General features: G+C 37.3%; 3 protein-coding genes across 4 annotated transcripts; 1 reads left to right on the top strand and 2 right to left on the bottom strand.

Annotated features, from left to right (window-relative positions):
* Positions 1 to 3,084: 3,084 nt before the first annotated feature.
* On the bottom strand, positions 3,085 to 3,720 carry LOC138893056 (uncharacterized). The gene has a single exon (XM_070176825.1). It carries the CDS (start codon positions 3,718 to 3,720, stop codon positions 3,085 to 3,087), a length of 636 nt encoding a protein of 211 aa, XP_070032926.1.
* Positions 3,721 to 19,401: 15,681 nt separating this feature from the next.
* On the top strand, positions 19,402 to 29,976 carry LOC104096993 (vacuolar protein sorting-associated protein 60.1). The gene is made up of 7 exons (XM_009603482.4): positions 19,402 to 19,701; positions 27,079 to 27,230; positions 27,924 to 28,017; positions 28,856 to 28,927; positions 29,039 to 29,150; positions 29,235 to 29,383; positions 29,710 to 29,976. Exons 1-7 carry the CDS (start codon positions 19,633 to 19,635, stop codon positions 29,761 to 29,763), a joined length of 702 nt encoding a protein of 233 aa, XP_009601777.1. The 5' UTR covers positions 19,402 to 19,632; the 3' UTR covers positions 29,764 to 29,976.
* A 482-nt stretch (positions 29,977 to 30,458) lies between these two features.
* LOC104096992 (basic leucine zipper 6) lies at positions 30,459 to 35,912 on the bottom strand. Of its 2 annotated transcripts, none has more exons than XM_009603481.4 (5): positions 35,696 to 35,912; positions 34,288 to 34,965; positions 32,375 to 32,450; positions 31,463 to 31,589; positions 30,459 to 30,893 (listed from the first exon to the last, which is right to left on the bottom strand). In XM_009603481.4, exons 2-5 carry the CDS (start codon positions 34,839 to 34,841, stop codon positions 30,733 to 30,735), a joined length of 918 nt encoding a protein of 305 aa, XP_009601776.1. In that variant the 5' UTR covers positions 34,842 to 34,965; positions 35,696 to 35,912; the 3' UTR covers positions 30,459 to 30,732. The 2 variants fall into 2 exon arrangements, with proteins under 2 accessions (XP_009601776.1, XP_009601775.1); XM_009603480.4 differs by having other exon boundaries at positions 35,655 to 35,794.
* Between the last annotated feature and the right edge of the window lie 25,036 nt (positions 35,913 to 60,948).

The following is a 60,948-nucleotide window of genomic DNA, read 5'->3' as shown; positions in this document are numbered from 1 at the left end:
TTGTGCTCGTTTTTGGCATTGTGCGATAAGCCCAAAGCACTTATGGTAATAGCTCCGGCCATAATCCCTTGGCGTCCTCAAGCTTTTTCTTTATGATGTTCATTATTGATTTATTGGAGAATTCCCTTGACCGTTTCCCGCGTGGTGGTATGGTGTGGAAAGTATTCTTTTGATATGCCACTTCTCAAAAAATTTGCTGACCTTTTTTCTGGTAAATTGGGGTCCGTTGTCGCAACTTACCTCTTTGGGGAGGCCGAAGCGGCACACAATATTTTTCCATATGAAGGCGATCACTTCATGTTCGCGTATTTGGGCGAATGCTCCTGCTTCTACCCATTTAGAAAAATAGTCAGTTAAAACCAAAAGAAATCATACGTTACCTCGCCCCGCAAGGAGGGGGCCAATGATGTCCATTCCTCATTGATGAAAGGCCAAGGGGATGTGACCAAGTGGAGATGCTCGGCCGCTTGATGGATCATTGGGGCATAATTTTGGCATTATTCGCATTTTTTCACGAAGTCTGCGGCCTCTATTTTCGTGGTAGGCCAGAAGTAACCTGCCCATATGAGACATTTGACCAGAGATCGATTGCCTGAGTGAGCTTCGCAGTGGCCTTCGTGGACTTCTTCTAGGACGCGCCGCGACTGATTGGGCCTAGGCATTTCGCTAGGGGCCGCCATATGTCCTTTTGTATAGGTCGTTGGGAATGATGATGTACCTGGCCGTTTGCATCCGGAGCCTATTGGCTTCCTTTTTATCACCTGGGAGTACGCCGTCCTGCAAGTATGTAACAATACGGTTGCGCCATTCCCATGTTAGATTTATTGTCCTTACCTCGATTTGATCTATCGATGAGTGGAGGAAGGTGACCACGTTTCCTTCTCCGGTTATGCTTTTAGTTGCTGCCGCCAATTTGGCGAGGCTGTCTGCTTAGATGTTTTGTGCTCGAGGGATTTGGTTGAGCTGTCACTCGTCGAACTCGGGCAGTAGTTTGCAGATCTCGACCTGATATTTTTGTAACCTTTGATCTTTGATCTGGAAAGTCCTTGTGACTTGGTTGACGACGAGTTGAGAGTCGCAGCGTAGAATGACCCGCCTCGCCCAGTACTGGAGTGCTATACTTAACCCTGCAATCACGGCCTCATACTCGGCCTCGTTGTTAATCATGTTCGGGCACCTTATAGACTGGCGAACCACTTCGCCTGTCGGGACTTCGAGCACAAGTCCCAGTCCGTCCCCTGACGCATTGGAAGCACCGTCAGTGTACAAAATCCATAGATCTTTTGTTCGCGGAGAAGCGTGGCCGTCTTCCTTTTTGACTTCAGGCATTATTTTTGCGCTGAAGTTGGCGACGAAGTTGGCAAGGACTTGTAATTTTATCGTTGTCCGCGGTTGATATGTGATATCATGCTCGCTCAATTCTATGGCTCACTTGGCTAACCTGCTCGATAGCCCAGGCTTATGCAAAATACTTCGCAAGGGGAAAGTTATGACTACCGAGATGGGGTGGCACTGAAAGTAGGGTCTAAGCTTTCATGAAGCTACGACCAAGCCCAGGGCTAATTTTTTGAGGTGGGGATACCTCGTCTCGGCGTTGATTAAGGTTCTACTAATGTAATAGATGGGGGATTGCGTACCTTTATCTTTCCGAACCAGGACTGCACTGACCGCAACTTCAAATATGGTGAGGTAGACAAGAAGGCATTCCTCCGATTACGCTTTGGAAAGCAACGGCGGTGAAGACAGATAAACATTTAATTCCTTCAGGGCTTGAACACACTCGGAAGTCCATTGGAGGTCATTGTCTTTCTTGAGTACGCTGAAAAACTTTTGGCATCTGTCTGATGATCGTGAGATGAATCTCGACAGGGCGGCGATGCGGCCAGTCATCCTCTAAACCTGTTTTTTCTGGTTAAGTGCTCTGGTATTCATTTTATGGCTTTGAATTGGTTGGGTTGACCTCAATACCCTTTTGCGATACTAGGAAGCCCAAGAAATTTCCTGAGGTCACGTCGATGCACACTTTTCAGGATTCAGCTTTATTCTGTAACGCTTGAGTATATCGAAGGCTTCTTTCAGGTGGTTGATGTGATCTTCTTTCCTTTTGGACTTGACCAACATGTCGTCTATGTAGACTTCCATGGTCTTGCTGAGTTGGTCTTTGAACATTTTGGTCACTAACCTTTGGTATGTCGCCCCCGCATTTTTCAGTCCGAAGGGCATCACCTTGTAGCAGTACATTCCTTGGTGGGTGATGAAGATGGTCTTCTCTTGGTCCTCCTCTTCCATGAGGATCTGATTGTAGCCCGAGTAGGCATCCAAGAAGCTCAGCAGTTCATGCCCGGCCATTGCGTCAATGAGCTAGTCAATGTGAGGTAGCGGGAATGAATCTTTGGGGAATGCTTTATTTAAGTCCGTAAAGTCTACGCACATCCACCACTTTCCGTTATTCTTTTTCACCATGACCACATTAGCAACCCATTGGGGGTATTTTGATTCCCTGATGGAGCCATTTTCTAACAATTTTTCGGCCTCCTCACAGACTGCATCCTTTATTGTGGAACTGAACTTTTGCCTAACCTGCCTTACCGGGGGGTAGAACGGGTCGACGTTCAAATTGTGTGTGGAGACCTCCTTCGGGATACCTGGCATGTCTGCATGGGAAAAAGCAAACAAGTCCGCGTTAGCAGCTAAAAATTGACGGAATTTACATGGTTCTTGAAGCTTGCGGCCGACGTAGGCTTTCTTGCTGTGGTCATTTTTGTCAAGTTGGACGTGGTCGAGGTCTTTTACGGTTGATCCCAAGGTGTCTATTGTTTCGGGATCTCTGATGACGTCCACTTTTTCATCACAGCTCGACCTCGACCCTGTCAATTGCTATGCATCATCTATTTTTCCCTTTATTTGTTGGGTATATGTACAATCCAGGATGATGCGATAGCATTCTCGAGAAGTGCGTTGTTCTCCTCGTATGCTGAATACTCCTCATGGGGTTGGAAATTTGATAATTTGGTACAAGCTGGAGGGGATAGCCCTCATTGCGTGTATCCAATGTCGACCTATTACGGCATTATACGTCATATCCTAGTCCATGATGTGGAATGTGGTTTCCAAAGTGACGCCGCCGGCCAGGACGGGAAGTATGATTTCCCCGGATGTTCGTTCAACTGCATGGTTAAAACTTGTTAGCGTGATGCAGCGTGACACTATCTTATCCTCGAGTTTCATTTTTGCAAGTACTCGAGGATGGACAATGCACGTGCCGCTCCCATCGTCTACCATAATGCTTCTTACATTTGTATCTAATGTTCGTAAAGCGATAACAAGGGCATCATAGTGAGGGAAAACCAAACCATGGGTATCTGACTTATCGAAGATGATACTTTCTTCGAGTTCATCGTACTGTTCATGAGTGATTGACCGTTTGAGCTTGTGGGTTATGGTGAACTTTACGTTGTTGATCAAAACATCGTCGCCGCCCCCGATGATCATTTGAATGGTGCGAGTCGGTGAGGGTGGTTTCGGCGGTCCCTGGTGTTGTTCACGTCCTCGGGTAAAGTTGGTCCTCCCTCGGTCGCTCAACCATTCTTTGAGATGTCCTTGGTGAAGCATGTTCACGACTTCCTGTCTTAGGGCGATGCAGTCCTCAGTTTTGTGACCACGCTCTTGGTGGAACTCATAGAGGGCGTCTGATTTTCTAGTGCTTGGATCTGACCTCATCTTTTGTGGCCACTTTACTTTTGGTCCGAGCTTTTCCAACGCGTAGACTATTTCCGAGGGTGACACACAAAAATTATGAGTGGATAGTAAATGGGGCATACCTCTCTCGTTCCGGTGAGTCCCTCTCCTTGGACTAGATGGGCCCTCTTCGTAGAGGGAGGGGGCGTGATGGCGCTTCTGACATATGGTTGATGCCTTTCACGGTTGGATCGTGGAGCTGCAAGATCTCCACTGGCATCATTTCTTCGATCCTTCCTGGTTTCGGCTTGTACCGAGGTCAATCGATGGGTTGGCCCAATCAAGTCATCTTTGTCGGCACGGACCTCGGCACGGTAGGCGTTGTGTATTTCATCCCAAGTGGTTGTAGGATATTTCATAAGTCGACTTAATAGTATTCTGGTCGCCCTTGAGCCATTCCTGTTCAACTCGTTCTGGAAAGCTGCTACAGTCATTTCTTCCGATACATTTGGTAAGGTCATCCTTACTCTATTGAATCGAATGAGGAAGTCCCTCAATCCCTCTCCAGGTGATTGTTTGATGGCAAATATATCATTTACTTTTGCCTCCGCCTTTTTAGCCTCGGCATGGGCCGTTACGAACTTGTCGGCCATCTCTTCGAATGTTTCAATGGAGCGCGCGGGCAGCTGTGAATACCAAGTTAATGCTTCTCCGGTAAGGGTCTCGTCGAACTTTTTCAACAAGATGGAGGAGACTTGTTCTTTGGCAAGATCATTGCCCTTTACCGCAGTGACACAATGAGTTACATGATCTTCGGGTTCGGTCGTACCGTTATATTTTCAGATAAGGCGGCATCTTGAAGGTCTTGGGTATGGCATGTGGGGCGGCTTCATCATTATAGGGTTGCTCAACAAACCGACCAGCGTCTCTTTTTGGCAAGAGTTTTGGGGCACCCGGTATTTTGTCGACTCTTTCTTGGTGTTCTCTCATTTGATCTCGAAGCATTTTGTTTTCATTTTCCATTTCTTCCATTTTCCTCATACTGGCTGTGAGGGTATCGTTACCTGCATTATTAATATTGTGAGTGATGCATGTTACTGGAGGGGGGGCCGTGTTGCTTGGCCGTTGCTGGTGCAATGCAAGTCCTTGCATTTTCTCTAACTGCCTCCTGAGTGGGCTTGTCGAGGATGCCGATCAGCGTATTTGTCAGCCAAGCCTCGAGTAGCTTCTTCACCGCTGGTGGTGCCTCTTCCGCTGTGGACGTGGAAGCTACTTTACCACGGGTTATTATGATACTGCCGTGAGGGAGGGGCGATCCACTTCGCCGGGGAGAGGTGTTAGGCGTTATGTCTTCGCCTTCTGTTTCGGAGACCTCATTGATGGTGTTTAAGAGGTTGGTAGTGAGATCAACCACTGCCTTCATTCTTTCTTCTCCATTACCTGCCATGTCAGATCTATGTGTACAAGGAAGTATGAGTTTTTTTTGTGTGAATTGTGCTAGTTATAAATCTAGAATAAACTAAAAACTTAACTAGACAGATGCCCACAAACGGCGCCAAACACGTGGCAGCAAATTATGCCTCATTTGTGACTCTTTACTTACATTACAAGGTGTCACATTTAGAGGGGCTTTTGGCTAAGTCATCACCTAAGTGGGCTCACACCCACTAAGGTAAAAGATATCTCAAAATTCACAAAGAGAGATATATCTAATCTTCATAGCAATGTAAATTGCTCCAGCAAACTCATACAAAATGATAGCAAAGTGATTTGCTACAAAATTCATACAAGATTACTTAGCAACGTGAGAATTGCGATTCTAAGGGCGTACGATGCAATCTTTCTCAAGAATATCATACGGATTTTTCCCTATTTCGATCTCGCCGTTACGTGTTTCGTCGCGATTGACGTGTGTTAGAGGGATTGTCAAGAGAATCGGCTCAGGTATGTTAAGGCTATCCCTTCTTTCCTTTTGGCATGACCCATATGATACAAACGAAACGAGCAAACACACAACTTTCATAAATGTCTCTATTCATAAAAGTACTAGGGGTGCCTATGTTCTTAAATTCTTATGTGTCTTATTATTATATTTTCTGTTCATGGGTCTTAGAAAAATGCGTAATTGATAAAGTTTAACCGAAGACATATTGATCTTATGACGTTCCGAGAAATCTTATTGACTTACTTCTTATGCATTTCATTCATTTATACATGTACATTGACCCATGACCAGGTGGCGTTATATACGCATATATTATATGTATATGGGATATGTGAAAAGGTTACGACGTTATATACGCACCACCATCTGATCAGCTGTTATATGTTGATGATTTTGCCCACAATGGCCGAGATGATATGATGGGATGCCCCCAGAGACTTGATGATGTTATGTACACCTATACCTATGCATGATACGACATTTATATGCATATGCATGACATTATAAATGTTTCAGGATTCACAAAGTTATTTAGACTTACAGATGGAATTCTTTACTCCATGTTTCATCTATGTCTTTTATGTACTAATTTTCATGCCTTACATACTCGGTACATTATTCGTACTGATGTCATTTTTGCCTGGGGACGATGCGTTTCATGCCCGCAGGTGCAGGTAGACAGGCTGACGGTCCCCTTTCTTAGGATCCTTGATCAGCGAGAGTTGGTATGCTCCATTTGATCCGGAGTTGCTTTGAGTTTTGGTATGATGTGTTTGTATACATATATGGGTATGACGGGACCTAGCCCCGTCCTTGTACAATTGTACATTCTATTAGAGGTCTGTAGACAGTCGTGTATAATTGGATAATATGTGGCCTTGTCGGCTTCTAGTTTTAGATATATAGTTGTCTATATCAGCCTTGTCGGCTCGCCCTATCGTATTCCGCATGTATATGTATATATGTCTTTTGGACATGTTTTCCTCACGTATGTTATTCACGTGATTCAGCAGTTTAATTATAGATGTTATTCATGATCTACCCTTAATTCATGTTTATATCTTAGACGCATGCTTAGGGGTGTTCGACATGTAGGACTCGGGCACTCGTCATGGACCATCGGTTTGGGTCGTGACAGTTGGGACCCTTCTCGAATCTAATGAAAAAAGTGTGGAATAGCAGACAATCAAATCTCTTTAGAAAGGTAGTGATTGTCTTTTATCTAGAGAGAAAGTCTGTTTCTTCAAAGAGTGTTCTTATCAGAGAATATTACCTATCCATATCCCCCTATCTCTTTTTCTATTTATATGAGACATTCCCCAGTCAACCCTAAAAGTACATACACCAAGAATATTCAATAGAATATTCTCCTGAATATTCTGTTACAAAAACTAGTTGTTAGCATTGTCCTCGATACTTGACCCTGTCCGTTATTGACTACTCGGCTACGAGCCCCGTTATCTACTAATCGACCTCGATCATATCGCTTTCCACGATACCGCTTGATGCTAAATCCCACTTAGGCAAATTTTGACCCATACAGAAGATGGCGTTGTTTATCGAAGAACATCGGGTGGAGAAACCATAGTTGCTGATTGTCATTTCATTTGCATTGGAAAACCAATTGGTTCAACACAATTTTGAATTACAGTTTGGATAGTCGTGGTAGGCTAATGGTAGCTGCCAAGAACATTGCATTGTTACGCGATCTGATGCAAGGATATTGGGCTCAAAGAACATTGCATTGCCAAGGATATTTGGCTCAAAGGTAGCTGCCAAGAACATTGCAGAAGATAAGAAATTGGGTATATATAAGCCAGCCACTAAGGCATTTGCCATAGTTTCTCTTGGGAGGAAAAAAGCAGTGGCTCAATTTCCTTGTTTCTCTATTGCCTGACGCGTCCCAGGCATGATAAAATCTGGGGATTTATTTGTTGGAACGACGCGAAAGGGACTTGGTCTGGAACCTCATGTCTAGTAGTCAGGATATATCACTACTAAAAATCAGGATAAAAATCTGCTAAAAACCGACCAAATATTTCCGAGCAACGTTGGTCGATCAAAAAAAGCGACCAAAAACCGTCCAGGTTGGACGGAAACTGGAAAAAAAAAATTACATTTTTTTAAAACTAAATACCGACCAACGTTGGTCGGTAAATTGGTCAACGAATTGACCCACCTGGTCAGACAAGAAAATTTTGGATTACCGACCAACGTTGGTCGGTAATCTGGATCCAATTTTTTAAATTTTAATAATTATTTTATTATTTAAAATATTTTATAATATTTAAGAATTTATATTTAAAATTACCGACCAACGTTGGTCGGTTAATGTAGGGGAAGCATTTACCGACCAACTTTGGTCGGTAATTATTATTTTCTGCAAAATAACCGACCAAAGTTGGTCAGTTATTACGTCAACATTGGTCAAACTTTCGAATTACTTTTATATTTACTATCTAAATAATATAAATGTAATTCGTTAACACTTTTGTAATACAAATAATGAATACACTAACATATACTATATATAACATGCTATTTGTAAATTGATTCATCGACTTATAACTTACTTAGATGCATCGATGAATATTAAAAATAAAACGTTTGACCTATATCGACTAATAGTAAAAACAAAATGTCTCGACCTATATCGATTAATCTAGCTATGCCATGCATTATTAGTAATGAATGAATGAAAAATAAAAGAATTAATACTAAACATCTTTGACATATATATATATATATGGATCACAAATTATATAAACGAAAGAAGCTATTAGTATTAAGTAAACGAGTTAAATTAATAGGTCAAACATGATCAAACTTTAACAAGCTATATATATACACACTAACATATACTATAACAAGCTATATATATAGTTAAAGTATTACAATGAAGTATTTTTTTTTTTGTATGTGTGTGTGTGTATATATATATATATATATATATTTAAATAAACGAAAGAAGCTATTAGTATTAAGTAAACGAGTTAAATTAATAGGTCAAACATGATCAAACTTTAACAAGCTATATATATACACACTAACATATACTATAACAAGCTATATATATAGTTAAAGTATTACAATGAAGTATTTTTTTTTTTTGTGTGTGTATATATATATATGTATAGTTGTATATATATAAGAACATGAAGCGCTAGGACCACAGGGTCGGGTTCTTTAATTTTAGGGATAGACTTGGGAAGATACTAATTAGTATATATACTTTATCATCAAATATATCTATTTGTAAATTGATTCATCGACTTATAACTTACTTAGATGTATCGATGAATATTTATCGATGATTCATCAAAACGTCTCGACCAATATATCAATTAATCTATGTCATGCATTATTAGTGATGAACGAATGAAAAAAGAAGTTATTAGCATCAATTACAATATAGTGTATGTGTGTGTGTGAGAAATTACTCACATACTTAATTATAACTTAGAAAATTTACTTAGATAGATGCTATTATAATTTATTAAAATTAAATAGTTAATATAATTATTTATAAAGATTATGCTTATAGTTTATAATTATTTATAATAATTGCATAGTTAAATAAAATAAATGCTTGTAGTTTATAATTTTTTTTATAGTTTATAATATTTTAAGAAAAAAACACACAAAAAAAGAATTTAATTTTGTTTTTAAAAAAACCGACCAACGGTCAACACTTAATGTACCGACCAACTTTGGTCGGTAATTCTGAAATCAGAATTGAAAAACGAGGGAACCCCCATTTCTCTCTTATTTTCCCCTCTCCTTCTCTATTTCCCTCACTCAAAACCTTCCCCTCTCCTTCTCTATTTCCCTCACATAAATCTCATTCTCCATCCCGCGTCGCCACCGCCCAGCCCTCGCCGTCGCCGCGCCGTCTCCGTTGCCGCTGCCACTGCCACTGTCGCCCCTCTCCTTCTCCATCTCCTAAAAATTCTAGGTTTGAATTACAACTCATTTATTTATTATTTCTAGGTTTTGTTAATTAGTTATGAATTAGTTTCAATTGATTAGTGCTTCAATTATTTGAACATTGCATTTTATTGAGGATTAGGGTTTAGGTCTTGTTTTAATTAGTTTTGTTAATTAGTTTTATTAACTAATTAGTTTTGTTAATTAGTCAATCAGTTATGAATTAGTTTTAATTGATGAGTGTTTCAATTTTGAGTTTGTATTGTCTTGAATAGTTTAGTTAGAATTGAATTATTAACTTTGTATTGTCTTGAATAGTTTAGTTAGAATCTAGGGTTTACGATTTGTTCTTGTGAATCGAACTTTTAGGGTATGGGTTGAATTTCTTTAGTTTAGTTAGTTTATGTTTAAACTCGTAGGATATGAATTGAAATTTTAGTTTTTAGGATTTGTTCTTGTGAATTGAACTTTTAGGATATGAATTGAACTTTTAAGATATGAATTGGACCTTTTGGATATGAATTGAACTTTTAGGATATAAATTGGTGTAATTAGGAAAAAATAATTATCTTGAATTAACTAAAAAAGATATAATTAATTTATAATTGTAGAATAAATTAATTTGTTCTTGTGAATCAAACTTTTAGGGTATGGGTTGAATTTCTTTAGTTTAGTTAGTTTATGTTTAAACTCGTAGGATATGAATTGAAATTTTAGTTTTTAGGATTTGTTCTTGTGAATTGAACTTTTAGGATATAAATTGAACTTTTAAGATATGAATTGGACCTTTTGGATATGAATTAAACTTTTAGGATATAAATTGGTGTAATTAGGAGCCAATTATTATCTTGAATTAACTAAAAAGATATAATTAATTTATAATTATAGAATAAATTAATTTGTTCTTGTTTTATTTATATAGATGGGACATCGTACTTGGATGTACAATAGGAATTATCCTAATCGGTGGGGATTGCGGGAGGATTTTGTAGAAGGGGTTGATGACTTTATTAGACATGCAATGCCACTTCCACCATACCAAAGTGAAGGAGTAATTAGGTGCCCTTGTGTCAGGTGCGATTGTATGAAGTTTAAAAAATCGGAGGAAGTTAAGCTTCATCTTTATAGGAAGAAGTTTATAGAGAATTACTTTGTGTGGACTAATCATGGAGGGATCGATGGTAGCCGTGGTATATTTCATAATATGGTTGTTGGTGAAAGTAGTAGGTCGGTGGAGAATACAAATCTTGATTCTAGAATTCAGGATATGGTTGCAGATGCTTTTGGGATGCACTTCGGGGGTGAGCCCAATGAAAATGTTGAGCAAACTCCTAATGATGACGCAAAACGTTTTTATGAACAGTTAGAGGAAGCTAGTCGCCCACTACGTGAAGGAAGTCCGCACTCTGAGCTGTCTGTTGTAGTTAGGTTACTAAGTATCAAATCTGATTGGAATATTTCTCAAGCAGTCATGGACTCTTTCATTGACCTTATGAGTGAACAAGTTGACCCTAATATCAACTTACCTGGTGATGTCTATAAGGCAAAGAGATTGGTTTCTAAGTTAGGACTTTCGTCAATGAGAATTGATTGTTGTGAAAATGGTTGCATGTTATATTATAAAGATGATGCAACTTTAGACAGTTGTAATTTTTGCGAAAAGCCTCGTTTCAAGAGGCTTTCCAGTGGGAATATGGTCGTTGTCAAGGCGATGCATTATTTACCTCTTATACCTAGGTTAAAGAGGTTATATGCGTCGATGAGTTCTGCTCCTCATATGAGATGACACTTTGAAAATAAAAGACCACCTGGTGTTATGTGTCATGCTTCAGATGGAGAAGCTTGGAAGCACTTTGATAGGACATATCCAGATTTTGCTAGTGAACCAAGGAACATTCGGTTAGGTCTGTGTGCGAATGGCTTCACGCCTTTTTCTATATCTGCGACACCATATTCATGCTGGCCTGTCTTTCTTACACCTTATAATCTACCACCTGAATTGTGTATGACTAGTCCATATATATTCTTAAATTGTATTATCCCTGGTCCACATAATCCAAAAAGTTCAATTGATGTATATTTGCAACCTTTGATTGATGAGCTAAAACAATTGTGGTATGATGGTGTTGAAACATATGACATATCAACCAAGTAGAATTTCAATTTGCATGCTAATTTAATGTGGACTATTAATGATTTTCCTGCGTATGGAATGTTGTCTGGGTGGATGACTACTGGGAAGCTAGCTTGTCCTTACTGCATGGAAAATAGTAAAGCGTTCACTTTGAAATATGGCAGAAAGCAATCATGGTTTGATTGTCACCGTCAATTCTTGCCTGATGATCATGAGTTTAGAAGGATGAAAAATGCATTCAAAAAGAATAAAGTGGAATATGATTCTCCACCTCCGATACTTTCAGGTGAGAAAATTTGGGAGAGGGTCCAGAACTTCAGTAAAGTTACTGAGGCTCCACTTATAAATTCCCCGAATATGGTGTTAATCATAATTGGACGAAACAGAGTATATTTTGGGAGTTGCCTTATTGGAAGGATAATATTCTCCAACACAATCTTGATGTCATGCATATTGAGAAGAATTATTTTGATAATTTGTTCAACACAATGATGGATGTTAAAGGTAAGACAAAAGATAACCCGAAGGCTAGAATGGACTTACAAGAATATTGCAGGCGGCCTGAATTATACTTGCAGACAGCAAACAATGGTATGGTGTTCAAGCCCAAAGCAAGTTACACATTCACTTTGGAGGAAAGACGACAAATTTGTGATTGGGTTACGAAATTGAAGATGCTTGAGGGTTATGCGTCGAATCTTGGAAAAAAAGTAGATATGGAGGTAGGGAAGTTGAGCCATTTGAAAAGTCATGACTGCCATGTTTTCATGGAGACCTTAGTACCTATTGCATTTTGTGATTTGCCTGAAAGAATCTGGAAACCTATCACAGAGATTAGTTTATTTTTCAAAGACTTGTGTTCTACCACATTAAGGGAAGAAAACCTACTTCGGATGGACCAGAACATCCGTGTAATTTCGAGTAAGATGGAAAAAATATTCCAATGTGGTTTCTTTGATGTGATGGAACACCTTCCAATACACCTTGTACACGAGGCACGACTTGGAGGGCCTGTTCAATGCAGATGGATGTATCCCTTTGAGAGGTAATATTATAAGTTTGATGTAATATTCTATTTTATTTGAATGTTGTTGGCTAACATGACATTATGTAGGACAACTGGCAAATGTAAATAATTTGTTAAGTAGAGGAATAAGATTAAAGGATCTATATGCGAAGCCTATCTTGCAAAGAAAACTGCACATTTTTGTTCTTATTATTTTGAGAGTAACGTGCCATGTTCTAGGAATAGGCCCAATAGGCACACGGTCGAATGTGTGAATGATTCATTATATCCACCAATGTCCATATTCAATCAACCAAGCCGATGTTTTAAGGATGTTAGAAAGAGAAGTTTGAGTGATATGGAGTACAAGTCAGCTACACTTCATGTGTTGCTAAATTGTCCTGAAGTTGTACCATTTCTCAAGTAAGTATTGATTTATTAGTTATCAAAATGTAAAATTTACTGTGACTACATATTGATGCAACTACTAAAAATATTTGATATGTCACAGTCACTTCGTGGGTCAATTTGGCCATGATGTTGTATATACGAGATTTGATACGTGGTTCAAATAGTTTGTAAGTGTGTGTGTGTATATATGTGTGTATATATATATATATATATATATATATATATATATATATATGTAGTGAATGTATAAAAATTGATTCATAAGTTGTGCTAACTTATGAATATTTTTAACACTATGTAGGTAAATAATCCAAATAATGGTGTAAATCAATTTTTGAAAGATATATCTTGGGGACCTGGGCTTCAGGTCACAACAATGTCTAAGTACGTAGTGAATGGTTATAAGTTTCATACAGAGGATTGCTCTAAAAATAAAAATAGCAACAACAGCGGGGTGTGGGTTCAAGGTGGTGATGGCAACCAAGTTGGAGATATTGATTATTATGGTGTGGTCAAAGAAATATTACAACTAGAATATACAGGTTGGCCATATAAGAAATTGATACTCTTTAGATGCAAGTGGTTTGACCCAAATCCAACAAGAGGTACAAGAGTACACAACCAATACAACATAATTGAGGTTAATTATACGAGGGGGTATGATCGCTATGATCCTTTCATAATTGCACATAACGTTAGGCAAGTGTATTATGCTCCTTATCCATTGTGGCGGAATAAGTCCGATTGGTGGGTTGTAATAAAAACTAAGCTTGCAGGTAGGGTGAAAGTCGAGAATGTGTTAGATGTTGCATATCAAAACGATATCTCCAATGTTCACCAAATAGTGGACGATCAGTTAGAAAATGATTTGGAACATCCTGAACGCATATTGGAAGAAGTTGATATAAATGAAGTAACAATTATAGAAAATGAGGACGAAGAATCAACTGATGAAGCTCAAACAAGTGAGGACGAAGAATTCTCGGACGAGGAACAATACGTCGATGAGGATTAAAAAGTTGGTTTTTAAAGCACTCTCATTTTATAGCTAGTTTCTTATATGTTTCAATCTAAATGTGTATTATATTATGCAGATGGCAGGCAAGGGTCAAGGTAACAATGACCCTACTAGTTCTCGGGGTCGAGAAAAGGGTAGGAAGGGAAAGATGAGGGTAGAAAATAATACTCCCTCTTGTCCATCCTTTTTAGAGATGCTTATGTCTTATCCTCCACCACACGACTATACTAAGCTGCCACAGCATCACGAGTCGTACACCTTCATTCAGACACCAAGTCTTCCATTACAGGGCCATAGGACTATACGTCCGACGTACAGTCCAGCTGCCTCACAACCATCTGCATCGCAACCATCTACATCACATCCACATGGATCACATCCCTACATATCACAGCCACATGGATCGCATCCATCCATGTCACAGCCACTCGGGTCACAGCCACTCGGGTCACAGCCATCGGTATCACATCCACTTGGGTCGCGTCCAGCTATGTCGCAGTCACAGGGATCGCAACCATCTTCATCATCGACTCCATCTATTGCAGGCCTTCGCCTGCGAGGCAGTAGCTCTGACCTGCCTACACCGTCTTCATATGCCTTTGATACACATACTTCGGATGGTGATGACGAGGTAGTGCATTATGATCGATATGGCAGGATCATCATAGTCCCTGAGGGTGATGGGTAAGTGTTATTCATTATTTTTGCGTCTATTGATTTGTAACATTTTTACTAAGATATTAATGTGTTTTTATTGTTAAATTGCAGGTTCAGGCCGGGTAATAAGACTACGAAGATAATTACCAATGCCATCAGAAAGCTTTATGATGGCCCTTATGCGACTTGGATTGATTGCCCATTCTCACCGAAGTAGCAAATTTTTAATCAATTTAAGGTATAAATGTTCTTTTAAATAGTTTAATAATTTATATTTATGATTTTTTCATCAAATATTTAACTTTTGAAATACAAAGCAAGTGTGTATGGGAAGACCGCTATAGCGCGAAAGTGGCTGCAAATTTTCATCATAAAGCTCGCAAGAGATTGGCGGATGCTTTCTCAGATGCTAGAAAGAAGAACAAGAGGCTTGGCTGGTTACTTGAGAATTTGTGGAATGATTTGCAAAGGCAATGGCTTACCGCAGAGTTCTTAGAGAGGAGATAAAAAGGAAAGAAAGCTCGCGCATCCGAGAAGGGAGGCTCCTTGCACACTGGAGGTGCGATCAGCCTAGGGACAATAAAAAGAAGATTGGTACATAATTGCTTAAATTATTTTACTTTTCTAAGTATATCTATTCTGTTTATTAACTAAATTAATTTATTTTCAGGAAAAGAAGTATGGGCGTCCAATGAGCCATGATGAGCTATTCAAGGAGACACATATTGTGAAGAAGAAGAAAGAGGGGGATCAAGATAGGTGGGTCGAGGACCGGGCCTCGACTGCATATGTAAGCTTTCACTTTTCTTGAAGTATTATAATTTACTTTTATAAAAAAATTGAAATACTGATTTAATTTAAAATAATATAGGGTCGCTACCAAAGTAACGTGGAGGAATTCATCCAGCTGGTGAATCGGGTGAGCCAACCCAACCTTCGGACGAGGATGCTGAAAGAATATGGTTGGAGTTTGTTGGCGGTCCAAAATGAGGGAAGGTATAAGGGCTTCCTACTAAAACCTTCCATCGCTATAAGTGTGGAATGCGAGGAATAGGGACTTTCTCGCAAGGCGAGCAACTTAATAGGGAGAGCCTCTCCGCTCTGCGAGAGACAGTGGCAAAGCTCACATCAGAGCTAGAAGCGGCCAAGGAAAGAGAAAGGCTTAGAGATGCTCAATTCCTTGGCATGCAAGCTCAGATCAGAATTCTCCTATCTAGTGGAGCTTTTCCGTTGCCCCGATCTCGTGAGTCATCTCCAGAGGGTCGACCTCCACGTGGTCGTTCCTCCCGTCCTGCTCGTGATCGTTCCTCCCGTCCTCCCCGTGATCGTGCTTCCCGTCCTCCACAAGACTGTTCTCTATATTGTCTTGTAAATGAAAGTTCACCAGACGGTGACGATGATGTTGTAGAAAATACCCCTTGACTTTTATATACTTTGAACTAGACAAATAGAATCAGTTTTGAACTAGTTGTAATTAGTTTTAACTTGATTTTGGATTTTTATGTTCAATTGAACTTTAATTTGTTAGTTTTGAAGTATTTATTGAATGTTTTGGTTGTTGTTGTTGTGTTGTTGTTGTTGTTATTGTTGTTGTTGTTGTTATTAGGTGTATTGGTATGCTGGCAGGTGGTGTAGCTGCCAAAACAGGCATTTTATGCCAAAATTAAACCCAGAAAAACCGACCAAAGTTGGTCGATTTTTAATTAAAAAAAATATATTATTTCAAAATACCGACCAAAGTTGGTCGGTTAATGAACATCGAATTCCCAGAATTCAACATTACCGACCAACTTTGGTCGGTATTTTGCCTGCACTGTTGAGATTACCGACCATAGTTGGTCGGTAATGTTTAATTTTAATTATTTAAAAAATATATATATTTTATTTTTTTTCAATTACCGACCAAAGTTGGTCGTTTTTTTTAAATTTTAATAATTAATAAAAAAATATAATTTAGTTAAACCGATCAATTTTGGTTGGTAAAATTAAATTAATAAAATATGTTTCCGACCAAAGTTGGTCGGTAAGTACTTAAACTTGTCAGATGGTCGTTTTAAGCTACCGACCAAAGTTGGTCGGTAATTTTCGACCAACTTTAATCGGTAATTGGCCATAACCGACCAACTTTGATCGATTTTTTTGGTCGATTTTTAGCGAAGTTAGTAGTGTATGCATCTTTTACAACTCTCTATATGAGTTGGTGTGTTAAGAGTTTTTTGCTTCTTCTTTTAAGCATTTAATGTTGTTTTGAGTTTGTGGTCATTTTTGTAACTGGTGTATACAGTTAGAATTACATTGTTCTTCTAACTGATTTATTAATTTCTGTGGTTTTTGTTTTGGATGTTATAAAACAGTGTTTGGTTGTGCCGCTCAATGTTCTATCTTCTGTTGCAAGATAATTCTCCTCCCTTGTCAAATGTTTTATGGATTTTCTCTAAAGCGTCATAAAAAGAATTAGATTTTCTTTTTCAGGATATCTTTTTAATGTTTTTAAAAATATTTGTTTATTATGAACGACTTTTTTAAAAAAAATCGTCGACAAGTTTTTTTCTTTTCTTCTTGTGGAGGGCTTCTAATATTAAAGGAACCTCAAATTGTTGAATATCGAAAATGAAATGAGCTAAAATGGAGCGAAATGTATTGTGAGAATTGATGATTTTAATTAACTTAGATTTGAGGTGCAAGTGTTCTTGTTGTTCACGAGTTTTTTTTCTTCTTCGCCTTATTATATTACGATTTTTGTAGTGGATGAAAAAATAGAAAAGTAAAGAACATTTAGCGATATCAAGTCTAAAGCTTAAATTTTTTGGATTTGAATTACAATAATTGCATCGCAACTCTAATCATATACTATGAATTTGTATTACATAAGACTAAGGGTGTGTTTGGTACGAAGGAAAATACTTTTCAAAAAATGGTTTCCAATTTTCTCATGTTTGGTTAGCTTAAATGTTTTGAAAAATATTTTTCGCATGAACTCATTTTTCTCTAATTGGAGAAAAATATTTTCCCTATCAAAAGAAGGAAAAATATTTTCAAGAAGGGAAAATATTTTTCATAACTTCTTTTTAACATTCTCCACCATCCCAACCCCATCCATCCCATCCCTACCCCAAACACCCCAACCCCTACTCCCATACCCCAACCTCGCTCACCGCCCTAAATAGAAATATTATTAAGAGTACTTTTTTCATGTTGTAAATAGAGTATTTTTTTTATCTCAACAAAATGAGTATATTCTTTTCATGATGTAGAAAAATTATTTTCTTTCATTTCAACAAACTAAGTATTTTCTTTTCATGATGTAGAAAAAGTATTTTATTTCATTTCAACAAAACGAGTATTTTCTTTTCATGATGTAGAAAAAAATATTTTCTCTCATTTCAACAAAACTAAGTATTTTCTTTTCATGATGTAGAAAAAATATTTTCTTTCATTTCAACAAAATAAGTACTTTCTTTTCATGATGTAGAAAAAGTATTTTCTTTCCTTTCAACAAACTAAATATTTTCTTTTTCTGATGTAAAAATAATATTTTCTTTCATTTTAACAAAACGAGTACTTTCTTTTCATGATGTAGAAAAAATATTTTCTTTCATTCAACATAATGAGTAATTTATTTTCATGAGGATACTTTCTTTTTCAACAAAAAAAAGTATTTTTTTTTAATTATCGAGTTCAAATTTCAATGTTGTTCGTGTATAAAAAAGTAAAGTAGCAACATTAGTTCCTTTTTGGTTTGTATGAATTTTGAAAAGAATAATTAAATTTTGAAGGAAATAGAGTCCCGGGGGGGGGGGAGGAGTACATGAAACATGAGTATTTTGGGGAACGTGAGTTGAGGAGAGTAGCACAAAAAATTATTTTCCTAAAAAATATTTATACTCTCTAAAACAGTAGAAAATATTTTTCGAAAAAAGTTTTTCACTCACCAACCAAACAAAAGAAAATAAGTGATTAAACAACTAATTTTCCAAGAAAATATTTTCCATGAAAAGTATTTCCCTTCGTACCAAACACACTCTAATTGTAAATTTATATTGACAAAAATACTAAGTTAGATCTTTCTATTTATTAAAGTCTTGATGAGCAAAGTTATTACAAAAAAAGACGTTGGAATTTAGATATTCTAAATTATACCCCATCTAATCCTTTTTATTTGTCATGCAACAAAGAAATGGTTTAAAATCACTTTAAAAAATTTAAAAGGTATTAATATTTTCTTATTCCACTTTTACTAGTTCAAGTAGTATATAATCATTAACTATCTAATAGTTAAGCCACAAATAAAAAGTACTCGCTCAGTTACAGATTATGAACTTATTTATTTTTGATCCGTTTCAAAAATAATAATTTTTTTTTAAATTTAATAATAATTTAACTTAAACTCATTATTCTTTCTTTAATGAGAAATTTTTATAATCATAAAAATATTTTGAACGTCTTTTGATTTGTTCAGGTTCACAAATTATAAAAGTATTCATTTTTGTCGGTTCACTTAAATTGGATAGCAGTGTTTTACAATTGGGATTCAAGGACACGGACATCAATACACGTGATAAACACGTGCAATAGCTACGAACAAGATTTCCTCAAATTCTACGCCTCATTGAGATCATCATTAACAACGACTCAAAACTGATTTTCTCTGAAACTTCGTCCCAGAAACTTCTTCAGCTAAGTCATCGAATCCCGCGTAAGTACAAATTCATCTTCCCCCTCCCAATTCAGCAATTTCTCTCTCCCATTCTTACATACACGTTTCTCTACTCAATCTCCCATTTCTCAATTCAATCGAAAACCCTAAATCTCATCACAGCAGAGCCGCCGACCAAGGAGAAGAAGGTTTTAGAAAGATGAGGAGAGTTTTCGGTGTTAAGAAACAAACAGAACCTCCTCCCTCCATTCAAGACGCTTCCGATCGGGTATCGTACCTAAACTCCTTAATTACTCCAATGCAGTCGTTAATTGTAGCTTTATTGTTATAATATAGTATCTGTTTTACAAAAAGGATATGGAAAACTTGTTTTGCAAGTTTTGATATATAGATTGGCCTAATTAGACCGATTCACAATCATATATATATATAGGTGATATAATACAAAAACTTAGCCAGGCATATACATATACACCAAGTTTAACTAATTCTAAACAAGCTTGGTATACTTTTGCTTAACATCATGTGCAAAACAAAATTTAATTTAACCCATGATTTAAGTGATAACAGCTTGAGCAAAAAAGAATAACACGTATCATGCATTTAAACGTTTGGTGTATACACTGATTTGCACAAAATTGGTTTATTCAATTTAATTTTCTTGTTGGTGCTTCAATGTATTGCGGTTGTTTTTAGTTTTGCAAATTTTTTGTCAGACACTTGCCCGAGTGTTGCTCAAATATATGTATATGTTCACAGAGGTATATGAATCCTATACTTGTTTAACTGGGTGCACAAGAAGGTTTCTTCACATTCATATGATCTAATCACAGTACAGGCAGATAGCATGGTTGCCCAAGCTTCTAGGAAGCTAAAAGTGCTTATTTTGGAGAGTTAGGGTGTTTGACCAAGCTTTTAGGAAAAATATAAGTGCTTTTGACAAGTAGCAGAAGCTATTTTTCAGAAGCTAAAAAAGTAGTTTTTCCCTTGAAGCACTTTTGAAAACTTGGCCGAGCACAAATTGTTGCTTTAATATTTGAGAAACTGCTTTTCAAATTGATTAGTCAAAAAAAATATTTTTTTTTTATGAAGTAAGGGAATTTCATTAAAAGGCATCAAGAAGATGCATAGCAAAAATTACAACATAAATGTATTGTCTGCTCATATGCAAAAAACTTACGGGACAACTAAGGAGCAGACAAAATCAAGAAATAGTTCAACACTAGTTACAGGGGCCTGATTGAACCAACTAAATAAGTTAATTAAACGTGTGGCTTTAAGAGTGTGGTTGGGAGTTGAAATCCCATCAAAACATCTACGGTTCCTTTCATTCCAAATACTCCAAAAAAATAGCACCAGGTACCATTGACCAAGTCTTTTTGATGGATTTTCCAACTCTCCAAGAACGCTAACTCTCATAAGCTTCCTTGATACTGTTTGGCATAACCCAGGCAAGTCCAAAAACTGATAAAAACATACTCCAAATATCAGTTGCTACTGAACAGTGCAAAAAACGATGCCTCACACTCTCTGATTCCATCTGGCACATATAACATCTATTCACAGTCGGTATACTTCTTTTGCTAAGATTGTCTTGAGTAAGACAAGCTTCATACAATGTTGTCCACATAAAGCCAGCTACTTTTGTAGGTAGTTTGGTTTTCCATATAAGCTTCCATGGCCATTTGTCGATCAATTCCTTGTTGGAGCATAGATTGTCATATCCTCTTTTGACAGTATAGGTTCTCTCTTTTGATTCACCCCATTCCAACCTATCCTGCACCTGAGAATTGATCTTAGCACCTGATAGTTTATTGAACAAACCCAACAGATCATTCAACTCCTAATCTTGGATGTCCCTTCTGAAATGTGGAGCCCAAGCACTATTTTGCCAAATATGTGAGATAGTTGCATCTTTATTACTAGCAAGTAAAAACAAAGCTGGAAATTCATCTTTCAGGGTCTCTATACCTAGCCATTTATCTTTCCAGAATGATATATGAGCCTCGTTCCCTAGCTTGAGTGATGACTTGAGCATGAATTCTCCCCAAAGCTTTGAAATGTGTTTCCAGGGGCCCGAATCATGTGGAGCTCTCCCCTTCCTAGTGCACCAGTTATTTGCCACCCCATACTTTGCTTGAATTACTATTTTCCATAGCCCTAAACTTTCCATGTTGTACCTCCAATGCCATTTCATCAATAAATTCTTGTTATGCAAGGCAAGGTCCTTTATCCCTACCCCTCCATGGTTCTTAGGAAGAATAACTCTTGGCCATTTAACCAGATGGAACTTGTGAGTGTTACTGTTGCCTGCCCATAAAAAATCTCTTCTTAATTGATCAAGTCTCCTTTGTACCTTAGTTGGGATTGGGAATAAGGACATGAAATATGTTGGTATGCTATCTAGCACACTATTGATGAGTGTAAGTCTGCCTCCAAAGGATAGGTATTGCATTTTCCAGGAAGCCAGTTTTCTTTCAATTTTTTCAATCACTCCATTCCAGATGCCTTGAGACTTGTATCTAGCTCCCAATGGGAGCCCCAGATATGATGTAGGGAAAGATCCCACTTTACAATACATAACCTCTGCAAGCTCATTCAGATTTGGGATTGTGTTAACCGGATAGATGGTGCTTTTCAGCATGTTCATGTGTAGGCCTAGCTTCAAAGATCATTAGCGTGAGATTAAGATATAGAACTTGTGATTTTTCAGCTCCGCAAAAAATCAGAGTGTCGTCTGCGTATAGCAGATGCGACACCATCACAGAATTGCCCTCTTCATTGCGCACCTTAAAACCCTCCAGCCAATGGAGCTGGTTGGCTTTGTCTAACATTTTGCTTAGGCCTTCCATAGCAAGAATGAACAAAAAAGGTGACAGTAGATCTCCCTGTCTGAGGCCTTTTTGGGGAGAGAAAAACCCAACAGGTCCACCATTGATTAGAATTGAGTACTTCACTGTGGTAATACAAAATTTAATCCATCTAATTCAGCGTTCTCCAAATCCCATCTTCCTGAGTATATTGATCAAGTACGCCCAATTGAGTTGGTCAAATGCTTTTTCAATGTCAAGTTTGAAAAGTAGACCAGGTTGCCCAGACTTTATCTTCCAATCTAATATTTCATTGGCTATTAGAGTTGCATCGGTGATCTCCCTTGATTTGATGAAAGCATTTTGATGTCCTGAAACTAGCTTCCCCATCACCCCTTTCAACTTCTCTGCTATGATCTTGGAGGCTATTTTATAAACACTGCCAATCAAGCTGATTGGTCTGTAGTCCCTCAATTCAGTGGCTCCTTTCTTCTTAGGGATTAGAGCTATAAATGAGGCATTACAAGACCTGACTAAGTTGCCATTCTGGTAAAAATAATGAAGTGCACCCATGATATCATTCTTTACTACTGCCCATGATTTCTGGTAAAATGCCATAGTGTAACCATCTGAACCTGGAGCTTTATCAGGTGCACAAGCTTTGATAATGTCCAGAACTTCTGCCTCTTCAAATGGTCTTTCCAACAACTCTTTCTCTTCTCTAGATAAAGTTGCTACATCTTCTAGCCTTGCTGAAGGTCTCCATCTTTCATTTCCAGTGTACAACTTCTGATAGAAGTCTAAAATCTCACCTCTCCTTGTCTTTAATGAAATCATCTTCAATTTTGAGTCTGTCAATACGATTATTTCTCCTATTGGAATTGGCAACTTTCTGAAAGAACTTGGTGTTTTTATCCTTTTCTTTGAGCCACAAACATCTTGATTTTTGCCTCCAGGAAACTTCTTCTGCTTTGACCAGCTGCTGAATTTCCATTTGAAGTCTCATCATGCTGGATTTTTCTTCTTGAGAAATAGTTATGCCTTCAGCTTGTTGTTGCAAAAAGAAAAGCTCCTCTAGGGCTCTTCCCCTCCTAGCTGCAATTCTGCCATATTCCTCTATGTTCCAAGTTGTGAGATCTTTTTTCAGTAGCTTCAATTTATTCACCAATACAAAGTCAGGAGTGCCATCGACTTCATAACTCTGCCACCATGACTTGATCCTATCATGAAAGCCTTCCGTGTTTAACCACATATTTTCAAATTTAAAGTAGGATGGATTTGAATCCCAGCCCCCACTTTCCAACATGATAGGAGAATGATCTGAGATGACTTTGGGAAACGCAACTTGACTAATTTTTTGGAACGTATCATTCCATTCTGATGACACAAGGAATCTATCTATTCTTGATGCTGGGATATTCTCCTCTCCTCTGGACCAGGTGAATTGAGCTCCCTGCAATGGTAAGTCTAATAAGCAAAGATCTTGAATGACATCTGAGAACCCCCTCATGGCCCTTGATCTTCTCAGACAATTATGCCTTTCACTTTCAAACCTACAAACATTGAAATCGCCTCCTATTACCCATTGCTCATCCCAGATTCCTCTAACAACTCCTAGTTCATTCCATAACTCTTTTTTTCCCAGTTTGTGTGTGGCACCATACACCCTTGTAAAGCAGAATATGAAGTTCTCATTAGTGTTTTCCAGCATGCTTGAGATGGAATAAGTACCCTGTTGAATTTCAATACAATTCCAAAGTCTTTTGTCCCACATAGTAATTATGCCACCCCTAGTACCACTGGCCTTGAGTTCTGCAGCCCATCTTGTGCCCCATATGTGTCTTGCTAGAATCTCATTCCAATCTAGTTTCTTGCAGACAAAGAATATCCGGTTTTCAAACTTTAATTAGTGATTTAACTGTATCCCTCTTTCCAGTATCATTTAACCCTCCAATGTTCCAACTAAGTATTTTGATTTTCATCCGGAAAAGACTGAATATTTCCTGCCCTTACACTTTTTATCCCCCCCGGTCATAATTTACCAAGCATAACAACCTTTTGGCTTCTGTTTCCCCCTTTTTATTAGGTTTTCTTTCCCTCGTATACTTCTGGTTCTTCGCTTGGGTTTGTCTTTTCTCCTCCATCCTTATAATCATATCTAAAATTTCATGCTCGAATCCCTTCACATTAACTCTGAATGCCTTGCAAGCTTTCCCCATCACTAACTTGGTTCATTTAGATGTCTCAATTACTGTAGGACTCTGTAATTGCTCACCGGAATCGTACCAGGGGAGAGAGAGACAATCACCTACTGATTGTAAAGAGAATTGAGAATCAGAATCACTAACCGGAGACGAAGCAATTGTGGGAGCAATCTTGGCATGCACATGGGATAATTCATATGCTCACCTTCATCATCAGCTTCCAGATCATGTAAAGAGTTACTATTCTGTTGATGTTGAATATGATGTACATCGATGTAGTTGTTAGTGATTCGACTTTTTGCTCTCAATCTCTTGGGATCAGTTGTTGTCTCAGGTTCTACACCACCCTTCAAAGAATTCTCTGCATGTGGTTGTGAGGAGGTCATATCGATGATTGTAATATATTCTTTTCCCAGACGAGAGTTTGAGTACTCAGATTGTTCAGGTTGTTGATTCTCATCTATTACTCGTGTGTGATTAGAAAAAAAACCTTTAGCTCTCCATTGGGTAATTTGTGGTGGGGCTTTTTTATGTTTTTGGACTTTGTGTTTTGGGCCTTTAGAATAATAGGAAGTATCTATGTTTGGGCCCTTTAAAAAAAGGCTCTTTGAAACCCTAGATCTGCTAGTTGAGGGACCCCTACAATAATTTTGGGGCTTTGCATTAACTGGTGGTACAAAGGAAGTGTCTAGGTTTGGGTCCTTTAAATGAAGGCCTATAGAAACCCTAGATCTGCTAGTTGAGGGACCCTCAGAATAATCATTGGACTTGATGGTACAAAGGGTTCAGAGATTTTTGAATTAAAGTGAGGCTTCTCCACATGCCCACCCACGTGCTTGTAACCAGAAAGGGGAACTGCAGGATACGAAGTCTCGATATTTGCAACTACCGGCAAAGCACCACTGGAACAACTCCGATCAGATTTTCCGGCGAATCTAGGAGTAGCAGAAACTTCATCCACCAAAGAAATTTCGAACTTCCATTCTTCTATATCAAGATTAATCTTACCCGGTGTTTTGGCTTCAGTGTTCCTTATGCATATCCTAGCTCAGAGAAAATGATTGATGTGTTTTGTATCTTCGTCAACCCCAACATAGCCACCACAAAATTCACCAATAGTTTTAAAAGTATCCGGTGACTAAGCATGAAGCGGGATGTCGAATGCTTTGATCCATCTGAGTTCCGACCTCTTGCTTGTCAGATCTGTACCGGCCACTGGTGTCCACCACTCCAATGACAATCGTCTTCCGTTCCAATGCCATTCACCCACATTGATTCTCTCAGCTTCTTCCCCTGAGGGAAACTGGAACAAGAATCTGTTATGAGAGATTAGTGTAATATTTAGACCAGAGCATACTTGCCATCTGCTAGTAAACCATTTGTGCAACACCTCTTGATTTTGGGCTGTAGCTAAATGGATCATTGAAGTAGCCAATCATACAACTCTGTAAAAAAGTTTCTCTCGCCTTTAACTCAGAACTTGTTGCTTGAGTCACTACCTTGTCCGGCCATTGATATATTCTGGCAGCTTCAACAAAAGGCTTTGTGTGAATATCAACAAAATGATTGATTTTGTTGTTTGAAGGTTTCCCCAGGAATCTCAATATCTTGTCTGCAAAATCTCCCCAGCCCCTATTATGTTCATCTTCCGGAACAATAATTGCATTGCTTCTATCTCCCACCCAAGTTTCAATTCTGAAAAAACGGCTATAACTGTTGAAGTTCTGATACACTCTGTAAATGTATGTTTGAACCTTCCTTCCCCAACGTCTACATAAGTTCCCTGTACCCCTGGATGCTAGAGCAAGAGATTCACAAACCCAGCGCAGATTCTCTTCATCAATGTAGATTCTGCTCGTAAATCTCCTGTTCCTTTCTATCAGTGTATACCATCTAATTCGTCCTTCATGATTCCCTGCCAATTCGAATGATTTAGAGCCAGATGTGAAGAAAGTTCTTTCCCCCATGATTTGAAATCACCGGTGAAGATTTACACATGTTTCAGAAGAGAGAGAGAGAGAGAGAAAGAGGAGAGAGAAGAAGAGAGAGGAGAGAGAAGAGGGCATTTTTTCTATTTCAAAAAACAATTATTGAAAAAAGCACTTTTCAAAGGAAGCATATTTTGGATGCTTGGTCAAACAGGCTAAGAGTATTGTGCTTTTCAATGGTTATCTATTTGGTGTTGAGTAAGCATTGTGCTTGTTTCTTCTTCAACTTGTGGGGTGTTGTATTTTGTGAGCTAGCATGCGTGACGTTTCATACCAAAGTCATTTCTAAACTTGTTATACTGTCAAACTTATTGCTTTCATGCAGATATGGTTGTTTTTTCATTTTCGGTTAAAGTTAGACTAACAATTGTTTTCCATTTCCTTAGAACAAGTCCTCTGATCTCTCATGCGTGCGTATTTGTCCATCGAATTCGTCATGCCTTGGATGAGATGAATGATGTGTATCTTTCTGAGAGCTAGTGGCCTTCTCTGTTCTGTATTTTCTATTTTCCTTTTGAACGCATTTTACCAAAGGAATACTTATAGTGTATTCATTACCTGATAAAACAATCTTTTCCGGTAAAAAAAAGTTGTGCTCGTGCTTTGCATCAGATTTCTGATTTATCGCTTCTTATATGTCCAGATCAATAAAAGAGGTGACACCGTGGAGGAGAAAATCAAGAAGCTTGATGCTGAACTTGCGAGATACAAGGAACAGCTGAAGAAGACCCGGCCAGGTCCAGCTCAGGAAGCTGTAAAAGCTCGAGCAATGAGGGTATTGAAGCAGAAAAGAATGTGAGTCTATCCTTTATTTTATTTAAGAGTACGGTGAGGTTTAAAGCGGCTGTTGAGCTTCAAATTGACTGCTTTGTGGGCAGGTGTATAGTTGCATTAGAGGCCAAGTAACATTTAGGTTCTGGGATAAGTGAGCTGTATAAACACAGAGAATAAAGTGCTGAAAGAACTGAGAAAATACATTTGTGTGGGTACATTGATGTAACCATATTATGAGGAAGAAAAACATTGTGTTAGTCACTTTTGACAGCTTTTCTCACAAGGGCTAGTTCTTGAAAGTGTTTGTTGTTACTTCGTCCAAAAAAAAGAAAATTAAATGAAACAAGAACTGGTCCTTGTAACAGTTCCGACTTTGGAAACTCACCAACTTGCAATCCACTAAAAGAATTTTAAAATTTTAAAAAAGAAGGAAAAAGTCTGACTTCTTAAGCTATAGGTGATTACTCTATTAACTCCACCTGGATTTCATATGAAGCAAAAGTAGATGGCCCACTAATGATGGTGAATGTTCTGTTTACCTTAATACATTTCTCTACGTTTTGCTTTCTTGTTTAGGGTAGGTATTTTCTTATTTCAGGTTGGATAGTTCTTCCAATTTGGGAGAAAACATTTTTTGCTTGTTTGACAGGCTTATAGTTTTTATTTTTATCTATTGTTTGGAATGCATGATATATTTTGTTGAATATTCAACAGGTATGAAGGTCAACGTGACATGCTCTACAATCAGACGTACAACCTAGATCAAGTTTCATTTGCTGCTGAAGGAATCAAAGATGCTCAGCAAACAGTATGTTAAATGGAGTTTATGCTCTTTTTCTTTACTATAACTTTTTTCAGTCCTAGTTTTCTCCCATTTTGTTTATGAATTGTGTAACTCAAAATGGGCAGCTACCTGTAATTATCTTTTAGGTGCCTTGATAAAGTAAAATTCTTTTATACCGTCGGTGTATAAAGGTTAAACTCTTAAAACTATTATATGATTACACCTGTAGGATATTTGTCTATTGATAGTTCTGATAATCCAAGTCTCTGGAAGCCTCATTTAGCCTTTTTTTTTTGTTTGAAGTTTGAGTACTTAATTGATATTCAAATCTTAACATTCATTTCAAAAGGAACATACATGTTGATGGGAGAATCATTTTCTTTACCCCAATCCATTTGATTGAACAATCTTGGTTTCTTGAGTTAGCGTCACTCACAACTCTGATTCAGTGATGAGTACATCAAGTGAATGTTATTTGGGTAAATGAAGGATTACGATTTTAGTCTATTTAACTCATGGTCATCCTGGGTCAATAATTATTAGGTTTTTCAAGTCACTAAGGTTAATAATGTCGGACTTTTGGGCTATATCAATTCATGGTAAAGTGTACTTTTTTCTTGATGGCGGCCCACTGGTCACAGCTCAAGGCTTATCAGGTGAACTATTGCCTACCTCCCTAGAGGTAGGGACTAGGGAGGTAGGCTTATTTATCACGATGAACAGATTTCATTATGTGGCCTAGAGTTTCTATATCCTACGTGATCCCATGTTGGAGATTTGATGTTTGAAGGAACAATTGAACAATTGGATTCATTTATATACAGTAGAATTTGCAAGTACTAACTTGATTATGTTTCAACAGATGTCAGCTTTGAAGTCGGCAAACAAGGAATTGAAAGGAATGATGAAGACAGTGAAGATTAATGATATAGATGTATGTATTCTTCGTGGTGGTTGTATGTTTTAGTATCCTTGTGCATTTATCCTCAGTCCTTTCCGAATTTGCCGTGGTTGTTAATTGTGATATTATTATGCGTAAATTTAGAACCTGCAAGATGAAATGATGGACCTGATGGATGTGAGCAATGAAATTCAAGAGACTCTTGGTAGAAGCTACAGCGTGCCAGATGACATTGATGAAGAAGAACTCATGGGTGGTAAGCTTAAGTAGCAATATATTTATGTAGAGAAGTAAAAAATATGTCAGGATGAGCATTTAAAAGTTGTCAATTTTTATGCAGAGCTTGATGCTCTGGAAGCCGACATGGACACTGAAGGCGAAGGTGTCCCTTCATATCTTCAACCTGAGCCCGCTTTGGATGCAGAGCTTAGCCTACCATCAGCACCAACAGGGCATGCACCCATGCCAGCTGGGAGAGCTAACCCGCAGGTAAAGACAAATGTTGTATGGCATAGTAATTAGTCTACCTGTACGTAGATAGTCAGTTATATGCATGTCTACATTTGCGTGCATATTAGAGCCTGCATCTTTTCGTATGAAAATGAAGTTATATTTATCTACTTGGAAAGCCTGCATTTTCGTATGAAAATGACATCTTCCCAGTCTGAGAAGGAAGGTTATGCCTCCTCTCCCAGCCCTCTCCATTGCTTATCTTTTTCCTGTTTTCTTTTTGTTTTGTTGAGTTTTTTCTTATTTCATGTGAAATGGATGTGTGAATGTACGTTTATGATTTTTCTTTGACTTCTGATGCACAGGCTGATGATGAACTAGGATTACCTGCTGTCCCTCGTGCATCAATTCGTGGTTAAATGAAGGAGTGGGATACTGTTGATAACTTCTTTGGGATCACTCTTTGTTTGTTGGGGAAATCCTGGTGTAAACATAGTGTGCAGAATATATTTCATTGCCATTTCCAAATGACTAGTGGTGATTCATTGTAATAATGGACAAAATACTTGATTGTATTATGCAATTCGGTATCTTATCCTACATCAACAAAGAAAAGAAATCACATTGCAACATTTAGGACTTCGGATTACTTTCTGTGTCTGGTTTTCTCCTATAAAATAGGTTGTGGAATTGCTTCCAAGATGCTCTACTTTGGTGCCGGTGCCATGTTCGGCTATCTTAATAGGTATTTAACGTCCTTGCCGAAACCTGGTAAAATGGCGATGTGATTTTGTGCGTGTAAATTTGCTACCGGGTAAATCATTGTTCTTAATCCTGCAGTCCTGCTAATGAATTTTGACGAATTGTTTGTGCTCAAATACATGCAACTGGATTTTTCTGCCATAATGGCCCTCGAGATGCAGCATGCCAATTGCCAAGCATGAGACGGATAATGTTTTTAACATTGAATCCACTACATAGTTATTTGCACGTACAGTCAATACTTGCACAGATGTCTTGCATTCAATACAAAAACCAGGACACAAATTGTTCTTTCCTATTTCAGTACTGACAATTCTGATGCACTCATAATTTGCACCTTAAAAAAAGGGTGTGGTACTGACAAATTTAAGATCCACTTAGAGATTTTCTTTTTCTTTTTTCATATTTATAGATAGGGATGTGGGGCACATAGAGTGGATTAAAAAAGAAGTCAATTAGGCAGTACATTCACAGTTATCGTCCTAATCCCTAAAAGTGTCATTCCCATTTGGAACATACTACATCCTAAAGAGGATTTACAGGCTTAAGTCTAAAGGAGTTCCATCACAAGCATTTTGGGAGGATGTTGTAATGAAGAAAAATATGCCAAAAGAGATCAACTTCCTTTAGTTGAGATCCAGTTTTCCAAAGTCCAGCATCTGCCAAGCAGCTTCCGAACCGATCCCAGCAGCAGAACTTAGCCTGAATTTGGTGTTCATCTTACTGTTGGGAGAATGTGCTAAGTATCTCAATCTTTCCAATTCTTTTCTCAGTGACCTGTACTGGGCTGCACAGAGTTTTAATATAAAATCAGATCATTCGCCCCTTCTTTTAAACTATCCTGTCTGCTGCCAACCCTCAATGGGAGAGGCAGGAACCAAGAAAAAGTTTGAGTGCACAAGTGACACCAAATAAAGGAATAGCATTGGTACATCAACCAATATGAAGTGAAAGAAAGACAAAAACAATGATACAAGCTAAGAATTGCAATTGACTACAAATGGAAGTTTTGAATCTCGGCAGCTATAATATATATCCATTCATAGTCTTTCAATGAAATGTTTTTGGAATCCAATGTCAGAGAAGGCAGATAAAGGGAGAACGTTTGAAACTTTTGGTTTTTTACTACCTCATGAACAATTGAGGCTAATAAGAAACAAACTAAGACGAACACGAAGCAGTTAATTGATTGACTTTAACAATTATAGAGTGCAACTAAATTCCAGCACTTACGTCGTCCAGGAAAGACAAAAAAGAAAGCAAAAGAAAATCATTAGCAGTTAAGTAGCTGGTAAAATAAACTATATCAAATAAGTATTATGGACTGCTTGATTGATCCAACGATAAATAACTCACCATCAACAATGACTTTTTCCTGCTGAAGTCTGAGCATCTGTTGCTTTAGCTCTCTATTCTCCATTGATAAAGCAACACGCTGCTGAAGCAGAGAAGCAACCTTGGCAGCTAACTCTGACTCTAGAGCCTGCATTCAAAAATGGTACTTTCGCCACTCAGTTACACAACACAACAGTGTGAAAAATTAAGCACCATATCGCTAAGTATGTAACACCAGATATTGTTTTGCTTGCAAAAACATGACCGATAACTAGAAACTAATGCATACAGAATTCAGATCACCAATGATTTTTTATTTTTTATTTTTTTGACTGGTAATTTCAGATTATTAAAGATTGTTGTGTCTGAACCATATCTAGCACACAGGGGCGGAGCCACAACGTCGGATGCGGGTTCGGCCGAACCCGGTAGCGTTGTTCATACTTTGTATTTATCTTAAAAAATCTATTGAATATGTATAGATATATAATTTAGAACCCGGTAACTTAAAAGGATTGCAACGCCGAACCCATAAGCTTCAAATCCTAGCTCCGCCTCTCCTAGCACACACAGTAATGTTGTCATGATTTAAAACATTCTCAATAATGTTGTCAACTATGATTTAAAACATTCTCAATTATTATGAAACTACTTAATATAACATTGGGATTTCAACTATGATTTCAAATCATGGTCTTCTCTCAAGTCAATCTGAAAGTGATTAATCAACAATTGACGTGTAGCCATGAAAACTTTAGTTTTACAAGAAAAGTCGGATTAGTCTTTGCAGTTCCTTAATCTGTGCTGTTATCACTTATATGTGAAGCTTAAGCCATATCCACATTATGAACTATTCATTAAAGGAAGACTTTGGGAAAAAGTCATATTGTAGAAATGGTAACAGTGCAGTATTTCCTACATGATAGCAAGTACCTCATATGTGTTGACAGTTCTCTCTAGTTCAGCGATATATTGGAGTTTACGAACCCTTGACCGTTGTCCAGGATGCCTGTATACAAATTGCCCAAATAAGTGTCATGTATTATACACTCCTCTAGAAACAAAAACCATCTTAGAAAGACATAAATCCTCCAGATAGGCTGACTTGAAAACAAATACTCATGAAACTAGAGCACACTCTTAGGTGTGTGCACATTTTATCACTTCCTCCGGTCCAAAATAAGTGTTGTTTAAGGTTCTAGCGTACCCATTAAGAAAACCATTTAATGGCATTAATTATAAGGGTTATTAGACTAAATTACCCTTTATCTTTTCTCAAATTACCCTTTTCTCTCCTCATACTTTTTAGATAATATATTGGAGCAAGGGTGGATCTGGAAAATACATAATTAGTAACTTCTTGGTATCCTAAAACCACACTTATTTTGGACCAAATTTTGCTTGGCTAAAATGGCATTTAAATGGACCGAGGGTAGTAATAAAAGTTGGGAAAGTTTTAAAAATAAAAATTGTTGGGACAACTTCCAGAAAAGTTTGGCAAAAATAATAATGGGGAATAATAGATCACAGCAGTCTCCTCTATTACCTACTGGTATGTCCGGATCCAATTGGTCATGAACATAATAAGGTGTTTTTGTTCACGAATCCCAGCATACCCGAAGAAAATTGAGTGTTGATGCTATCTTTAGTACCAGTAGTAATTAGGGACATGGGCAACTTTTGGCTTAAAGAATGATTACTCAGTGGGTTGGTATTTTATTTGTGGCCTAGATGATTTAACTATGCCAGTTAAGCTTTGCAAATGAAATCCATCGACTTAATCAACCAGTGAACGAAAATTGGGAAAAAAGTGTAAGGAGCAAGGAGAGGTTAGCCGCATGGTAAAAGGGATTGGAGAGACATAGGTGCACACTTTCAGCATTATGATCCCGTGGAGAAGAGTTTGTCAAGGCCGTTTTTATTGAATAATTGAGCAAGATAAACCTTCTTTTCAACACCTTAAATGCCTCCTAACAAGATTTGGTGTAGAAGACCTAACAGGCACACCAAATTTACAATAATGCAAGAGTTTGGCTATATGCCTACACTGAGTAAGAAGCATTTCAACAATTTAAGTACCAAAGTGGAAAGATGTTTTCATAGGATAGAAGGGACCAAAATGGCATCATTTTTGGAGAGGATGGTAATATCCAGGATCACTTGTCTCACAAAGCTGACATCTGCAAAGCGAGATTTTATGCCTAATTTCGTGAGACTTGAAATAGACATTCTTTATTAAACGGACAGTATTTCATGAAGGAACTCGCTTTGAGTTTTCTGGATTTTCCTTTTCATATGGAAACCTTGCTGATCTTTTTAAAGTCAGATGAGCCCTTTAAGTGCATCATTACAAGTCACAAGTCCTTTAGGGAGAATGTCAGTTTACCATGAATATCAAGCTACACAAGGGAAGATTACTAACACTCAAAATATGTGTATCCTTTATCAGTTACCACAATTATTACGTCTTTTGAAGATATTGCAAACTGCTCCCTCTATGCAGCTAAGTCAATGAGATTATTAGTGTCTATGGTAGCCATTTAACCAAACTGAAATAATATTTTTTTAAGTTCCTAAATCATGCTAATGGCAGTTGCTTTTTCCTATAAAATAAGCAATATAAAGTTTGTATTTATACAAGAGGATGCTGACCCTGTACAAAACACAGACTAGAAATATTAGCAATTATATAAGGTGCATGCCTCGTATTTTCAGGAAACGTTTGGAATGATGTTGCTTTACCAAAAAATATAGACAGATTTAACAAGAGAAGAGCAGATATAGATAATACATTATCAACTAATAATGAAAAGTCTTGGAATAAGCATAAGAGTCCGGAATCTAACCGTTTCATTGCCTTTGCCTCAGCATTAACATCATTAGCTGCACCAGACACATTGCTTGCTAACTCCGATTGTGCAGCTCCAGACACAGAAATACACCTATCTAAATACTGTAAAGGGTTTGGGGACACATATTCCGACAACGCTGAAACTATAGCATTCTCAGCAAAGGTTATATTGCTCTTTCCACGCGGCGAATTAGGACCATAGATACAATTAGTCTTTGAACTACTATCCGATTCACAAGATGCGTTTGATTCAGTTTCGTCAAATTTATCAAAACCTTCAAATGAAACAAGACCATCCAAAAGTGTCAAAGAATCACTAGCTGATCTCCTATGCATCATGCCACCGGAATTTGAGTCCGATTCATTCAGCAGCTCATCAAGCCATGCAGGCTGCTCCTCTAAGATGGAACTCTGTGAAATGGATTTATGATGTCGAGGAGGTAACGGGTTATGTTGGTGTAGTGTTGTGGTAAAATGGTCTTGAACTGGACTAGTTAATGGTTTCTTCTGAAACGGGCAGCGAGGCGGAAGATGAGCTTGTCTTGACATGGTGAGCTTAACTACTAAGTGACCCTATCAAAGCTTTATGATTTTGTTTTTCACTCCTTCACAACAGAATCTAATACAAGAGGTCTTTCTCCCATGTTTCTTTCACCATCTTATTACCTAAATTCTACAAAAAGTTTTACAAAACATGAAAATTAGAAATTATATTTTATTTAACAAAAAGTATTTAAAAATCAACCAAAAATTCCATGAGAACAGAAAATCCAAGAATTTTATATTGGAGAGTAAAATAAGCAAAAGTGTAACATTTTACAGTTGGGAGTTAAGTCTTGGCAAGAAAATCTATAGCTGGAAACACATAAGAGCTTATGACATTTTATAATCTGAATTTGTTTCCCTGCTTATCATTACAAAAAAAATAACTGCTCAAAAGACTAAAGCTCATTGCTACAATTAAATTACAATAATCAGCCTATTTTAATTTTTTGATGAGCCTGGGGAGCAAAAGAGAAAAATAAAACAGAAAGACTTTTGAGTTCACTCTGAAAACATCCATTAAACCCTCTATGAAACAGCAAACCAAGAAACCAAAAATACCCAAATTGCAGAAAAGGAGTAATGCATGTATACAAAATATAGAGAAGGAAAACAAAATAGGAAGCAAGATAAGGCATACTAAACAATCTACATTCCCCATTGATTAAGCACTAAACCCTCAAGATTTTCCTTCACTTTGACCACTATTTTTAGCAACAAAAAACACATTGCAAAAGGAAGAATATCAAGAAAATTGTTACAAAAACCAAAAAAAGAAATGAACCCCACAAACAAAATAATGTTGTATAAAAAATGTACCTTTTTTTTTCTAAATTCTTGAAAAAGTACTCTAGGCATACCTTATTTCTTCTCTTTCTTGGTGGTTTTTTTTTTTTTTTTTTTGGAAGGAGAGTGAGAAAAAGAGAAGCAGTAGCTTTGAGTGTTTATGTTTTTTTTTGGCAAAATGCAAATGCCAATGTTGTTTAAGTAGTAGCAAGTTGATAGATTAGATACGGAGGATTCAATAACACAGTCACTCTCTCACAGCCCCATTACTCACTCTATTCCTAATTTACCAATGGACAATGTTGTTTAAGAGAGAATTTGGTATGTACTATTTGGCAGCTTTGAGTTGTTCACAGCTCATCTTCACTTTTCTTATGTTGCGTATAAAATTTTAACTTTCCCTCCTTTTCCCCTTTTTCCTTTGTTTCCTTCCAAATAAATTTCGTTTTCTTTAGAGATTAATTTAAGACTCGTTAATATAATAGTAGTATTTACTTTGATTGTTATTTTAATTTTATTACATCAATGAAAAAATCTATTTTACGTAGGTATTTGTGAGATCACATGGTTATCTACTTTTTTCTCATATTGACTATTGCCTTTACTATAATTCTATTTTACTTTTTACTTTACTTTTTTAATAACTTTACCGTATATTTTATTTTTTCTCTGTAATATTATATGTGTATTCTTTAAATTATTAGTGTGTAATTTTATAAAACGATGAAAAATAATAGTATAATATATTCAAATATTATATATATTAAATAATACAGTATAATATAATACAATATATTGATAAAGATAACTAACAACAATCCAGCGGAACAATATTCTTTAGCAGAACTTTTTACGTTCTCAAACTCGAATACACTAACTCTAACGAATGGGTGGATATCACCAGGATCTTTGGTGGTCATTTTCTTGGAGATAACTTAGTAAGTTAGTTGCACTTTTTCACTTTATGCATTGGTAATATCGAAAGTTTTGAAAAGCCAAAATTTGCAAAATTCTTTTTAGTTTATTGGCATTTTTTGTAGTGATAAATATTTTAAGGATGTTAAAACTTGTACAAGAAAAATAAAAATTACGGAGAGTGAAGCTCGAATCTGCGCCCATGAGTCTATCTTGACTATCCTTTGTCACCGAGCTATAAATCTTTATTGTTGCAAGGATGTTCAATATGTATTACATGCATTTAAATCCAAAATTTTACTTATATACACGGTGTTCATTTTCCGACACTTTTCGACTACCTTGCTACACTGTAGCTTCGGCCCTGTGATCAATACATTTGTTTTATTCTTAGATATCTTTTGTAATCTTTAAATGACTTTTGCTAAAATAAAATTTTCAAATTCTCTTCATTCCAATTTCGTGTTCATTTTTATCTTTAATACTTTTTAATTCATATTTTCTATAATAAGGTTTAATGATATTTTAGTTATTTTAATTTAACTTCTATTCAAACACTAAATGCATATTTGTAAAATTAGTTTCAACTATTTAAAGTATTTTTAAGCACTTAATGCTTATGAAGTTATTCTTAAGTACTCTTTCCGTCTCAGCTTATGTGGTACTACTTGAGATAAAATTTAAGAAAAAATAAAGAATTTTAAAATTTATGGTCTAAAATAAGTTTTAAATATTTATATGGCTATAAATTATCTTGTTAAAGGTACAATGAGAACTTCTAAGTTAAATTGTCTCTAAATGTAGAAAACTTAATTGTCGTCTTGTCTGTTGATCCAAAACAAATATACAAACACCAAAACAAAAATAACAAGGAAAAAAAAAAATACAACTTTGTACAAATGCAAATTCAAAATTTTAAGTCTAGGAATTCCTACAACGATATCAAGTTAATATACATTAATAATCGAACTAACGAACTGGATTTCAAATTAAATATTCTTATACATTTAATGAATTTTCAATACAAATACAAGATCTAGCCAAAAGTTAATGAGTTCACGTGCACCCAAAACTTTTACACTAGATCCGCCCTGATTTTGTAAGGACTTTGTAAGTCATACCATTCAACTTTGCAAGGAAAAAAAGAATGCTTTTTAGAATCTACATTTTGTTGCAACTATAATCGATTGTCTAATTTTAAGATGTAAATTAAAAACTTTGTACTTTGTGATTGATTACTTAGAAGCAATTAACTAAGTGGGGACTTTATAAAAAGCGGTAATAAGCATTCAATAAATCATATAAAAGCAATTAAAAACATTATTGAGATAAAATCCACAATTTATCCCACTTAACATAGTGATAAACTTGAAGTCATTATCTTACACTTGGGAGAAGTATTAAACAATCTTCTTCATAAAAAAAAAAAATTCAGCAATCCTCCCTCGGATTTATTTATTTGGCTGGAAAAAATGAAATTGTTTGGGGGAAGGTAAATTACTTTTACTTGATTTAAACTTTTTTTGAATATTTTGAAAAATATGGTACTTTTACTGCAATTTTTGAATCGCAATTTATTGAAAACATTATATGTATTTCTATCAAATTAAGAATTAAAGTTCAAAATTCGTATAGTATGAATAAAATGCAGTGACATTTATACTCATGAATTACAATATCTTTTGGGTTATGGATTAATACACAAAAGTGATCGTAAAAAAAGAGTATTTCAAGAACTTTCTCCTCAATAATTGCCACATCGTAAGAATTTGAGAATACATTCTCCAAGATACATAGGATTCAAAATAAAGAAAACACACAACCAATTTTAAGAATTTTTGGAAAGAAAAAAAAAAGCTAAATCTAAGACTTTTTGTTTTCACCAACTGATTCTAAGACCATTATCATCATCAATGAACCAAAGCCACACTTAGACAATTCTAAAATCATTATTATCGACATTATTGCTATTAACAATAACCCTTATCAGCAGAGGCTGTTGCAATATGGGTTCTATGAGTTTAACTCAGCATTTTTTACACGAAATTTAAATAAGTATATAAAAAATTACTAAATTTTAGTGCATATTAAATTCTAATCTCATATTTTATTAGTGCAATACATTCAGTGAAAAGAACATAAAAATTAAATTATCGAATTTAAATTCTGAATTTGATTATCATCATATAATAAACCAAAAACCATCATCACAAAAGTGAAACTTTCTTCAATGTGATTCATGCCTCAAAAAAACAGTCTTTTCTTTTACAAAGATAGCCAAAATCATTGTCTATGAGGTACTATTATATGTTTCAGGGAGGAACCACATACATAAATATCAATTTGTTCCCTTTTTATCCTTTGTAGAATCTTCTTAATATGCTTAGATATTTTCCAAAGAAAGATTGAACTTTGGCTAAAATATTGCATTTATTAGTAGTGTGAAACTTGGGATGATGAAAGGGACCACAACTCCAATAATAATTTATTGAAAGCTTGCTCACTAATTCCAAGTGCAGTAATTTTCAGTTTAGTTAACTAAGTTGATTTAATTAGTAAAAAGCACTTGTACGTTAAACATATTTTCATTTGTTGTTTTACGAGATAGCGATGTTAATTAACACTTATTGGTTACTAAATATCTTCATTAGTTTTTGTCTGTCGAATGAGAAAAATAAAGCACATCAAGTTGAAGCCAAAAGAAAGTATCAAGAAGTGAAAAGAAGTATAGTAGTGTATCTACATATACTTTTTAGATATAGTTTAATTTAGAGATTGAGTAGGACGGTTTCCTTTCTTATTTATTTATACAAATTATAAAAGGGAGATTAATCTAGGATATTGTTTTGCTTCATTACATGGTAGTAATCTTGATGTGCTTCATTACAAGGTAGTCAATTTTAACAAATTAAGAGAAGAATATATATTTTTTAATGTGTTATCATTATCATTAATTATTCATTTCTTAAATTATTTTTCAAAACTTCTCAAAATACTATAATTATTATGGGCACTATGGTAAAATATGCATTTCATCTATAATTTCTTAAGAGACGTGCAAAATTCATTGTGGACAAGTAAAGGTGAACAGATAGAGTACATTATATCTTTGTCAAGCTGAAAATTAAATAAGCATAGTACAGTCAAATCTCTCTATAACAATTTCGTTTGTTTCGAAATTATTTGGCTGCTATAGTGAATTGTTGTTATAGAGGGCATATATTATAACATAATATAATAATCGATTTCAAGAAAAGCTCAAATTTATAATAAATGACTACTGTATAGAGATGTTATAGAGAATCTTGATTGTAATAGATTTTATATTTTTGTTACCCTCCATTCTTGTGGAGCTTCCACATGATACATACTAATCAATCTTTAATAAAGACACCAAATAAAATATCTTTTTTCCACTTTATCATAAACACAACTTGAAGTAAAAAATGTGGGGATTCGAGAGGTGGGGTTGAGGTTATTTATTTATTATATTATTTGGAAGATAATGATATAATATGTTGCACATTTTGAAATAGCTTGATGTACTTCATAGATTATTTTAATATAATGGTGAGTTATTTGCACCAAATATTTCTGTCTTGTTCCTTATAAGGCTGCTCAAAGTTTGTCACATTCATTTAAATAAAATATATTTGTGATTTTGTTGGTTGGTGAGTGTGCTAACTTAAGTTGCTTCATTTTCTATTACAACTTGCCAACTTCTTTTACTATATATCTTAATCGAAATTGTTAGCTCTTCAAGTTGTTTATATACTTTATTATTTAAGCAGATTGTTTGGAGATTTTTATTGAAGTGGATTTACTTTTTGTAAATAACAAAGCATGTCACTTTTCGTTAATCTGAATTTAGACCTCGCTTGTTAGTTGTTACGCTTCATGATTGTCACGTATATGAATCACCTTTTGTAGTTAATGTTTAAATTTTTTTAAATCAAAAAATCATTTATTTGTAGAACTAAAATAATGATTTAAACCAAAAAGGCCAGTAGAAAAGCACATTGTAGAGACTAGCAAATGAAACGAAAAGATTATCACCGTTATAGCATTTTCCCCCTTTCTCTTTCAATTACGAAGCTTTGAAATGTTTATACAAATTAATTCAAAAAAAAATAGATGGTTCAACTACATGAATTTTCTTATTTTTCATTACTTCACCCGTTGTTCCTAGTGTCCTGTGGGACAACATTTGTACTATTGAAATGATTCGTGAGTTGAGATGTTTCGTTATAGTATTACCAGCCAAGATAATGAATTAAACAATTTTATTAAGTAAAGAAAATGTTAGAAAAAATAGAGAGAAGATAAAGATTATTGGCAATGATCTTAAACATTAAAAAAAAATCTTTAATTTTATTATATTCTTATTGATTTTTACAAATGTAGCAACTTCACTATATTTTTATCCAATTCCTCTCTAGGTTGCATGCTTTGGATACTTAGGATATGCTATATGAGCCATGTTCGCAAGAAGCAATTGTTGTAAAGAATGTGGTGGATGATGTAATATTATCAAGCCTTCTTTCTGCAGTCTTCCTAACTTTGCCAAGTAATCTACACAGTTGTTTCTTTGTCTCAAAATATGAATTAGAGTAATCCCAAGTTTGGATATGAGACTCATGCATTCTTCCATCATAGCATGATCAGGGTAGATTTCAAAGATCTTATCGATCACAGTTCACAACATTAGAGCATCGGAGAGTCGGTTTTAATAACAACCTTCTTAAACTTGTAGTTTTTTGCTAGAGTCAGACAACTAACTCTGGTGTAAGACTTGATGTCGCTTTCATGCTGAGCCGCCCCCTATCCACCTCCCTTTATCATCTCGTACAACACCTCCAAATCCTTCTAATCTTGAATTAGGCATAAAACTAATTTTGATAAATTTCTGTGGATGGTGAAAATAAGCGAAGAAAAACAATGTCGTTAGCTTACATATATATAGTGACTTCTTTAATCCTAATTCATGTAGCCACTTAGGCAAGTGAGACCGATGACTATAATCCTAATTCATGTGTGATTCTATTTAGCATTTAGGAAAAGTGAAAAAGGAACAAAATTAAAAGAAGGCTTAATCCGAATTCATGTGGGATTTTATTTAGCCATTTAGGAAAAGCGAAAAAAAAAAAAAAAAGCTAAAATAAAACTTAATCTGAATTCATATGAAGATCTATTTAGCCATTTAGGAAAGTGCAAAAATGGAAATTAAAACAAGTATTTCAGCTAATATTAGGGTTTAGGATTGTTAATAATTGGAAGAAGGAGAGTTCTTTGTTAGAACTGAAACGTTAAATATATAGATAGTGCTGGATGCAAGCATTAAAATGCAACCTAATGGTAAAAGAAACGAACTTCAACTATGAGCAGAAAAAGGTGTAGAAAATTGAGTTTTAGTGGCCTAAAATCAAATTTTAATACGTGTTTTTTTAATAGAATTTATATATTTAAATATATAGAGTCACACACATGTAAAAAAAATAGTATTTTCTTTCCCTCTTTTTTTTCTCTTTACTTGTATATATAATAATATTCTTACAAGACATAAAATCTTTAATTTCACATAATAAATTGTTATTTATATTAGTAAATGTTAATTCACATTAATAAGATGTTTACCATGTATTTACAATATATTACCTTGGATTTTATTGTTAAAAAATTTATTTAATAATATAAAGATATGATTAATTTATTTAAGGGGTCGTTTGGTACAATGGTGGGATATCCCGGGATATGGGGTGAGATGTTCCACAGGATTAGTTATCCCATCATATATATGGGATAGCTAATCCCATCATTTTAGTATAAAAGTTATCCTGGAATTAGCTAATACCTCAAACCAAATATGAGATAAAGTTAATCCCAAACTTTATCACAGGATTATTAGTCTTTCCCGTTACCAAACGACTCCTTACATTTTAGGGGTATTATCACTTTTAACCCGTAGCAGAAACTATTTACATGCCGAAAAAATGTATAATTTTTGTATATAACATACCGAATGTATATATATACAAAAATATACAAATTTTATATATATTATTATTATTATTTTTACAGCGATTATACATTGTTATTTTTCCTACTACATTCTATTCAGATAAAAGGCCAGGAAACTTGCCAAGTGGTTTTGCTGGTCCAGTTGTTTTCTTGATTGCAAAAGTTTAGAAATATGATCCTTTTAGGTCTCTCTATCAGTTATGAGCCCATTTTAGAAACACCTGCACAGAAACCCAAACGTAGGGCCTGTTTGGTTTGGACTTTGGAGTATAAGGTAGTACAATCAGAAATTTTCCGGAAGAAATTCAAAAATAGCTAGATTTACAAATGGTAATTGAAAAATAGCCACAGTTTCAAAAGTAATCGAAATTTAGCCACTTTTCATGTAAAGATAAATCTGAATGAAAACACTATTCAAAATTCGGAAAATATTCCAGCATAATATGCTGGAATTCTAATATAATATACCGGTCCAGGATAATAGGTTGGAAGTTCATACATAGGTGCTCTAATCTCCAGTATATTATGCTGGAACTTTCAGCGTGTTGAAGTTCCAGCATAATATGCTGGAAGTTCATACACAGGTGCACCAATCTCCAGCATATTATGCTGGACCGGTCCGTGTTGCAGCAAAATAGTGGCTATTTTTCAATGACTTTACAAACGGTGACTATTTTTGAATTACTAGTCCGAAAAATAACTAGCCCGTGCTATTTTTATGAAATTTTTTCCATTGGGATAATTGTTTAATAAATAGTCCTCTTTTTATTTCTCTTGCAATTTATGAACCTTTTAGACCAAGGTCTAAAGATCTTTGGAAATCTTAGAGAAATGTCCCAAATAAGTTCTAACTTACCAACATTTAGTCATTAATCATAGACTTAAACAGAACTAGTCAAGCACAGACAAAAATTATAAACCCAAATAAATAGGGATCCTTTTTCTCCAAGAATCATCCGCAAATATCTCGTTCCATATTTTTAAGCGTGATTAGCAATATTAAATGCAAACGAGAATGGAATTTTATAGATGAGGTAGCAAACAAGGTGATGAAATACTAAAAATATATATATATACAAGATTCAAAAAATCTAAGTAAAAATTAACATTTTTTAATGGTATGGTTGAAATTCTTAAAAATATATATAAACAAAGTCAATATGTAAAATTTGAGGAAGAGTGGAGGTGATTTAGACTAATTTGGTATCAAAATTCGTTGTTAACATCGAGTTCAAGAAAAATCTTCTTCGACACATGTATCACGCATGTATCTCACACAGGTATACATGAATATGTGATATACATTTGATACAAATATGTTACATATGCGATACACATATCATCTTCTACTTCAAATTTTCAATCCAAATCATCTCAAAACTTTATCAAATCATTCCAAAATTGAGATTTAACCTTCTAAAGATATATCCAATCTATTCCGACAACACCCACTAAAAAAAAGTAAAAAATTAATTTTTCTAATTACAAATAACTAATTGGTTAATGTTAGTAATATTTTATGAATTGATTAATTTTTGTACTAATTTATTTGTGGGTATAACTGGTAATTTTCCAAGATCCTTTATGAGTAAACTAAAAGTCTTATAAGAAACGTTAGACAACGGTCTAAAATTTTATAAGTTATTGCAAGCATCCGGCAACAATCTAATATTTACCTGGAAATTTGAGTAATGCATGAGTAATCGTTAGACCCGAGTCTAATTTGTCGGGAACAGTAATTCTTCAAGGTCTGGATTTGCACAACTTTTAGAAATGGAGGCAAAATGTAAATAGTGACCGAAAAAGGAGGACATTTGCATAATTCAACCTAGTTTTAAATTCAACATTAGCTATACCTTGTTTGGTTACTTTTTGAGCATCTAGAAATACTAGTCTATATCTATACTATATTAAATATATGAAGGCCTTTAGCGAAATGTCGTTCGTCTTTTTTACCTTTTAAAATAAATTTTAGATTGGACAAAATCATAATTCAAATTATTTTCCTAATATTTAGGATTTAAATATACTAAATTTTTGGTTAATAGATATTTTCTTATTTGAACTGATATAACTTTTCTAATCTGAATTAAGTAAACGGCCGTGACATGTAAAACTTTACGATCAATTAAGATTTACCTTATATATAAATTATATACTACAATATTTAGACACTAGCTTATAATAAACTTTAGCTTCAACTAAAATTATGTCCACTTCGAATTTATGTAAATTAGCTAGCGATGGACTAAATTCGATTCATGTTCAAATCTACAATGGTAAAATCGAAAGAATATCATGTATGTATTACGTGTTCTAATTACTATATATGAGATGGTTTCTAGAAGTTCTCTAATAAAGATGTTATTTTTCTAAGTTGATTTTTATTAGAGTTCTGCAACTTTTTACGGTTAATTGGACGAATATTTAGTATAGTTAAAATAAGATATTTTATGAAATAAAATAATTTGACCTATAGGAAAGTATCAATATCTAGGAATCTAAAATCAAATTAAGATTTTAAATATTTTATACAAATTATTTTTTTATATTTGAATAATATAATATTAGTGTAATTCCTTTCGTATTACCTTTGAATTATATATATGAACTATAATATATTTTTATATAATATTTAAACTACATTTCTATTCAAACATCATTTTTATTCATCATTTTTTAAATACTACACTCGATAATTTCAACAAGTAACAAAAAAATATTTGAGAATATAAAAGAAAAAGAAAGAATTTGACAGTCAGAATATCATTTAAAACATTGAATGAGCTAATATTGACAATTTGAATCAATAAAAGTAAACTACGTCATCTAATGTTGAAACAAATAACTAAATCTTGCATTTATTCCAAAAGGCAATAGCCCTCTTTACCGAATTAACCATATGGGATTATCATCCATCATTTTTAAGAACTTTTTTTTAAAATTTTTAGTTTATACATATACGTTTAATAATATTTATATAATTTTTAAAAATTAAATACTCATTAATACAGGGTACACGCGTAAAACGCGTACCCTAAAACTAGTTGCACAAGTTATATAGAATTCTATGTATTTTTTTATGTGGGATAGAATATGTGTAACGACCCGACCGCTCATTTTGCTTTCTAGAACCCCGTTCCCCTAAAAAAGGCTCCTTGTACGTGCTTTTATTATTTTATGACTTGCGAGGATGGTTAGTTCGGGATTTGGAAGGATTCGGGTTGAAATCGGAACACTTGGTTCCTTAAGGTTGACTAAAAAGGTTAAGTTTGACTTCAGTCAATATTTTGAATAAACGACCTCGGAATCGAAATTTGACGGTTCTAATATTTATATAATTTTTAAAAATTAAATACTCATTAATACAGGGTACACGCATAAAACGCGCACCCTAAAACTAGTTGCACAAGTTATGTAGAATTCTATGTATTATTTTATGTGGGATAGAATATGTGTAACGACCCGACTGGTCGTGTTGCTTTCTAGAACCCCGTTTCCCTAAAAAATAAAGGCTCCCCGTACGTTCTTTTATTGTTTTAGGACTTGCGGGGATGGTTACTTCGGGATTTAGAAGGATTCGGGTTGAAATCGGAACACTTGATTCCTTAAGGTTGGCTAAAAAGGTTAAGTTTGACTACAGTCAATATTTTGAATAAACGACCTCGGAATCGAAATTTGACGGTTCCAATAGGTTCGTAAAATGATTTCGGACTTGGGCGTATGTTCGGACTTGGACTTGGGCGTATGTTCGGATCCATCAACCCTAGTAAATTGAAGAACTTGAAGTTCATATTTTGATTCGATTTAGTTTTGGATGTGGTTCTTGGTTTTGTTGTTGTTTTACACATTTCGAGATCTCGAACAAGTCCGTATTATATTTATAAACTTGTTGGTATAGTTGGACTGGGTCTCGGGGACCCCAGATGCCATTCGGATGATGCGCGGATTGAGTCAAGACTCAAAAGGGGCAGCTGGTGCACCAATCTAGTGTGCCCCCACTTGCGAACTTTTGGCCGCAGGTGCGAGGGTTTCACCGTAGAAGCGGTTCTAGAGCGTTTGGCCATGGACCGAAGATACGAATTTTAGTGCGCACCCGCGAACGCGCAGGTGCGATGAGGAAGGGCGCAGAAGCGAACCCAACCGCAGAAGCAACACACTTGCCGCAGAAGCGGGATCCCGTCCGCAGAAATGGCCCTCGCTGGGCTTGAAGACCTCCGCCAAAGCGGACCACGCACCGCAGGTGCGGTACCGCACATGCGGCCAAGGCATCGTAGGTGCGATAATCGCTAGGGGCAGAATCCTCATTTAATGACGGGACTTAGGCATATTAGCTCACTTATTTTATTTGTTTGGGCGATTCTTGGAGCTCTTAGAGAGGGGATTTCACCTAGCAATTTGAGGTAAGTAATTTCTACACAACGTGAATTAAAAATACATAGTTTATGAGTAGATTATAATATGTAAATTAGTAAAAATTATGGATTTAGGTAAAAACCTAGATATTTGATAAAAATGAGATTTAACCACGAATTTTGTTATGAAATTTAGTGAAAATAATATATTTGAGTTCATGAGGCTATGGGTAACAACTTTCTTCAATTATTTTCGAAAATTCGAGCACGTAGGCCCGTGGTGAATTTTAGGAATCCTACATTTGGGGTTGGGGTAATCACTTTAATAGTTATAATTTGAACTTTTGAACATGTATTGATCATTTTATATAACATTTGACTAGTTTCGTATCGTTTGGCGCCGAATTGAAGGTTTGAGTACAATCTTGGACTGGAAAGTAGGCTTTGAGACGAGGTAAGTCTCTTTTCTAACCTTGTAAGAGGGAATTAATCCCATATGTGAATTGATTAATATGTACTCCTATTTATAGGGACTATGTACGCACGAGGTGACGAGAGTCCGTACGTAGTTACTGATTTTACTATTGTCCGGGTAGTCTAGGAGCCATACCATGCTATATTTATGATGTTTGCACCCTACTTGTTTGCTTAATTGCTTAAATCAGGTTGGAACTTGATAAGGGAATGGTAAGAGGCTAAATTTCACTTACTTAAATTCTTGAACGGGCTACTCGACTGTTATTGAGGATTGGTGTTTCTTTAAATAATTGCCTCTTAATAAATAGTGAATTGACTGTTATAAAGTATTTTCTCTTTCTTGGAGCGGGCTGAACGCCTCGGTAGCACATAGATGCATCTATGATAAATTTTTAGAATCAATTATAATTGACATTGTTTTGTTGACTTGAGATATAAATTGTTAAATGATGGAAATTGAACTTGGGACATATTATTAGCGAAGGGATTGTTTACTATTCCTCTTATTGAGTTTTAAATAAATATATATTTTCGTAATCCATTCTTAGTTATTGTCTTGACATTTTATTGTTAACCCATAGTAAGTGTCAAAGTCGACCCCCCGTCACTACTTCTTCGAGGTTAGACTGGATATTTACTGGGTACATGTTGTTTATGCACTCACACTAAACTTCTGCACTTAATGTGCAAGACCTGAGGCAGATGTATCTGGATATCAGTCTGGTGCGCACACTTGATCGCTTCTACGAGACTACACGGTGAGCTGCCTTCCAAGCCGTTTCAAAGCAGCCAAAGTCTTTTCTTTTGCTTGTATTTTCTGTCTACTTCATTTTAGACGGTAGCGTAGAACTCTTTTTTATACCCTACTAGTTGCTCGTACACTTGTGATACCAGGTCTTTGTGGTTTAAGCTAGTAGACACGTGATGATTTTTGGGTTATCTTATTTATCTCATTGCTTTAAAAATCTTGACATCTCATTTTTATTAAATGCTTACTTCTTAACTATGCACAAAACTATAAATCAACTATTTCAAATCTTTAAAAGAACGGATCACATAGTTAGTTCACTATCGGCTTGCCTAGCAATAACGTTGGCCGCCATCACAACCCGTAGGAGAAATTGGGTCATGACAACATAGTATTAGAGCTCTAGGTTCACGTAGGTCTCAGAAGTTATGAGCAGGCCTAATAGAGTCTTGTAGATCGGTGCGGAGACGTCCGTACTTATCTTCGAGGGGCTATAGGGCGTTAGAAAACTACTCTTTCTTCATCTTCTATCATGCAATTGATGTTATACTAAGTGTCTTTCTCTTATTCTCTCACAGATGGTGAGAACGCACACGACGGATGTTCCAGAACCGGGAGAAGCTACTCCTCCTATTGCTAGAGGCTGAAGCTGAGGCCGGGAAAGGGCTTCAGCCCAAGGTAGGGGACGAGGACGTACCTGAGTTTCCCCAGCTATACCACCGGCGAATCCAGTAGAGGATCCCCCTATTGAGGAGCAAGGTGATGTGCCTGCAGCAGAGCTAACCCCGGTAGATTTCATATCATCACCGAGATTTTAGGAGGTTATGGGTCATATGCTGCGTTTCATGGATACTATGACCCATGTTGGTTTATTTCCAGCGGACCCAGCCACATCTCAAGCGAGAGGGGGAGCACAGACCCCTACTTCTCAGGCTCCGGGACATGCATCTGCTATATATCAGACCCCGGGTGCACTACCTGTGGGCTAAGCCCAGCCAGATGTAACAGCTGGACCCGAGCCTGGACCAGCTGCGGTCTGCGAGCCACAGAAGTTATTGGATAGATGGACCAGGCTTCACCCTCCTATGTTCGGAGGTGAGCGACATGAGGACCCCCAGGATTTCATTGATAGGTACAGGGACAGACAGCACAACATGAGTATATCAGAGTCCCACGGGGTGGATTTCACTACTTTCCAGTTGGAGGGCAGGGCCCGTAGGTGGTGGCAGTCTCATCTTCTCGGCAGACTAGTAGGTTCTCCTCCTATGACTTGGGATCAGTTTACACGCCTTTTCTTGGACAAGTATAGTCCACCCTTCTAGAGGGAAGAGTTGCGATTTCAGTTTGAGCAACTCCAACAGGGTCAGAAGTCAGTAACCGATTATGAGGCGAGGTTCTCTGAGTTGTCTCGCCATGCCCTTATGATACTTCCCATTTATGCGGAGAGAGTGCGGAGGTTTGTTGCGGGGCTGCACTCAGGTATTTAGGTCACTATGGCCCGGGAGGTCGAGATAAGGACTTCTTATCAGTTTGTAGTAGAGAGGTAGAGAGCAGATGCAGCGGGACAAGCGAGTTCATTATTCTGGAGAGTTCAGATGTGCCCCAGTTGGGGGCAGAGGTCAGTTCATGAGGGGCCAACTCAGCAGGCCCACATATCCAGCATTGCCGCCTCCTCGGGGTGTTCTAGTGCGACCCTATTTCAGTGCCATGCCAGGGAGTTGTTACCGCCCACCAGCTAGGGTTCTTCCAGTGGGTATTCAGGCCATCAGGGTCAAACTTCAGGTTAGTAGCCCTTCATACCGAGAGGTTGTTTCAAGTGCTGGGATTTCAACCACGTGTGGAGGTTCTGCCTCAAGCTTCAGGGCAAGGTAGTGCAATAGGGTTCTTAGCCTATGATTACGACACCAACCGTTAGATACGGAGGGCAGACGGGTAGGGGTCATCCAAGAGGTGGAGTCCAGGTAGGGGGAGGTCAACCATCTATGATTCAGTGAGACGGAGGCTAGCCAGTCGGTGCTCCAGCTAGATTCTATGCTTTCCCGGCCAGACCAGATGCAGTGGCCTCAGATGCGGTGATCACAGGTACTAATTCTGTCTGCGGTAGGGACGCTTCGGTATTATTCGATCCAGGGTCTACCTATTCATATGTGTCATCTCTGTTTGCTCATTTCCTGGATATTACTCGTGAGTCTTTGGGCACTCATGTTTATGTGTCCACTCGTGTAGGCGATTCTGCTGTTGTGTATCAGATATATCGGTCTTGTATGGTCACATTCTATGGTTATGAGACTAGAGCGGATCTCATGTTGCTCGATATGACCGACTTTGAGGTTATCCTAGGCATGTACTGGCTATCCCCATATCACGCCATCCTTGATTGCCATGCTAAGACTGTTACCTTGGAGATGCCTGAGTTTCCTAGATTGGAGTGGAAGAGTTCGTGTGTCAGCACACCTAGTCAGATCATCTCTTTTATGGAGGCTCAACACATGGTCAAGAAGGGTTATTTGGCTTATTTAGCTTATGTTAGGGATACTACCGCAATGTCTCCAGCGATTGAATTAGTGCCAGTAGTCTGGGAGTTCTCCGGTGTGTTTCCTTATGATCTTCCATGCATGCCACCAGATCGTGATATCGATTTCTACATTGATTTGGCTCCAGGTACCCAGCATATATCTATCCCATCGTACTGTATGGCTCCAAAAGAGTTGAAGGAGTTGAAGGAGCAGCTTGAGGAGTTTTTAGCAAAGGGGTTTGTCAGGCCGAGTGTATCGCCTTGGGGTGCACTATTGCTGTTTGTGAAGAAGAAAGATGGGACTATGCGGATGTGCATTGATTACCGCCAGTTGTATAAAGTCATCATTAAGAACAAGTACCTGTTGCCGTGTATTGATGATTTTTTTCACCAGTTGCAGGGTGCTAGAGTGTTTTCTAAGATCGACTTGAGATCAGGGTACCATCACTTGAAGATTCGGGACTCAGATGTTCCGAAGACTGCTTTTCGTACTAGATATGGTCATTATGAGTCTCTAGTGATGTCATTCGGTTTGACTAACTCCGCAACGTCATTTATGGATTTGATGAACAGGGTGTTCCGACCATATATTGATTCATTCGTCATTGTCTTTATTGATGACATTTTGATCTACTCGCGCATCATGGAGGAGAACGAGCAACATTTGAGGGTGGTGCTTGAGACCTTGCGGGAACAGAAGCTATATGCTAAGTTCTCCAAGTGTGAGTTTTGGTTAGATTTTATAGCATTCTTGGGGCATGTTGTATCAAGCGAGGGTATTAAGGTAGATCCCAAGAAGACTGAGGCAATTCAGAGTTGGCCTCGTCTTACTACGACAACTGAGATTAGGAGTTTCTTGGGGTTAGCAGGTTATTATCGCCGGTTTGTGGAAGGCTTCTCATCCGTTGCAACATCTTTGACTAGATTGACCCAGAAGGGTGCTCCGTTCCGATGGTCTGATTATTGCGAAGTGAGCTTGTAGAAGCTCAAGACAACTTTGACCATAACACAAGTTCTAGTATTGACTTCCAGTTCGGGGATGTTGATCACGCCCAACTATGCCTTGTAAAAAGGACTAACCAGTCGCTACAAATATAATCTGATTCAAGTCCAGAGTCGAATCCCACATGGAACTAACCTATTTACTACAATTTTTAACAAGGCTAATGATAAGCTCAAACAATTTCCGGATGCAAGAATTTTAATAGAGTATAAGTGGAATTTTTTTATCTAATGAAAAATGACAACAAAATTTGCAATAATCAAGAATAAGTTTGAATCCAAAGGTAAAAGGATCTAGGGTTATTTTTTTCCCCAATTGCTGGACTAATTCCTGACACGTTAGCTATAATCTCGCTGTAATACTCTATGAGAATTATGAGTTTCGGGCTACCGTAATTATCTCTCGATCAATTACGATAATTTACTAGAAGAATTCTCTCGAACTACTCTAGTTAATAATTTATGCAACTCAAAATTATCCCACCAAAGCTTTGTTATCTCTAACCCCGCTTTTAACTTCAAGTAATTACTCTCTTAACTTACCCGAAAGTGGTGTTGTTCAACAACAATCTAACCAAGTGTTATTTCTCAAGCAACACAAGGTAACTAGACATGATTAATCAAGGGCTGTTTCAATTAATCACAACACAACACATAGTTGAATAATCATAGAATAAGAACGGCTCAATTATATTTAAACATAGTCAAAACTTCATCCAACAATTGGTTCCATCAACCCTAGATGATGGGTTTAGCTACTCATACTAATGGATAAAAAGTCACTATAATAATTCATAATCAACCATGGAAGTAAGAAGAAGAAGACGAAAACTCTTAGGAAGTTCTCTGTCTTCTCTCCTTTGTTCTTGCCTCCAAAAACTCATAAAAACAGCTCCCCTTCTCTTCTGGGCGAATTAGGCTTCATATAGGTTTAGGTTAGTCGCCTTGGAAATTACACAATTGCTCCTGAGTTATTGGCCACCGTCCGCCCGTCCGCAGCCGCGGATCCGGCCGCGGATTTCTGCCAGTGTTCTGCCTCCAGTGCGCAGTCCAATTCGCGGTCAACTCTGCGGCCGCGCACTTGGAGGGAACCTCCCCGTTTGCTTTTCTCGCTCCTTTTCGACCGGGCTAACCTTCGATTGGCCTTCCACACTCTATATTGACTCCAAAACACTCTTTAGCTTCCTACTAGCTCGGAGTGGCCCCTGCAAAGCACAAAATTCTTAATTAGAGCATTTTTTTTAATCTTTTAGCATTCAAATATCAATAAAGTGAGTGTAAATTAGAGTATAAATAGTGTCTAAATTGCATAAATATAGCCTACTATCAACACCCCACAGTTAAACCATTGCTCGTCCACGAGCAATCAAACCACACTCTACATAGGCCTAACTTCACTGAGCGACTTCCCTAACTCGTCACACCAAGAATATTTCACATAGTTTGAGTATACATTAGTGTAACATCTACACCTCAAGAGTAGACTCCCGCGAGCCACGCAATATTCCTAACCAGCTTACTTACTTTATTCAGAGGTCTAGACTTACCTCTCTTTCGTGAATCAAGTGTCTGCTCACTACAAAATAGACTCATTCCACAATTAATAAAATTCACGCACACTGACGAACTTCAAAATAAACAGAATTCACTCACCCTCAGAAATGATATTCTTGTGCCACAAATAAACGCTCCATAGGCTTGCCCATAGTGTACTACTCTACTAATTGAGCGTGTTCAGTCTAGGATCAAGTAGGACTTTATTTGGCTGTAATGTAGGCTGCAGGCCGGGTAGGATATATTTGGATATAATTGTGACTACACCTCCCCAAGCACTTTAATACATATATTTTATAATCAAGCCCACACAAAAGTTATACCACGTAAATTACCCCGCACTTCTTTGAGCACAATCACCTTAAAAGCCACCAGAGAATATTACTAATCAACATGATACACTATTAACACATGCTATATTTTTTTCCAACAAGGTGCACCTTTCTCCTGATTTCTCTAGTTCCACTCAAAAGCCCCACTAACTACCCCACTCTTTATCCTTTATAGATTCATAGTAATTCAAGTGCTTACAAGAGGTAAAAGGTTCATAAGGATGGTCAATTCAAACAAGGGATAAGGCTTGTAATGTGGTTGCCAAGGAAATAGAATTACAGGCTCAACGAGGTTAACTACGATACATAACAAATAGGTGGGTGGAATATGTATACATATGGTTCAACAAAGAAATGCCTATATCACTTTCCTCACTAAACAAGACTACTATTTCGCTTTGCAGACACATAGGGCAAGTTCTAGGCATCAAATGTCGTGCACAGAACATAACAAGCCTCACACACACATGGCACATAACTCACTCCAGATCAGATCATCAAACACTTAGATCAGAGTACTTAAGCCAAATTAAGAATATACAGTTTAAGGCATTCTTACAAGAGTCAACAAATGAGCCTAAGCGTCACACTAAGTACTCGCTATATTCAAGGCATTACGAAGTTAAGAGATCCTATTCTAATCCTGCCCATAGCCCATAAGTTCCTAACTAAAAAATAAAAACTAACTACACTCGTTTCAAATGAAACCCTTGGAAAAGAATCGTCATTTAAAGAAAAACCAATGGAGAATTGATACACTACTACAATAGAAAATCCACGTTCATTGCACCATCTTTTACTTTTAATATTTTTTTTTCTTTTGACTTTAGTCCCTCAAGAAACCTGTCGAATGATATCCATCGTCGGGACAAGTCGAAAATGATTTATGTAAATAAACTACAAAACTATTCTACATACAACATACAACAAAGTATCCCCCACCCCACAGTTAAAAAGATGGCATGTCCCCATGACATACAAAATAAAGTAATGCGAAGTAAAGGAACTTCCCTGGTGGATCAGTCTTGATCGGAGATAGTGCCAGGGTCGAGATGACATGCCCTACCCAGCGCACGCAAACAGCCCATGATTTTCTTCTCTGACTTCGCATTTTGTATGGCCAAGGCATCAACTCTAGTCCCCAATTCCGTGACGGAAGTGTGCAGCCCTGCCATATCCTGTTCTAAGGCTGTCATCCGTGTACTCCGTCTGACCTGGGATGGTCATTCAGCCGTTGCAACTTGTTCCTGTGGGGGTGAGGTAGGTTCAACCTCCTCCTGCCCTTCATCGCCCTCCTCCAGCGCATCAGAATCGTCACTATGAGTTTCCCAGGTGCCACCGGGTCTTTCCCGATGGTCACTTTGTCTGCCTAGAACTTTGCATCTTTCTTCACCATGCCATCCACATTTGGGTTCTCAAGAACCCTTGTTGCCCAACACAATCTACTAACGAGAGAGGGGGAAAAGAACCCATACCTCTTCTGTAGTGAACGGACGAACATCTCAGACTGAATAACCTGGGCCACATCAAAATCATGGCCATTCATGAAGCACCATATCAAGGCAACCCTCGGACCATTTACCTCCGTGGTGTTGTGGGACGGTAGCAAGTGACTGTTGATGATGTACAACCAGCACATTTCTTCAAAAGTGAGTGAGGCAGAGTGTAGCTTCGATCCCGACACAAGCCACACTACCTCTTTGTCTGGTGCACAGATAGTTCTGAAAAACCTGTTCCATGTGATGGTTTCTCGCTTGTAAGTATCATAGAAATCCTCCTCCAGGCAATCGATACACTCTCCTGATGGCTTCTATCAAGGCATCCACCCTCGTGTGTAGCACAGTGCATTTTCTATCCTCATGTTCGGGGCAGTTGGCATAGAACTCTCAGACAAGCATCAAGTTACCCTCCTCTGGCTCTACGAAAAATCTATCCAACATGTGCCTGATCAACTCCCGATATATATTAGGGCACTCATCTTAGAAGGACGCCCTATCAATAACCCTTTCCGGTACTGGTTTTTTAGTGGCCTTCAAACTGAAACGATCTTGGGAAGCTCTAGAGACAAACCTAGTACGATCAAACTGAGCTGCATTGGCCGGTGCTCGTGCCCGGGATGAACTTGCATGACCACTTGACGAGGCTCTGGTGGTGCGTCTCTTCTTTGAAGGTGTTATGGTACCTACACAACAAACACTACTATTAGTAATCGGCGGAATATGGGAATCAATGACGGTTACTCAGACTTCACTCGCACAATTTGTCACAATTTACATTCAAACTTATTGTGGTAATTCAACAAATAGTTCAGGTGCATATACACCCCAAGTTACCCAAATCCCCAATTAAACTTTCATTCCTTACAAACTTAACAATGTCTTCCCCCAATTTAACCAAATATATTAGCCTCGCATGCCACATATATACTACAATCTTAAACCAAGACAAGAGTACCCATGATTCTACTATCCTACACATACAATAGCGAAAGAAAAGAATGGGAAAAATAAAAAATTGAAAACAAAAATAAATACTAAGAAAGAGGAATAGAATCATGTTACTTACTTGGAGATCTTGGGAGGAACGAGGATTGGGGATTGGTTGAGTGGAGAAGAGGAGGAAGGAGAAGAAGCTTAATGACGAGAGATATTTTTTAGGGAGAGGGAGAGGGGGCGTGTGTTTTAGGGGAAGGGGGAAGGTTTTTTTTAGATTTTGTTAAGGGGGAGAGAAAAAAGAAGTGGGGGAGTGGGCGGTTAGGGGGGGATGTTAAGTAAAAAAAAACTACTTAACAGGAAAGAAAAGAAAATAAGAGCAAATATATATATATATATATATATATATATATATATATAACAAATTTTGAACCTGGTACCGCCTAATCTGCGGTCTACTCCGCGGTCTGATCCCCGGCTGCGGATAAGGAATAGTGAGGGGGACAAAATTCGCGCCCCATTCCGCGTTCAAGTCCATGAGCGAGGCCGAGGAGGCAGTGGTCTGTGCAAAATCTGCGGCCGCGGATATCGATCTCCATCAATTTTTTGTCTTTTTCGCACTTTTACCTATCTCCGGGTTAATTTCGTCCCCCGAATCCTTCTGATGCGCATACTTTTATCCCTGCACATTAGTAGATCGGTCAATGCCATTCAAAATAAATTACAAATATAATAGTAAAGAAAAATAATGGGTTGCCTCCCAAAAAACGCATGAGTTAACGTAGCGGCACAACGATTTACAACAAACCATGGGTTGCCTCCTAGGAAGTGCCTGATTTAATGTCGCGGCACGATGCATGCTTTCATTATTACTCTTCGCTCGCGTATTAGGGCTCTTCCAAAGAGATCACCACTATATCCCCCTTTTCTTCGACCATTCCAAGGTAATGTTTAAACCTTTGCCCATTTACTGTGAATTTATTTGTCCCATCTTCGGATTCAATTTCTACAGCTCCACTTGAGAACACTTGCACCACTCTGAAGGGTCCTGACCATCGGTACTTCAACTTACCTAGAAACAATCTCAATCTCGAGTTGTATAATAACACTAGATCTCCGACTTTGAAGTTCCGATCTAGAATGTACTTACCATGCATCATTTTTATCCTTTCTTTGTACAATCTTGCATTCTCAAATGCATGGAACCTGAATTCCCCGAGTTGATGTAACTTAGTGACTCTGTTGGTGCATACGGTCTCCATATCTAAATTCAACTTCCGCAGTTCCCAAAGGGCTTTAGGTTCTAGCTCTACCGGAAGATGGCATGCTTTTCCAAATACCAACTTGTATGGTGACATACCAATTGGATTTTTAAATGTTGTGCGGTACGCCCATAATTCATCATCCAGCTTCTTTGCCTAATCCGTCCTTGTCGCATTCATTGTCTTGGTGAGGACACTTTTGATTTCCACATTAGACACTTCAACTTGCCCGCTCGTCTGTGGGTGGTAAGGCGTGGCTATCTTATGGCGAACTCCATACTTTTCCAACAGCCGTGCGAACACTCTATTGCAAAAATGGGTTCCACCATCACTGATTATAGCTCTCAGGGTGCCAAAACATGTGAAGATGTTTTTTTTAGGAAACATGTCACCCCTTTTGCATCATTGGTTGGGAGAGCCACTGCTTCGACCCATTTGGAGACATAGTCAATTGCTACCAATATATATTTGTTACCATACGAGCTGACGAAAGGCCCCATAAAGTCAATCCCCCATATGTCAAAAACCTCCACCTCTTGAATTGTGGTCATCGGCATCTCGTGACGTCGAGATATGTTGCCTGTCCTTTGGCACTCATCGCAACTTTTTACCCAAGCATGGGCATCTTTGAACAGAGTTGGCCAATACAACCCCATTTCTAATACTTTTGCTGCTGTCCGGATTCCTCCAAAGTGTCCACCATATGGTGAAGCATGGCAAGTCTGCAAAATAGAAGGTTGATCTTTCTCGGGGATACACCTCTGGATCATGTTATCTACACATATTCTAAAATGTAGAGGTTCATCCCAACAATAAGATCGACAATCGCGAAAGAACTTTTTCTTTTGAATTGAAGAGAGTTCATAAGGTACAATACCGCTTGCTAAATAGTTAGCAATATCAGCATACTATGGCGTCTCGTCCATTGTCATATCGAGTAACTGTTCATCCGGGAATGTCTCTATTATATCTTCAACCTCCATCTTCTTTTCAGCTCCTTCCAACCTTGAGAGGTGGTCTGCCACTTGATTGTCCGTTCCTTTCCTATCACGGATTTCCAGATCGAATTTTTGTGGCAAAAGAACCCATCGGATTAAGCGTGGCTTTGACTCCTTCTTTGCTATCAAGTACCTAATTGCTGCATGGTTAGTATAAACAATAACTTTTGAACCAATTAAGTACGACCTGAATTTGTCGAAAGCAAACACTACAGCCAATATTTTATTTTCCGTTATGGTGTAATTGAGTTGTGCACCGCTGAGCGTCCTGCTTGCATAGTAAAATGGGTGCATCATCTTATCTTTTCGCTGCCCCAAGACTGCTCCTATAGCATAATCACTGGCGTCGCACATCAGCACGAACGATTGCTCCCAGTTGGGTGCAACAATGATGGGTGCAGTTACCAGTTTCTTCTTCAGCTCCTCAAATGCCAACCTGCAATCATTAGAAAACACAAAGGGTTTATCCTTTTCAAGAAGTTTACATAAAGGGTTAGCAATCTTGGAAAAAGCTTTCATGAATCACCTGTAGAACCCGGCGTGCCCAAGGAAACTTTTCACTGCCTTGACCAAAGTGGGCAGCGAAAATTTCTCAATTACATCAACCTTAGTATGGTCAATCTCAATTCCCTTACTGGACACTCGATGCCCCAAAACTATTCCTTCTCGTACCATAAATTGATACTTTTCCCAATTCAGCACCAAATTTGTCTCCACGTATCTTTTGAGCACTCTTCTTAAATTGTGAAGACAATCTTCAAATGAATCCCCCACCACGGAGAAATCATCCATAAACACCTCCATAATGTCTTCAACCATATCAGTAAAAATGGCTAATATGCACCGCTGGAATGTGGCTGACGCATTGCAAAGTCCAAAAGGCATTCTCCGAAAGGCAAAGATGTTATACGGACAAGTGAAGGATTTTTTATCTTTGCCTTTAGGGGCTATTGAGATCTGGTTGTACCCCGAATATCCATCCAAGAAACAGAAGTGAGACCACCCAACTAACCTATCCAACATTTGGTCAATGAAAGGCAAGGGGAAATGGGCCTTTCAGGTGGTTGTGTTCAATTTCCGATAGTCCATGTAAATCCGCCACCCCGTGACTGTACGAGTCACGATCAACTCGTTATTTTCATTTTGTACGATCGACATTCCTCCTTTTTTAGGCACACACTAAACAGGACTGACCCAGTTGCTATCAGAGATGGGGAAGATGATACCCGCATCCAGCCACTTGATCACTTCCTTCTTCACCACCTCTTTTATATTCGGGTTCAGCTGTCGTTGATGCTCTCTAGAAGATTTGTTCCCCTCTTCCAAGAGAATCTTGTGCATACAAAAGGTGGGGTTGATACCTTTTATGTCTGTTATGGTCCAACCAATGGCAGTCTTACATTCTTGTAACACCTACAATAGTTGCTCTACCCACACAACTAGCAAACCAGATGATATAATAATAGGCAAAGTAGAACTAAGCCCTAAGAAAGCGTACCTGAGGTGAGTTGGAAGCGGTTTCAGGTCCAACTGTGGTGGCTCCTCTATTGATGATTTTGCAGGCGGTGTTGCTCTTTCTTCTAGGCGTAGGGGCTTGAACTGAGGTTCCCTTTTCTAGAACCTTTGACCCTCGAGAGCCATGACCCACTCCGCCAGCCCTTCACCATACATCTCTCCCAAATTCATCAAACATGCTTCTAGCGGATCCCTGACATTAAGGGTCTCATCCTCCTCTTGGAGTATCACATCCACGGCCTCCACTAGCGAGCAATATGCAAATTCTCCGGGTCTCCTCATGGATTGTTGAACGTTGAATATTATTTCTTCATTGTTCAACCTCATTTTCAACTCTCCAGTCTCACAATCAATCAATGCTCTCCTAGTGGCTAAGAACGGCCTTCCCATAATGATGGGTATCTCTTCATCCACTTGACAGTCAAGAATAACGAAGTCTACAAGGAATACAAACTTTTCCTGTCGGTGTTTTGACTGCGTGATCAGCCAGTTGCAACAACATTAAGGTCGGTCTAGCTCTGCCAATGCCTAGTTTTGTATAGATTTCCAAGGGCATCAAGTTTATACTGGCCCCCAAGTCACACAATGCTTTAGCAAAAACATAACTCTCAATGGTGCATGGGATAATGAAACTACCTGGATCAGACATTTTTTGAGCCATAGGTCTTCTCACTACCGTGCTGCAGGTCTGCGTCAGAGTTATAGTGGACAGGTCCTGGAAGTCAAATTTTTACGACATCAGATCCTTCATCATTTTTGCATACCTTGGCATTTCCCTTAAAGCATCCATCAGTGGAATATTCAATTGAATTTGTCAAAGCATTTCCATGAATTTCCTGTATTAATCATCTTTCTTTTCCTTTGCCAATCTCTGAGAGAATGGTGCAGGAGTCAACCTCTGTCCACTGTTTGGTGTCTTTTCTTTATTGGAAGCTTTTTCTACCACCTGTTCTGAGAGTTGTTCACTTTCCTTATCCTTACCCTTGTCAACATGTGCTTGTTCAATTACAACCTCGGTGAGCTCTACTGACTCATCTTCCTCTAATGTAACTGGAGTAGTTGGCGTAGTCTCTCTCCTAGATTGAGCAACTTCTTGCTCTCTGTCTAAATCTCTTCCATTCTTGAGACTCACTGCCATTAGCTACTTTAGGTTCTATTCCTTTGGGTTAATATTTGTATCTACAGGCAATGTTCATTGTGGGCG

This window comes from Nicotiana tomentosiformis, chromosome 5 (assembly GCF_000390325.3).
Source record: "Nicotiana tomentosiformis chromosome 5, ASM39032v3, whole genome shotgun sequence".
Lineage (NCBI taxonomy): Eukaryota > Viridiplantae > Streptophyta > Magnoliopsida > Solanales > Solanaceae > Nicotiana > Nicotiana tomentosiformis.
This window is presented reverse-complemented; position numbering and strand designations above follow the sequence as displayed.

Bases quoted from the DNA above. Each gene is read 5' to 3' on its own strand.
- LOC138893056 (XM_070176825.1), bottom strand. From the start codon at position 3,720: ATGAGGTCAGATCCAAGCACTAGAAAATCAGACGCCCTCTATGAGTTC.
- LOC104096993 (XM_009603482.4), top strand. From the start codon at position 19,633: ATGAGGAGAGTTTTCGGTGTTAAGAAACAAACAGAACCTCCTCCCTCC. The intron at 19,702-27,078 runs GTATCGTACCTA...TTATATGTCCAG, and splicing joins TTCAAGACGCTTCCGATCGG to ATCAATAAAAGAGGTGACAC. The intron at 28,928-29,038 runs GTATGTATTCTT...GCGTAAATTTAG, and splicing joins TGAAGATTAATGATATAGAT to AACCTGCAAGATGAAATGAT.
- LOC104096992 (XM_009603481.4), bottom strand. From the start codon at position 34,841: ATGTCAAGACAAGCTCATCTTCCGCCTCGCTGCCCGTTTCAGAAGAAA. The intron at 31,590-32,374 runs GTACTTGCTATC...TTTTGAATGCAG, and splicing joins GAACTGTCAACACATATGAG to GCTCTAGAGTCAGAGTTAGC. The intron at 30,894-31,462 runs GTGAGTTATTTA...AACTCTGTGCAG, and splicing joins GGAAAAAGTCATTGTTGATG to CCCAGTACAGGTCACTGAGA.